Genomic DNA, 72089 nt, shown 5'->3' with positions numbered 1-72089 from the left:
TACCATCGATCTCTCCTTAACTGATTATATTCTTTTCTTTCTCATATTTTATTTTTTTAATTATTTTTATTTTTATTTTTATTTTTCTTATCATTCTTTCTCTAATTGCCAATCTTATTATTCTTTTCTGTTGTCTTCTGATTGTGCTCTTTTGTGTTTATGATTCTTGTGACTATTCTTTCTTCCATTTAGCAATACTATTCTTTGAATCCATCTGTTCTTTTTAGTTTACTTGCTTTCTGCTATGATATTTTACTTATTCTTTTGCATTATTCTTACTATTATTTAGTGCTCTTATTTTGTTTCTCTTGCTTATTAGTATTCCATTCGTTCTGCATATATCTTTTCTGCTATCCAGGTCCTTGCCCTATTAAATGTTAGTACACATACTTTTAGGATAATTTGTTGATTTTGACTATTTCAGTTCTATCTCTAGGCATGTGTTTGAATATTGGATGATGCCTTAGTATTGATATATTCTTTTACTTTTGTAGGTACATCATGACGAACATACGAGGCAAGAAAACTGCCGTCCCCGCTTCAAAAAAGCGAAAGCGTCCTGGCGTAACCTCTTCGAGCACCTCTACTGAAGCTCGTCATCCTCTGCTTCGATTCTCGTCAAGACCATAGGATAACCTATTTTAGCTTCTTCGAGTACGACCATTAGGAGTGGGCCGTTGTATTGATTGGGCCGCTTTGGAGCAAGTCTAACTTGCTCACCTTGTTCAATTCCATCTCGATGCTGTTTCGTGGGATCGGTTCTTTGCAATCATCGAGCCCACCTATTCGGAGCTTACCTTGGAGTTGTGCACTACTTTCCATCTACAACATATAATGTATACACATAACGAGGCTGGTACTATCATTTTTAGACTTGGTTAACTCGTAAGGCACATAAATGTACCAGAGTTTGGAGCTGCTCTAGGTCTCTACACGGAGGAGTTCATGGCTTTCGAGAATTTTTTACATCTTCACCGTCACATACACTACTCGCCCTCTTGTTTTAGATCGACCTTACTGTGAGTACTGTTCCCTATGACGCAAGTCGCTCAAAGGCGACTTCTCTTCCTCCAGCACTACGCTACATCCATGCTATCTTGGCTCATACTTTGACTGGGAGAAGAGAGAGCACCGGCGTCGTTAGCACCAGTGATGCTTACTTCTTATGGAGCATGGCGACTGGTCATGCATTTGACTTGGCATATTTTATCGCCCTCACTTTTCGCCACCAGATAGATCGCCGTAGGAGGGGCCCCATTTGCCTTAGCCCTTATGTGACTTGCCTCGCTCGACACTTCGGCCTCTTCGACACTCTAGAGATGTCATCAACACTTACACTAGTAGGCCAGATGTCTCCTCAAAGATTATCTAGTATGATCAACATGAGGATGATAGAGCGACGCCGTGAGGTCGACCCCCCTCAATATAGACTTGTTCACTCTGATGATCAGGATGAGCCAGAGGACATTACTGATAATGTCCCTCCACCTCACGAGGACCCATACCCACCACCACCACCGAGTCACCGACCTCCTGTTGCCTCTTTGACAGATATTTCTGAGCGACTCGCTTGCTTTGAGTAGCAGTGTTTTAAGCAATTCGACAGTATCGATGCCACTTTTCAACAGATTTGCCACCACCTCCACATCTCTCCTTCGACACCGTCGACCCACGGGGCATCCGATGATGAGGACCTTTGAGTCCCTTTATTTATTTATTATTATTATTATTTTCATTTAAATTTTCTTTTGATTTTTATCTATTTTTGAAAACTTATGTTTTATATTTTGAACTATATTTATCTTTATGGTTTTTCTCGAGTAACCCATTGATTCTCTTCCACAGTTGTGTTTTTTTTTTTTACTAGTAACTCAGAATCATGCCTTTCATTAGCACTATCTACAATTCTAGTTTTCGCTATTCCAAAGATTTCATCCAAAAATTCAAGGCAGTTTCACTTCTCTCCCTCTCTTCTGATATTATGTTTATATTGCTATTATCTATCTTTGAACATTGAGGACAATGTACATCTTAAGTGTGGAGAGGTTATTTATGTGATTATCAAAAAATCCCTAAATTTTTCTTGTTCTCAAATAATTTTCTCATATCATTATTAGAGTGAATTCTGATTGATTTATGATTTTTATTGGTATGTGTTGAATTAAATCATAGGTAACTGTGTATTGATTGTTTAAACTTTAAGACATTAAAAGATCAAGCATGATAAGTTGACTTTTGAAAATTAAATTTTCTAGGTTGTTTCCCTGAATTGAGATATTATCTTGAAGTTTTGAGTTTACAGGATTGACATCAAACATCCATAACTTTCGTGAGATTTTGAGCCTTCTAGACCATATATCTTTCTTGCTTACTGATTTTTTTTATGAGTGTGTCAACATTGATTTGCTATTCTAGAACTTACATCGATAATACATGTCGAGACCATACCTTTTATTTGATATACTGAAATGATAAAGACACTTAGGTTTTAACCCATTTACCCATAAAAAGTCTACCCACATAATTGACCCCTAGTGAACCCCTTTGAGCCTTTACTATTATTTCTTGATTTTTCCCCTTAATATTAACCCACAAACTAACCCTTTTAGATTTGTTAAGAATTTCTCCCTTTTCATTGACTCCTTTTTATCGAGATTTGATTTGATTAGTCACCTAATTATGATCGTTCATCCTAGTTGCTGAATTATCTCTTATTATGTAATTTCCATTATTGTTCTTAAAAAAAATTGTTTATTTATATTCATTCAGTCACATATTTTTCTAAAGAGCTTGGATAAGTTAAAGTTATTATATTAAGAAAAAGCCCACATCATTGGTTTTGGATATTTCGAATTCTTGCACTTTTTTTGTAATTTAGCAATTAGCTTCATTTTTAAGTTTGGTAATTTATTAAATTAATCTCAATTCTCACCCTCTTTTTCAGCCATTATCCATACCTTTAACCCAAGCCCCATTACAACCCTTTAAAGGCCTTTTGATTTGTGTATCATCTCATTTATAGTGGTGGAGATTTGATTTTCATGCAAGCCTATGGTAATAACTTTTCATGTTTGACTATTGAGTGCTTAATTATTGAACCTTAATCACTTTGAGTGATTTGAGTGAATCTTTAGTAAGGACGTCAACCCTTGTCGATTTAGAATTAAAGGTAATTACTTAGATAAAGGGGGATACCTATGATTTTATGATTAAAATGCTCAACTTGGATTGTTTGAAACTTTAATGTCCTTTTAGTTTAGCTCTCAATGTATGATTACTTAGGGATTACTTCGAAACATTATTAATGAGAATTATAAGTTGAGAAGGATTTATTGTGAGTTGAGGATTTTTCTTGAGGACAAGTAAATGCTTAAGTGTGGGGATATTTGATAAACCATAATGTATACATATTTTTTACCCCATGTTTAACATATTTATGGATGATTTTTCCTTAGTTTCATTGAATTCGATGCTCCTAATCCTTTAAATTCATGTTTTATACTTAGGCAAACATAAGAAGGCAAAAAGAGTAATAAATGGGCCAAAAACAGACAAAATGGGCCTAATTCAGTATTTCACACGGCTCAAGCACTTCCACACGGGTAAACCACACGCCTGTGTGTCCTGGCCGTGTCGACTAAAAACCAAGTCAGAATTGCACACGGCCTGAGGACCTTCACATGGGCGTGGCATATGGCCGTGTCCCTATCGAGCCCAAGTCAAATTCTACTCAGAAAAGGCTAATTTTGTAGGTTTTGAAGCATTTCAAAGTCTATATAAACACCCTAGAAGAGGATTAAAGGGGACACAGAGAATAGAAGGCAGAAAATACTCAAGAACATCCATCGGGATCAGCTCAGAAGGAGGATCTACATCAAGACTGAAGATTTTCATCCAATTTCCTAGAAGTTCTTTGGTTTCTTTATGTTTTGTTGTTTTCCAATTTTTGAGATGTTTTTCATTATTATGAACTAAACTCCCTAAATACCTAAGAGAGATGAAACCTAAGAAGAATATTATTACTCTTTGAATTATATGATAAATACTTATTCTTATTTTTAATTGTGAGTTTAACCCTTGCTTTAATATTCCAGGATATTAATTCAGGTTTTTGATGTGCTTATTCAGTAAAGAAAAAGTCCCTGTCTAAGAGTAGATCGTTCATAATTAAGGGGAATTGCATGCAATCCTACAGATAGGACGATATAAATCTGCTGAATTAGAGTCAAATCTAATAAGGGAACCCATAGATCGAGTTAATGCGACAATAGGGGTTTTAATTAGAAAGAGATTTCGATTAATCAACCTAGAGTCAGTTGGTTTTAGTCTCGAGAGAGATATTACCATAAATCAGAGATTCCTACGGGTTAAGTTAAGTAAATAAATAGTCTAATTCAAAGGTAATAAGTGAAGTCTAGGTGAATTCTTCCTTGGGTATTGCCTTCTCCATCATTTTTTCCAAATGTATTTTCCAACTTTAATCTCTGTCGCAATCTTAATTAGCTAGATAATTAGTTTTAGATTAAAAATTCTCTTAATTGTTAGGCTAGATAATAAAAAGATAGTAATTACTAGTACTTTTAGTCCTCGTGGATACGATATTTCTGGTCTCAACATAACTATACTACTGTTCGATAGGTGCGCTTGCCTTAGTCGAATTTTTAGTTAGTTTAGCGACCTTCAGTGTCCCGTGATTCTCGCGTGGTACTCACATTAAGCATTCACGTCGTACCATTTTGTATAGGTTTCAAGTAGAAAGAGGATACAACATGTGCATCAAATAGACTTTGATACAGATTCCTATATGTCATCGGGATGGGTGTGAATGGAGCCTTTCTGTATTTAGCCTTGTGTTAGATTCTTTCCTTGAGGGGCCCTGATGGCTAGTAGTTACTGTCCTTGATGGGCCTATCGTGACTAGTTTTGAATAACCTTTGTTATATATACTTGCATTATTCACCTCATTTTCCTTCTTCCTCGAGGCTGATCTTTTGGCGCTTTCCCCCACGTCTATCTTACCACTTCTCACTGTATTTTCAATCATTTCACCAGTCATCACTATATTCGAGAAGCTCTTAGTAGCGTTTCCCAATGTATGGTTGATGAACGGGGCTTTTAAAGTATTGATGAAAAGCATTGTGGTGTCTTTCTCCAGAAGAGGTGGCTGGACTTGCGTTGTCACCTTTCTCTATCTTTGGGCATATTGTCTGAAGCTCTCACTTTATTTCTTCTCCATATTCTGCAAAGTGATTCTGTCAACTGTCATGTCCGTCACATAACTATATTGCTTCATAAAAGCTTGTGCTATGTCTTTCCATTAATTGATTTTGGCATGACTCAGTTGGTTGTACCATTTGGCTGCTGACCCGATCAGACTGTCTTGGAAACAATAAATTAATAATTGGTCATTATTAACGTATCCTATCATCCTTCGACAAAATATCATGATGTGAGCTTCAGGACAGCTAGTTTCATTATACTTTTCAAACTCCGAAGTTTTAAACTTTAGAGGGAGCACTAAATCTGGGACCAAACTCAAGTCCTTAGCATCAATTCCGTAATGATAATCAGCATTTTCCATTGCCCTGAATTTTTCTTCTAACTATCTACACTGATCTTCAAGTTGCTTTGGTAGTTACACTCTTACTTTTTCCATTTCTGCCATATCGTGGAGGTCAAGAACAATGGGATTGGTTGGATTATCCCCCGGATTGGAGCCTGAACCCGTTGGGTAGTTCATTGGTACCGAGATACCGACTTGATATTGTTAGGGTCTGATAGTAACGGTTACCCCTCGTGGGAACGCCGCTAGTTGAGTTTGGACATTTATCGGGATAAAACCTAGGGGATAGGTAGGGTATTCATTATCGTTCCCCGAGTTAACCGTAATACTCTTCCCTTTTTCGAGTCCTCCAACCAGCAACTGCATCATTTGTCTTATCATACTTCTTTAGGATTCTTGCATTTGATCCCTCATGTCTTGTTGAATTTTGGCTAACTGTTCTTGCATCTGTGCTTGCAGTTGATCTTGCATATCTCTTTACATTTGTTCTAATCTTTCCAATCTTTGATCCATAGCCTTGGTTTTGCGGCAGGTACTGTAACGATATTTAGTTGGTAAACTCTCGTTGGTTTCCAGGGAAACTATCATAATTTTAATTAATGAAGGTATTTTTATGAAACTTAATGCATATGATGAAATGTAATGCAGATGAATGAAATGAATGCAAAAAGAGGCATTGACTCTAATTCAATTTAATTAGAACAACTTTACTAGAAAACAAATTTCTTTACATAAAACGGATTACATATACGGCTTTACCCTAATATTCAAAACCTTAACTTTCCTAAGAAGCCAAGCTAATTCCCGGCCCCGATCCGATTTTGATTCACACTTTAAGCTTAGATGTCGGCTTGAACTGCTAGGGTTTGCAAATGATCAGCCACTTCCCGTACTTGAGCCACAGCTTTGCCCATGATGTAGTCTTTATCTCTAACCTGACCTTGAGAACGTTGGAGCTACTCTTTCCATTGTTCGTTATTCTTTCCAAGAAACTCAACTTGAAGTTCACAATTTTGCAATGCGGCTTCGAGCTCTCATATCTTTCCTTTCAACTATTCAATCTTACTTAGGCTTGCTCTCAACTAGATTGCGGAGTTGTGACTACGATATGATGAAGTGACATTTCTAATTCTACTACTCGAACTCTTAATTCCACCTTCTCATTTTGGCTTTCTAACAAACTCCTTTCCAGAGCATCTTCTCGAGCTCGAGCATCTTGGAATTTCTTTTCCCACTGATCGGCTCTAATTTTTTCTTCTTTGATTTCTTGTCGCCATTGCTCCAATGTTTTACCCAAACCGGCAGTTCTTATCGACAAACGCAGCTTCTTATAATCTGTTTTTAGACTATCCAAATCTTCATCGGCCTTATTATTTCCCTTACTCAATTTCTCGGCCTCTAGCTTCTGGATGCCGACGTCTAATCCTAGCTGCATCTTTTCCTCCTCTAACTGCTCTAACTTCTTTTCTAATTCTGAACTCCTTTTTTCAAAATCTTGCTTGATGGTCTCTAACTCATATGGGATCACTTGTAGATGTTCTTCTATCGGTCGAGTGTTTTCTTGACTTAGCATAGGGATGTTATCATTGACTCTTTTACCTCACCACCAACTATATTTGGGGGTTGTCATCAGATTTTCTGCAAATATTTTTATTCTGCAGGTTTGGTTCCAAGCGTTCGATATTTCACGAACCTTCTTCTTGTAGTTATCACCCTTGTACGAAAACTCACACTAACCTAATCCTTGCGTTGCTGGTATGAACTGCCTCGATCGATACTGTCTCAATACGAGCAAAGAAGCATATCCAACAGTTCCTTAAATCCCAAGTAGAGGAACCCAGTCAAAGTCTCCACACCAGTATAGAATCTCATCGGGAATCATTCAAGGGGCTCTCCATTCGACGTCTTCGTCTTGGAGACTCTAGAGAATCGTCATCCACTTTTCTTCTGAAATGTCATCTCACCTCAGTGAAACCACTAATTCTATAAAAGAAGAGCAGTTCTCGAAGAATACTCGATAAGAAACTTTTTCTATCTTCTAAAAGTGGCTATGAAACCATGCTAATAAAATTTGCCCATACCCAATGAACCTTCCTTCACCCGCTCTTCGACATGCACTTAAAGATATGAAGGTTTCGGCCAGGATTGTTGGGATAGGCATGACCCTTTTTGTCAAGCCGATCAAATAAGTCTGAAACTGCCTCATCTATATGCCCTAGTGCTTTGGGGAAAACGACCAAACCGTAAATGCTTAAAGTGAAAACATCAACCCTCTTCTTCATATCCGGATGTGCCAAGATCAAATCCCGCAAACTCTTCCAAGGTATGCATTTACTATCTCCTTTTTGTTTGATTAGGGCTACAACCCATTGCTCACCTATCCCTGTAATGCTCATTAGCTTTTTTAAGAAAGTCAGGACATTGGCAGCTCTTGAATAGGCTTTATCGGTTTGAATCTTTGGGTAACGAAGTAAGGTCTTGTACTCTTCCACGATGGGTACCAAATCAACTTTCCCAAAGGTAAAACAATTGTAGGCAGGATTCCAATACTAGGCGAGCTCGGAATAAGTGCTTGTCTACTTTCATATCGAGTAAATAGGGCAAATCACCATAGTTATAGTAAAAAAACTGTTTGATCTCGTCATTCCATTTATCCCATATCTCTTTCAATTCTTGGAGATTATTTTAAGTTAGTTTGATGCGAGTGAAATCCCACAACTCTGACACATACCCCTCCGTAAGACTATCACCCTTCTCTTGCTGCATTTTCTCGAACCAAATTCGGATGGCGCATTATTCTCCACTTTATCAAGAAACCCCTTTTCCATGATAAGCTCTCTATTTAAGATACTGAACATGAATCAACACCTTTTTTATGATGAAAATGTCATACAATCAAAGTCAAAGCAAAAAAAGCAAGTCAGTATTACACAAAGCTAGAATTCAAAGCAAACTAGAAATAATAAATACAACACCTATTCGGGTAACCACTAGGGTTTGGTGTGGTTCTACCTAGGGTAGGCTTTTAGGGCTCATTATATGCAGTTTGGTTCTAAAGCAAAGGTACCTAAACCAGTAGATTCCTCAATCCTCACCCATTATAGGCTCATATGGACCGATTCAGTTCAACGGAATACATTTCCTTATGGCTATACGAAGATGAAAATCTTATGAAGACATAGGTACGAATGTATCCCAAAAGAGATCCACTATTCTATACGAAGGTGAAGACCTTACGAAGGAATAGTTTCTCACTCCCACTTAAAAGGATAAAATCAACCAATTCATGCGATGCAATATGCGGAGATATATCAAAAGGCTCAAACTAATAAAGCAAACATATTATGACAAAGACCATGAAAATGACAGATGAAATGCAACGAAATGATTGTAAATTTAAATCAGATTTTCAATTTTTGACAAAAAATAGAAAATAATAAATTTGCGGCTTGACTCTCTTAATGCGTCCCCAGTGGAGTCGCCAAGCTGTCGGAACCATTTTTGAAAGATCAACTTTTTATTTAAAAACGAAAATGGGCGTCGCCACCAATCTTTTTTATGAGGTGTGATCGGGTCACCGTGTGATTGATCGTTTTAATAAGAGATTTAATTTATTAAAACGACGATTTTTGGTCTACAGGCTTCAAGAAACAAGTTCGAAAGTCGGTTACACACGATGAAGGATTAGCACCCTCGTAATGCCCAAAATTGGTACTTAATTAATTATTTGATGTTTTAATGCCAAAAGTTGAAAATTCGAAAAGAATTTAAAATACGGTCCCTCTTTGTATTAATGTTAATTTTACTTAAAAAACCACTTGAATAAATTGAAACAAATGTTAAAGACCCTCTCATCTCGAGATAACAAAATGTCACATCCCGTAAGTTAGGACACGACACCTTGAACCTTTGAGAATAAGCTTGTCTTTATTTTTTATTTGAAATCTTATGTATTTTAATTTTAAAAGGATATTCGATTATTTGAGTTCAACAAGAAAACTGAAACCCCGTAAGTTATGGTACAATTTCTCGAATCTCTCAAATATAAAATATTGCCTTATTTTGAAATTTTCCTTTTTGCGTATTTGGGTAAAAATTAATGTAATATTAAAAATGATGTATGAATAAAATGTTAAGCTAATGAATGACAACAATATAAATGTACTAATAAGCAATTCATAATACATATAATGGCAATAATCACATAATACATGTCACTTTAATAGCCATATTATCAATCAAAAATAAATAAATAACGAAATAAATAATAACAATGATAACAATAATAACAATGACACAATGCACAAAAAGAAAATACCAATTTTAAAAATAATAAGGACAAAGGGAATAAATAAATAAATACATAAAGGAATATTGAGGAAAATAGTTTATAAAATATTGAAAATAAAGGATCAAATTAAAATATTAATGAAATTTGGAGTGCCATTTGTAATAAAGTACATAAATATATAATGATGGATGACAAAACAAAATAAACAAATAGATGCCTAGTAAAAGGAAATAAGAGAACAGTTTTAACTAATAATAAAATAAATAAAATAAATAAAATAAATAAAAAACATAGGCTAACAAGTAAATACATAAGGAATTAAAATGAATAAAGGACCCAATTGTCACTCAAATAAAATTAACGGGATAAATTAATATAAAAAATGAACAAGGGGACTAATTCGAAATGTGCAAAAACAAACGAGGACCGAATGAGAGAATATCCCAATTTCCCTATACGCATCATTCAGAGGGACCTAAATAAAAAAATAAAATTAAACGGGATAAATTTTAAAAGAAAAAAAATAGGACCATATTGTAAATAGTCAATAAAGCGGAAGGGTCACACGCGCAAATAGCCCAAAAGTTGAAAACGTGTGGATCCTCAGGAGTGGGTTGGGTCGCGCGGGAGTCAGGCTCAAAACGACACCATTTTGGGGCTATTAATGCCAGCTCTAAACGACGACGTTTAGCGAGGCCTATATAAATCTAATTCTTTTAAAAAAAATCATTCTGCTATTTTTAAAAAAAAAAAAACTTTGGAGCCCTTTTTTTTTACTCTGTTGGGGTTCCAATCCGGCCATGGGTCTGGCCGTCGACCATCGTGGCAGCCATCAGTTGCCAGCGACGGCGCCACCGTCCACGGTGGCCAGAGAAAATAAAAAAAAGGTCATTCTCTCGGCTTTTCAAGTCTTTGAGCCCCCAAGACGTTTTTCATTGGAATCAACGAACCTCACCCGCCTATGGCGGCGGAATACAAGGAGTCAGGTAAGTTCGACCCCCTCTTTTGTTCGTATTTACTTCTTTTGAAAATGAAAGCAAACAAAAAGGAAAAATAAATAAGTAAAAATAAACAAAAGACTACATTTGTAATTTTTTATTCTGTTTTTTTTTTTTGATTAATCTTGTGTGTTCGTAAAAAAATACAAGTAGGAAATGTGACATTTTTTATAGCCGAAAATACAAACTATCCATTACAAATATTTTTTTTTCTTCATTGTCTTCTTTGCTCGTGTGTTTGTTTTGTTGCGTGTTGCAGGTGACAGTGGCAGTGGCAGTGGCAGTGGCAGTGGCAGTGGCTGACGGGGGCGGTGGCAGAGGCATGCGCAGAAGAGCACCGACATGGCATATGGCTAGGGTTTCAGTTTTTTACTGAAACTGAGTTTAGGTAGTTGGGCCATTGGGCCATTAGGTTTTTTTTTTTAATTTTGGGCTTGTAATTTTGTATTTGGGCCCGCTATTGTAAGTGGACTCTGGACTTTAATTATTTTGGTTTAAATTTGTTTTATTTTTGTAATCTGGGCCCGGGCTGAATTGACCTATTACACCGAGCTAGCTTGATAACACTATAAAACACGGGAAAATAAACAAAACAAGTTATAAAGCTTAGTAAGCTCGTATATCATAAACTTAATTCAATCTCAAGATTATAAATCAACAATTTGAATACATCAACATTTAGCATATATTAGCTAACAAACCTTTGGTATACACAATTATGATATTGATCACATTCTATTAGGGATGGATTATCTTAACCAAACAAAATTTAGTAAATTTAGTTGGTTTTGTATAATCGAACAACGTTAATATTTTAACCTCCTTTTTTTCAATACATAATTTTATATATCTAACCCAAATATAAAAAATAGATCACAATTTAAGAACAAACATATTAATATTCTTTTAGAGGGAATTTTTGTTCTAGCTATAACGTCAATTGCAACATAAGGTATAGCTGAAAATTGGCCAAAACTTATTTTATTTGTTTTGGTAAATTTTTTACCAAAAAATATGAGCTTTTGTTCGTGAACTTTGAAAATTGGTTATGGCACACCATCTATGATACTCAAATATGCAGAATCAAGTGAGTTCAGATCAACCTAAGGCCTTTCAATGCAGTTTAAGTTCTCTTGTTTAAAGAGAACGAATCATATTGAATTTTAAACAATTTCAAGAAATTATTTTTATCTTAGAATTTATAAAGATAAATAAAGGCCTTTTATATGATTACTTAAAAGAAGAAACGTGATCGTAATTGATTGTGACTTCTCAAACCTAAATATATATATATATATATTATGGGCTTTTATTAGGTAAAATGTACTGAGGTAACACTTATCCTTGTTTATATAGGAACTATTATTTCAAGTGCATAACTATCAATAAACTTAATTGATTCACTTGGTTTATAATTAAGTTTTCAAGGGAGAAAGATTTAGTAGAGTGTGATACAAATTAGAGAACATATGTAAAGTTGCTAAATGGTGAGTGCTTAAAACTTAAATCATAATTAAAGTATATGGAACTGGCTCTCTGAGCAAGGTTAAATTGACATAGAAGGAATCTGAACTTTATAACTAAGGTCAAATTGACCGATTAACTAAATTCCCTAAAACACATACAAGCTTTTAACGAAGTCGCTTGATCTTCTTCCTTATTTGATTTTCTATCAAGGACTTAAATTGCTTGAAGTTGACAAGCACTTGATCCTTGTGATTAAGGAAATACATTTAAACCTTTCTTGAGTAATCATCAATACAGGTTAATACATATCTATAACCACCTTTTGAAGTTGTTGGAGAAAGGCCTTCAAAGATTGGAATGGAGATAATCCATCGTATCTTTAGTTTTGTAAATCCCATTGCTGAACTTGACTCGAGTCTGCTTTTCAAAGACGCAATGTTCACATAATTCAAACTTCCTACACTGGCCGTACAACAAGCCTCGTTTGGTCAAGACCAATAAGTCTCTCTCGTTCATATGCCCAAGTCATATATTTAAAAAATAATATATAAAAAAAGCGTACACATGGCAAAATTTTAACTCTTTTTATGAAGTTGAAAAATTACACTCCAGACATATCAAATACTAACCCATATTTACTTTACTTTTCTTGTTTCTATTACATAAAAATATGTGCCAAACTAATTTTCAATTTTCAAAATCACACTATTTATTTTGTTTGCTAAATATATTTTTAATTTTCAAAAATAGAAATAAAAATATTTATTAAAATGAAAAATAAAAATAAAATATTTTTATTTAATTTTTTATAGCTACATAATCACAATTATTGTGAAAAATAATGAAAAATCTAAAATTTATTTATTTAATTAAGTTTTAATTTTTACAAAGATGAAAAGTCTTTTTAATTTAAAATTTATTATTTACAGATTAAAGTGCTTTTTAAATTAAAATTAATATTGGTTGGTGCTTTTTAAATTAAATAATAATAATTTCACTTTCATAAATTTTCTAACTATAATGTTTTTTTAATTCGAAAAAACATAAATTTAGTTGTTACCCTAGTGTTGCCACAACAAAACTAACATATTCAACAATGATGATGATGATACTCCTTATATGAATTAATCCTACAAGGTTATAGTGGATGTTATGTCAACTGAATTAAGCCTGAAAGATGAAAACACTAAAGTGAAAGGAAAAAAATGGTGGAAGCTATCAAAGGAAAATATAATGTGAGAAATGATCTTAAGAGACAAGATTGTGAATGAGAAAGATGAAATGACTGTTAAGAACGAAGAAGTAAATGCTGCCCGCAAATCACATTCTCAAGAAGCTTTATAAGATGAAAACTGAAAACTGGACATAAAGGTGGTGGAAATCTTTAACTTCTACTTTTTTTTAAAGAGGCTAAAGAAAGGGTTAATGTACCAAATGGTACCTGGTTTTGGCATTAATGTTCAATGTAGTATATATATTTGGTCATAATAAAGAAAGGGTTAATGTACCAAAAGATTTACCCAATTAACACTAAACAAATGTTCTCAATATTTTTTTTATTGGGTTAACAAATATTTTTAGTATACCTATAAATGACCAAATTAATCAAAAGACACCCTTCATTCTGACTCAAAGTCAGATATGAACCCTTCAATTTAAATGATATAATCAACTTCCTTCCAAAACACATCAATACCTTTTCTTACTAGGCTTAAAATTAATCTATCAAAATTCTAAATCAAGGGATTTTAAAAAAATTCATAATAAATTAGAAATACATCCACTTCATCAAATTGTTAAAATTTATATCTAACTTTGTCCTCATCAAATTAAACTGATCATAAACATCAATGAATTAAAAAAAAACTATCAAAAACCCCAAGAGACCCATCATATCAGTGATACACAACAATTCAAGTCTTAAATTGCTTATCTTCCTCAACATCATCTCAAATCAATCATCATTATTATGATTTATCATAATTAAACCATTTAAAAACAATTCTTAATAAATCTGATTGCCTTGATTTAGCAAATCTCACATACCCCAAATAAAACTAAAAGTTAAAAGTAAAATGAAACTCTTCTACTTTCAAAGAAAATAAACGGCACAAAACAAAAACTATGAAAATGTGAACAATCACGAAACTGTGAACAAATTAATTAAAACATCAACACTGTCACAAAACCATGATAAAAACAAAATAAAACTAGGAAAAATTGTTTTTTGGAAGCGGCTTCCAACAAATGATACCTCCATCTTCCATCTTATAATTATCGGAAGTTTTCTTCGGATCTATAAGAAGCCATCGCTTTTGAATATAAAATCTGATTTTCTCGTAGAACAGAGACGTACGATCTGCATAGTCAAGAAATAGATATCCTAGCGGTGTGCTTCGCCCAATCAAATACAGCAAGTGATGTTCAGTTCCAAATAGACCCACTTTCAAAGTGATCGGCATCTCTCCCTTGGCCCGAGGCAGGGATATCAGTGTCGTCTCAGTGCTGGCGGATACATCACGTCGAATAACATCAATGGAATCACCATCTTCCTGCTCCAAACGATTGGCTGAAAACAATGGGTTTATAGGTGAATCATCAAAAAGAAATCTCACAGAGCTTAACGGGACATCAATGCGTCGAGTGTAATCAATAATTAGTTCTTTGAACGGTGTGTTTCGACCCATCCAGTAGTAATATTGATCAGGGTGTTTAAGACCACTCTGCAGCTTCAAAAGAATCCGTTCTTCATTGTCTTTCACCTCAGACTCAGACAAAGAGATTAACGTAGATTGAGTTGCTGTTATGCGCCTGCTCGTCTCCATTTTTCACAAAATGTTTGATCTTATCGCCTTTTCTTATCACCAAAAAAACTTTATATAGTATTCAATTAACAGCAAAAAATAAAGAACATTAATTAGTTGCAAAAGCTTATCATTGGAAATCAAAAATTGGACTTAATAAGGGACAATAAGTACAGTTTGCTTTGGAAATAAATTTCTTCGCATTTGAAATTAAATTAGGATATTTTTTGATATCATGTATTTATTCAATGAAAATATAATTATTATGGTTGAGAATGACTCTTATTTCAATCAAATTTGTGAAATAATTGTTCAGTTAAATTTTGTTTATTTGTTTCAATCAAACTCTGATTAGTCTTTTATGTTTATGTTTTGAGAGATCTTTGTTTTCAGGTTTTTTCAAGTTTTAGTTTTTTTTATTTTCATCTTTTATACTCTTCGTTCTTTATTCATTATAGCAAAATTATCTTTATCGTGGTTTTTTATCCTCTTTAGAGTCGGTTTTTCACATTAAATTTGTGTGCTTAATTTCTCAAATTTTTCGCTTTTTTTTTACTTGTTCGTTGCTTAATTAGGTTGATCCTAACAATTATGATAGTAATTACAATAGAACTGTAATCTTTTAAATGTGTTTGGTGATAGATTGTAATTATATTATAATTCTTTATATCATATTTGCTAATACAAAATGTACATACACAGTTATATAATTTATATTTTTAAAAGTATTAATTATTATAAAAAATTATCAAATGATATAAAAGTTTCTAAACTAATAACAAAAATTAAAATCAAATAATTATATTCAATATGTTAATCTAAAAAATAGTTGATAATACGGTTACATAATATAAAATTTTATCTAATTGCTCTAGCATTTTATATTTGTTAACCTACTCCCTCTTCAACATTGAAGATATACTCGTCGAGTTCATTAAGATTATCAATATCTCCTTCCATGTATTATTCAAAGTATGGATTATCTCAATTCAACTTAGGAATGAAGTTACGAAGTATGCAACCCACTAGTATGATTTGAACTTTTTTTATGTTATACTTAAGTAATGTTAATATTAGATTTTTTTTTTTTAGAATTACAGATGTTTTTTCAACCACATTTCAAAGTTTCGAATATCTCAAATTTAAGAGTTTATAAACTGTCTTTAGTGCTTGTGTTTGGCTCTATTCTTTTAAATAGTATCATACCACAAATCATGGTACAAGAAAACCTTTTGTATTTGAATAACTAGCATCTACTGCATAATATTTGGATTCATAGTGCAAAAGGCATTAGCTTTTATTATAAAATTTATATAAACTCAATTTGAAAAAAAATTATTCTAAATTATAACCCTTTTATAATACCTAAATTAAGTTGAAAAATTATAAAATTTTATGATATATAATCTTTATAAAAAATATTTTATAAAGTATCCAATAACTTTCATTACACTATTTATAAATAATATAATTTTTTCCTTAATTTTAGAAATTTATTTTATAAATAAATTATGGAAAAAATATAACATTTCTTTACAAATAATTATTTTTATAATATATAGCATGTGCATGAAAATAAGTTATGTTAATATCTTTTGAAATACATTTTTTATAAATGAGTATATTATAATACTTTTATAACATTTAAATTATTTTTATAATATACATTTTGTCCATAACTTTAGAATAATTTTAGGACTTAAATATAAAATACATATAGATTATTTTTATAACATATATTTTTAGGATTTATAATATAATTTTAAAATTTTTTTGTCGTAATCATCCCAAACACTTATACATGTTCATGCTTATAATTTAATTTTCATAACTTAAAATTGTATTAATTTTTAAAAGATATATCATGTATGAGTGTTTTGAAAGTCATAAGGTAATTTGATTTGAGTGTAATTACATGTGTAATGTCACGACCTAATTTTAGTTGGGGTCAAAAAATACGATTTTGAAGTCAAAATCCATAAACCGAATCAGTGAAATCATGAAAAGAAGAATTAGTGAATTTTAAATTGAAAGTATAGTATCGGACGGTCAAGTAATTGAACCGAAAAGCAGTTAATTATAGTACAATAACTAAATTATAAATGTACAATCACTAGCAAGTTTTAAATTAGAAATGTCAGAGGGCTGAATTAGCAATTAAACCAAGGGTCAAATGTACAACATGGATAATCGAGTTCCATGATTCATCATCTTATTTTTCTAATTAAAAGAGTTAATTATATATTATAACCATCTAATTAAGTTAATTAAATTTAATTAATTCCTTAATCTAACTATAAATAACAAGTTAGTGAGAGAGAGATGAAAGCCATCATCTAAATCTTTCCTTAGTTTTTGTCGTTCCATACAATAAAAAAGAAACTTAATTTAATTAATTCCAAATTTGGTAGTGTAACTTTTAAATAATGTAATTGTACAATATACTATAGATTACATTTTCATTTTCATTTGAGAGTAACAAGTTTTATCATGAAAAATTATTTACTTTGAAAAATGTAGTATTAATAAGAAAGTTAAGCTTTGAATCCCCAGAAACACGCACTAGTTTCATGGGTTAAAGTGCAAAGCCTGTGATCATGGCACAAGATGCGCCCCATGGAGGTCTGTCGATAAGATGGGGATCATTTAGCCCACGAAAACTGGCCCGATTCAAAGAACTGTTGGAGAAGCCTGTCAAATTGAAACCTAGTTGGCCCGATAATGAAGATATGGAAACTTAGGTTGCTATGGTAACTAATCTTAGAAGATTGATAGGAATCATATCTTCTAAAGATTAGATTTGATTTGATATGGCATATCTTGTAAATCCCTAAAACCAAGGGATATGGTTAATCTTGTCCATCAATGTAACTTAATCTTGTCCGTCAATTTTGGGGGAGCTCAACTATAAATAGAGAGCCTCCCCCTCACTTGTAAATTATCCATTGTATGCTGAATTCTTAAAAGTAATAGAATTCTGAGAGCATTTACTCAAACACCTTATGTGCGTTCTTTTCTGTGGCTTTCTGTTGTTCTTTATGGCTTATTTTGGCATAAGTTTGCTTTTGCTATATAAATTGGTGCCTTGGAGGAGTTCTTAAGGAATCCTCACTTGAGTAAAGGCTGACTTACGCGAGTTTGGACGAATGGATCGCGAGAAGAAAGATCTAGCCCTGTGACACTAGTTCATAGACAAAATCAACTTATTACAAGCTAATATTGAACTTTTAGGATTTTTTTTTAATTTACATTGGCGTCTTCTTCTTCGTTGAACTCTTTGGAGGACAAGGCCACCAAAAAAGTTCGTATGCGTAGCAATGATGTGGGGGAGGAAGATCATCTTACAGCGACGAAATTGGGATTTCTATTGGTATTGAAAAGCCTGCTAACTCACGAGTTTCTTTCAAAGACATGCTGCTTAGGGCCATTGGAAGATATAGTGTTGAACAAATTGAGCTTAGGGCCATATACGATGGACTACAATTTGCTTAGGAAGCTGGATAGAAAAAGGTGATAGTTGAGACTGATTGTGCTATAGCAACTAAAGCCATCCTTGGAGATCTCAACAGACATACGACCAGAGACTTGGTCTTTAGAATTCAAGAAATTTGTGAATGCGATTGGCATGTAAGCATCAGACATATTCCAATCTTTGTGCTCCTCTGACTAAAGCTGTTGATCAGGTTCGTTTAGATATCCAATGTTTTTGCCCCAATTCAAAAGGAAATTTTGTTAGTTTGTAATTAAGCTATCCTATTATTATTACCAAAAAAAATTGTAGTATTAATGAGAATAAATAACCAAGACATGATATAGCTGTTTGTGATTGGAAGGATAGATAGACTTGAATATCAACTTCTAACTTGTTGGTTATCATCTGTAGGTTGGCTTAGTGAAAGAATCTCTTTTTGTTGACCTTTATGCTCTTATAATTGTTAGTAGTCACTCTAAATAGGGATTGTTTTTATTTTTGTCATTCAAAGTTTTTTTTGTTAATTTGGTCATTCAAAAAAAATTGATTAAATTCGTCACTCCTCTGTTAAATGGTAATAAAAGTCTTACAGTGCATTTTCACGTTAATTACTCTAAATGTAGCACCCCAAACCCGGCCCAGAAGTTATGGCCGGATCCGGCATGTCACATCAAAAAAAAATTCCATTCTAAGTCCAGAAAATCGTACTTGATGTTCAAAAGATTAATTTATTAAGGGTTAAAGTGAATGGAAGCTGTACACCAGGTAGGAAACCGGAAAAGAGGTGGTGAGTCCATCGGAATGCTTAAGTACCAAGCTCCCTTCGGATCCAATCCTAGACATGCATACCGCCATTGCCACACCTTAACGTCATGGATATTTCTAGGAAACCGATTTGATTAAGTCATTTTTAGGAAAAGTGATTAATTTTGGAAAATACTTTCATTGCGGAAGCTTTGCTTGTTGTTGTGTTATTTTGAAATCAACTGTTGTTTTTGAAAACACGCCCTAAAGCTATTCAATTTCAACAGTTAAAATAAGTATTACCTATCTTAGTAATACATATTAAAACCATCAAAAATAATTAAGCGGCCTTATTACATTTAAAAAACCCAAAACTTCAAACGTAAATAAAAGGATGTCCAGTTCACCAGAAGAAAATCAAACTTTCAGAGCGGGTGGCCACTCAAATTCCCTCACGACTCCAAGCCCACTATGGTTGGGGATTTCTGCGTGGATGAAAATAAAAGGGTGAGTTTGGGGAAACTCAGTGTAAGGAAAACCCATTCAAAGTCCAAGTCAACTCAAGCCCATTGGGCCTAAGCCCATTCAGTAATAAAGGATATCTTGGGCGAGCCCTTTTCAGATTATAATAAACCGGGCTTTAGCCCTTATTCAGATAATGAGATGGCCCATAGGCCCATTTCAAAATACATGCAACATCAAGAAACATATGCAAGCCCATTTGGGGAGACTACTCAACCCACGAACCACTACACTCCACCCGTACCAGCCATACACTCCATGTGGGAATAGCTCAACCCACTCATTTAACACTCCACAGATTCTTGCCTTTGCTGCTCGCTATCAAAGAATTGAGGCAAAGCCTCCAAGACGTGGACAAGCCACTTTCAAGACTTCCTCCGTCAATATCCTAGTCCCATGCATCAGATAATAACAATATGGCATGCAGTAAATAACAACAGTCAAACATGCATTTAGGTCAATTTAACCCTAGGGGTATTTCGATAATTTATCTCCTAGGGGTAAAACTGTAAATTTTCTACTTTTAAAGGTATTTCAGTAATTTATCTATTTTAGGGTTTTTCATGCATATTCCTATCTTTCACGTACTAACTGAATCACTACCGAGGGTTCTTACCGAATTGGGCTCGTTGGCCCATCATTCCAATTTTGGCCCATTAAGTCCAAAAATATCGAGGGCACAGAAATCATGCACTTTGCAGTCCAAACATTGCAGCTTACCAAAAACATTAATCGATTTACCTCACGAGCATTCGCACACTCGCAAATCTACAAAATACGGTTTTCGCATTTCGACTTTTCGACTTTTGCCGATCTAGACTAAGAAAGAGGGTGTTAGTTACATATCTGCTTATGCACGATATCTTTGATTTAGATCCACACACGAACCGCCTACAATTGGATTACTAACACATTAATCTAACTATTCAAATACGAACTACGATTAACCCCTTACAATATTCGCCAACCACACCTACAGATCATAGTAAGCTTATAAGAAATCAATAAGCAACTCATTAACAAATTTTTGTCAATGTTTACCACATCATCATAATTTCACTGCAAGCTATCTTCCTGAGCAACAGTCACTAAATCATTTATAACTGGAGCTACGAAACTCCAAATCAAGTGCCGTTAATTTTCCCTGAAAATAGACTCATATATCTTCTATTCATTTTCAGAATTTTTGGTATGGCCAATCAATACCAGATTTTTCTTAAAGTTTCCCATGTTTCACTGTTTGACTAATCTAAAAACTCTTCATTACGAATCAAATTTCTCATTGTACAGAATTCAAAATATTTTCTCGTTTATTCCATTTGAAACTAGACTCATTAAGCTTTAATTACATAATTTATGCAGCTTCTAACTCATCTCCCACAATTTATGGTGATTTTCCAAATTCACGTTACTGCTGCTATCCCAAGCAGATTTATTACCAAATCAGTCTTTCACACCTAACTTGCATGCTTGTTATTTAAACATGTATATCACCAATCAATCATCACATATCTATGATTTTACTTAAGTATAATCTCCATTTCATCATTTTAAAGCACAACATGCTTGCTGATTTTTCCCTTTAACATCTAAGGCACATGCATGCTCATTTGTTTGGCTCAACTTCACCTATCTTCCATTTTTCATCAAAAGAACATGAAACAACAACCATTTCCTTCATTTTAATTCATGACTAAATGCTCACAACACAACTAAAAACCAAAATATGCTTCAAGAGTTAAGGTAGAATCAAGAAGAACTCATGAACATCAAGATAAAAGCAAACTACCATGAACTTACCTTCAATTTTCTTCGCCAAGTGACCGAACATTCAAGAGTTTTCTCCTCTCCTTTCTCTTCTCTAACTTTAGGATATGATGAACAAAGATGGACAAAACTTTGTTCTTTTCACCCCTTTTTCTTTTAATAAAATTTCATATTTCATCTATTTAATTCTTTAATACAAAAGACATGAAATGCCCATCATGGAACATTTACCTAAACCATTATCATGGAACATTTACCTAAACCATTATCATGGAACATTTACCTAACCCATTATCATGGAATATTTACCTAATCCATTATCATGGAACATTTACCTAACCCATTATCAATTTGTACCATGAATTATGGATATCAAGTGCTCATATTGTCTACAACAACATGATGGCTGGCCACTTCATGTAAAATGGGAGGTTTGTCATGCAAATCCTCCTATTTTGCACTCCTATTTATTTGGCCACTTCAATTTAGCCTATAGCATTTTCAAACATTTTCACATAGGTTCTATTTCATAATTTCACTCACAAATGACAAAATCAAAGCATGAAATTTTGCCAACATTCACAGAATTCCCGAAAATTGGGGCGTTACACTAAATGCATTATTAGTCCAATTTTTTGTGGTATAAATGCACTATTAGTTTTCAATTACAATTTAATGGTAGTGTTATCAATTTGATCAAATTTTTTAAATGATCAAATTAAAAAAATGACCAAAATAGAAACGAATCCTATATAAATTCACTATGCTTAGTTGTCTCATGGTTGCCTATGAAAGGGTTTGCTTAATGCAGTGACGGGTTTGCATAATGCTAAAGATGCCAAAAAATGGCGGTGTTAGCCCCAATGTCAAACTTTTAATGTGTTAGACTACAGTGCAAAAGCTTTCTTGTGTTTTCAGTGTTTGATTATAAAAAAATACGGTTTTATTATCTATAACTTTTAAATAATGTAATTGTACAAGAGCCTATAGATTACATTTTCATTTTCATTTTCATTTGAGAGTAACAAGTTTTATCACGACATATAACTCTGAAAAATGTAGTATTAATGAGAATAAATAACCTAGACATCATATAGTTGTTTGTGACTTGAATATCAACTTTTAACTTATTGGTTGTCATCTGTGGGTTGGCTTAGTGAAAGAATCTCTCTTTGTTGACCTCTATGCTCTAATAATTGTTAGCCTAGACTATACCATTAGTCACTCTAAATAGGGATTATTTTTATTTTCGTTATTCAAAGTTTTTGTGTTACTTTGGTCATTCAAAAAAGAAATTGATCAAATTGGTCACTCGCCCGTTAAATGGTAACGGAGGTCTTATAATACATTTTCACGTTAGTTACTCTAAATGTACTATTAGTCTAATTTTTTGTTGGTTTTTTTTTTCATTTTCGTCTCCAATTCTTAATTTAAAGGCTTTGTTTGTTTAACTGAAAATGGCTTCTAAAAAATTATTTTTAAAAAATGACTTACTTTTTTTGAAAAACTAATATTTTTTTGTGTTTAGATAAATTCATGTAAAATATTTTTTGTTATTTGACAGATTTCTTAAAGTAGCCATGAAAATATTTAGTTGTGCAATGCATCTTTCACAACGACTAATAACATTTCTTACTAATTTTCCCCAACCCCATTCACTAATTAGACTTAACAATCACAACTTAGTACTCTATGGGAAATCTCCATAAACATGCACCTCGAATCGCACTACTACATTTGCACTCAACTTGCATTTTGTTTTGGGGGAGCTTGCTTGTTCACAAAGGTCCGTTAGATAAAAGAATTGAGTCAACTATTAAAATAGTCACTTTTATTGTAGCACCCCAAACCCGGCCCAGAAGTTATGGTCGGATCCGGCATGCCACATCAAAAACGTAAAAAAAAAAAAATTTCCATTCTAAGTCCAGAAAATCGTAATTGATGTTCAAAAGATTAATTCATTAAAGGTTAAAGTGAATGGAAGTCATGCACCGTAGGAAACCGGAAAAGAGGTAGTGAGTCCATCGGATCGCTAAGTACCAAGCTCCTTTGGATCCAATCCTAGACATGCATACCGCCATTGCCACACATTAACGTCATGGATATTTCTAGGAAACCGATTTGATTAAGTCATTTTTAGGAAAAGTGATTAATTTTGGAAAATACTTTCATTGCGGAAGCTTTGCTTGTTGTCGTGTTATTTTGAAATCAACTGTTGTTTTTGAAAACGCGCCCTAAAGCTATTCAATTTCAACAGTTAAAATAAGTATTACCTATCTTAGTAATACATATTAAAACCATCAAAAATAATTAAGCGGCCTTATTACATTTAAAAACCCAAAACTTCAAACGTAAATAAAAGGATGTCCAGTTCACGAGAAGAAAATCAAACTTTCAGAACGGGTGGCCACTCAAATTCCCTCACGACTCCAAGCCCACTATGGTTGGGGATTTCCTGCGTGGATGAAAATAAAAGGGGTGAGTTTGGGGAAACTCAGTGTGTAAGGAAAACCCATTCAAAGTCCAAGTCAACTCAAGCCCATTGGGCCTAAGTCCATTCAGTAATAAAGATATTGGGCGAGCCCTTTTCAGATTATAATAAACCGGGCTTTAGCCCTTATTCAGATAATAATATGGCCCATAGGCCCATTTCAAAATACATGCAACATCAAGAAACATATGCAAGCCCATTTGGGAGACTACTCAACCCACGAACCACTACACTCCACCGTACCAGCCATACATTCCATGTGGGAATAGCTCAACCCACCTAGCCCAACACTCCACAGATTGCGACCTTGTCAGCTCGATTAACGATAAATTGAGGCAAAGCCTCCAGTACGTGGACAAGCCACTTTCAATACTTCCTCCGTCAATATCCCAATCCCATGCATCAGATAATAACAACATGGCATGCAGTAAATAACAACAGTCAAACATGCATTTAGGTCAATTTAACCCTAGGGGTATTTCGGTAATTTATCTACTAGGGGTAAAACTGTAAATTTTCCACTTTTAAAGGTATTTCAGTAATTTATCTATTTTAGGGTTTTTCATGCATATTCCTACTTTTCACGTACTAACAGAATCACGTACCGAGGGTTCTTACCGAATTGGGCCCGTTGGCCCATCATTCCAATTTTGGCCCATTAAGCCCAAAAATATCGAGGGCATAGAAATCATGCACTTTGCAGTCCAAATTTTGCAGCTTACCAAAAACATTGATCGATTTACCTCACGAGCATTCGCACACTCGCAAATCTACAAAATACCGGTTTTCGGCATCTTGACTTTTCGACTTTTGCCGATCTAGACTAAGAAAGAGGGTGTTAGTTACACACCTGTTTGCGATGATATGCTGACGAGATCCACACACGAACCGCCTACAATTGGATTACTAACACGTTAATCTAACTATTCAAATACAAACTACGTATTAACCCCTTACAATATTCGGCCAACCACACCTACAGATCATAGTAAGCTTATAAGAAATCAATAAGCAACTCATTAACAAATTTTTGTCAATGTTTACCACATAATCATAATTTCACTGCAAGCTGTCTTCCTGAGCAATAGTCACTAAATTATTTATAACTAGAGCTACGAAACTCCAAATCAAGTTCTGTTAATTTTACCTGAAAATAGACTCATATATCTTCTATCCATAAAATTTTCAGAATTTTTGGTTTGGCCAATCAATACCAGATTTTTCTCAAAGTTTCGCATGTTTCACTGTATGACTAATCTGACCACTCTTCATTACGAATCAAATTTCTCATTGTACAGAATTCAAAATATGTTCTTGTTTATTCCATTTGAAACTAGACTCATTAAGCTTTAATTACATAATTTATGAAGCTTCTAACTCATCTCCCACAATTTATGGTGATTTTCCAAAGTCACGTTACTGCTGCTGTCCCAAGCAGATTTATTACCAAATCACTCTTTCACACATAACTTGCATGCATGTTTTTTTTTTAAACATGTATATCACCAATCAATCATCACATATCTATGATTTTACTTAAGTATAATCTCCATTTCATCATTTTAAAGCACAACATATTAGCCGATTTTTTTTCCTTAGCATCTAAGGCACATGCATGCTCATTTGTTTGGCTCAACTTCACCTATCTTCCATTTTTCATCAAAAGAACATGAAACAACAACAATTTCCTTCATTTTAATTCATGACTAAATGCTCACAACACAACTAAAAATCAAAATATACTTCAAGAGTTAAGGTAGAATCAAGAAGAACTCATGAACCTCAAAATAGAAGCAAGGTACCAAGAACTTACCTTCAATTTTCCTCCTCCTAATGACCGAATACTCAAGAGCTTTCTCCTCTCCTTTCTCTTCTCTAACTTTCAACTATGATGAACAAAGATGGACAAAACTTTGTTCTTTTCACCCCTTTTTCTTTTAATAAAACTTCATATTTCATCCATTTAATTCTTTAATACAAAAGGCATGAAATTCTTATCATGAAACATTTACCTAACCCATTATCATGAAACATTTACCTAACCCATTATCATGGAACATTTACCTAACCTATTATCATGGAACATTTACCTAACCTATTATCAATTTGTATCAATTTGTACCATAAATTATGGATATCAAGTGCACATTTTGTCTACAACAACATGATGGCTGGCCACTTCATGTAAAATGGGAGGTTTGTCATGCAAATCCTCCTATTTTGCACTCCTATTTATTTGGTCACTTCAATTTAGCCTATAGCATTTTCAAACATTTTCACATAGGTCCTATTTCATAATTTCACTCACAAATGACAAAATTAAAGCATGAAATTTTGCCAACATTCACAGAATTCTCGAAAATTGGGGCGTTACATTTATTTGCCTCAAGTTACATTTTAATTACTTATGTTATCATTTTGTAATATTTTAGTCTCTGAGCCGTTAATTGTCGTCAATGGTGTAACGGTAAACTGACATGGCGCGATAAATCATCATTTCAAACGAAAATTTTAAGTTGAATTCTACAATTGCTTCTTATATTATTTTTTTTTCATTTTGAGCAATTTAATTTTTTTTCATTTATGGTTTTTAACTTTTTTTTCATTCACTTTTGTTTCTTTCTTTGTTTTCCTCCCTTCTTCAATTTTTTTAATGTAGTTTTTTTTTATGTTTTCCATTTGTTAAAACTAGTCCACAAGCTTGCTTCACTCAAAAAAAATAAGTTGTTTAAAAAAATAAAAGATACGTGTAGAAGGCCCATTTTGCCCGGGCCCTTAAAATTATTTACAGCAAATAAATAAACTCAAAATTATAAACCAAAAAATTATAAATTATAAACCAGATTAAATAAAATAGTCCAGTCCATTTATATACTAGCCCAAATCACATTTACACTTATAACCCAAATTACAAACAATAAACCCCAAATCCCAACTAACCCTAACCTATTTACAAACAAAATTAATAGCCCAAAAATACAAAGATGAGTGGCCCAATTTGAAGAGCCTAAAAGGCCCAATAACCAAGGTTCCAAAAACCCTTACCTTAAGGGTTTCTGAAAACAGTTTGCATCGTAGCCTTCTAGCCATGGGATCGAGCCTCCACATCACCCCACAAACGGCCTCTTCCTCTGTACGGTGGTTTCACCTACAAAAAAGAAACAAAATAATAGCAAAGATGGGAGCAACAATGTACAGCAAATTGACAACAAATGTTTAACAGAAAGATCTAAAAAGAAAAAATATTGCTTTTATTTTTTTTCCCTTTATCCAACTATAAAGGGGCCGAAGCCAACCATTGTATTTGGTTTTTTTTTTTTACGATACAAAGAAATATACTCAGAAAGATTAAAAGGCAATTTTTCTTTTGTGATTTTGGCTTCATTTTTTTTCTTTTTTTTTATTATTCTGGTTGCTTTTGGTTCCTAAGGTACAAAAATAATACAGTAGTAGAGGAAATAGAGGGAAGAAATTTACCTTGATGATGGCCGTTCTCCGTTGGGGACAAATCGGAAAAGGAGAAGAAACATTCGTTTCTTGGTTGCTCGGCTGACTTTGGCCCCGTTCTTGGAATTTTGGCCTTAGATCTAGGCTTTATAGATGATTGGCTCCAAGATAGGTGAAAAAATGGGTTTATTGGTCTCCGGCCACTGCATATGGCGGAGCCACGGCGAAATTGGCCGAATTTTCTTCACCAGAGATCAAAGCTTTTTTTTAGGGAGAGGATATTTTGATGTTTAGTTTTTTTTTTAAAAAAAAAGAGAAGTAAAATGTTTTTTAAACAAAAACGTCGCTCTTATAGAGCTGCTTAAACGGCGTTGTTCCATTCGTCATCCCCAAGCACCAAACAGTGCTATTTTGGGAGGCCGACCCGAACTCGACCCGCACAGAGGGAAGGATCCGCGTGTTTTGCATAAAGGGAAATATTGCGCATTCGAGCCCTCCATGTTTTTTCGTTTTTTAAATTAGTTTATTTTCTTTTTAATTCGTGCCTTGAAATTTTACGCCAGTTTCAATTTGGTCTATGAATGATGCGTTTTGAATAGGAAGGGATTAATTTCCCATTTAGTCCCTTATTTCACTCGCGCGTCTCAATTGGGCCCTATCATTTTATTTTTATCTGATTTTTACTCCCCTGGTTTATTTTTTGTTCTGATTTAATTCTTAGGGCATCGAGTTTTAATCCTTGTTTTAATTTGTTATTAATTTTAATTAAATCATTTTGTTTTTTTATTTCATCAAGTTATTTTATTATATATATTTTTATTTATTATATATTATCTTTTATATTCTTTCTAGTTTTAATTTTCCTTTTTTAAGATAATTTACATCTATTATTCTTTTAAAATTGTTATCTATTATTCTTTTAAAATTGTTATGTATTTTAATTTCCTCTTTTACATATATTGTTTTAAACTTTTATTTTATATATATATTAAATTATTCTATATACCTTATTTTAGATTCTATTTATTTATTTTAAAGTGTTTCAATATTATTTTACATTTTATATATATATTTAAATTTTTATATATCATCTGTTTTAAATTGTTGTATATTATTGATTCTTAAAATTACTTTTTACATTATTTGTTTTAAATTTATTTATTATTATTTCTAAATTTCTTATATTATATTTATTTTTAATTTGCTTTATGTTTATTTTCTACTATTGGTTATATATATTGTTTAATTCATCCTAAAAAATTTTAGTGTGAATATTGGAATAATGTATGTTGAATGATTATTCGCCTTGTGTGTTACAATTTGAATTCATTGCTTTTATATTGTTCATTTGTATCATATTCGATTGTTTATGCTTTCTAACACCATGATTCGTTAATGCTTTTGTAATGTGTTTTGGCAAGATAATATGTCATCATTCTTATGCATGTTGTAATTTTTTTTTTTTTACTATGAATGGCCATTTAAATGTTTTAGTCCAATCAATTATCTTTTAATTAAATCATCAACTCTTTTTATTTTGAATAGTGACGAAAGGAACCTTTCGAGAATAAGGCAATATTTCGTGTTTGGAAATACGAGAAATCGTGTCCTAACGTGTTGGGTTTCGATTTTCTGTTTGACCAAATGACCAAATACCCTTTTAAAATTATGTCCATGTTTTTTTTAATTAAAAAACAAGCCAATATTTCGTGTTTGGAAATTCGAGAAATCGTGCCCTAACGTGCTGGGTTTCGATTTACCGTTTGACCAAATAACTGAATATCCTTTTAAAATTTCAATGCATGAGTTTTGGAAATCATGAGATGATCTTGGTATCGAGGGTTTGAAATATCGTATCCTAACGTGCTGGATATGATATTTTATTTCTTCGGAACAAGAGAATCTTAATATCCACTTTAAGTTATCCAAACATTTTATAAAGGGATTGTATTTTAAAAAATTTTCAAATTTTCGATATTAGGACATTAATTCATCAATAAGGTACCAATTTTGGGCGCTGCGAGGGTGCTAATCCTTCCTCGCACGTAACTGACTCCCGAACCCGTTTTCTTGAATTTCGTAGGCCAAAATCAATATTTTAATAAAATAAAATATTTTATAGGTGATCCGATCACACCTAAACAAAAAGGATTGGTGACGAGTCCATATTTCTTGTTAAAGTTGATCCCCATTTTTTAAAAAAATAAAAAATTGGTTTTGACAATACGGACTAGTTTTAACAAATGAAAAACATAAAAAAAAAAAAAAAAACTAGGTTATAATGAAGGGAGGAAAACAGAGGGAGAAGTAGAAGAGAATGGAAAATAAAGAGAAAAAAGAAAAGAAAAGAAAAGTCAAAAAAACATTTAAGAAAAAAATTAATTTGCTCAAAATGAAAAAAATATGGGGACCGATTGTATAAATTAACCTAAAATTTTTGTTTGAAATTATTATTTAATGTAACACGTTAGCTTAGTGTTATACCATTAACGACAATTAATGATTCAGTGGCTAAAATGTTACAACACGATAGCTTAAGTGACTAAAACATAATATTTCAAACATAAGTGATTAAACTGTAACCTGACGTAAACAAAAGTGACTATTTTGATAGTTTACCCAAAAGAATTTGATTAGCAAAAAAATAAAATAAAAAACTTGCATAAAATAGAATAATCACGATACTTGAGGAACAAAGAGCTGAAGATGGAACTTAAGACAATGGCAGTGAGTGGTACAAGACTCGCCTAAAAGCATCCTCTTCCAATGGCCTTACAGATCTTCCAGATACAGATTCTCACCTATTTATATGCAAGTAAAAAAAATAGAAAAATTAAAGTTTGTGCTGTTTTCTATGGAAAATAACAATAATTACAGTTTTAACAAACCGTAAACACTAATTTTACTTGAGCAGGAAACCTCAAATCCCCTTTACACTTTATGTCTTCCCAAGCAGTTGGATCAATGTTAGACCCCTAAACTTGCTGCCTGTAAATATGGAAGAAAACGTAAACAATTTCAATGAATTATCATATTCAAAATGCTTGAAGAACAAGCTCAAATCTTCCAATTCAATCTCATCACCATATCCAATGTCACATTGATAGAAAAAATCAAGCCTATGCATTTAATTCCACATAGAAACCAATCTCCATGGTTAACCTCTCAATGGTGGAAAGATGAAATCATCATCTTAGCAAAACTTCCTGAATTTTGCACCAACAATTCTTCAACTTCAATTATTGCAACATTGGCATTCCAACTATAGTTGGATAGAAGCCATAATCACTCAAGATATCAATGTAAGAATAAAGAATCAACAGAGATTGGTGCATTGGCCCACATCAAATTAACGCATTATCTCAATCAACGGTCTAAGAATTAACATGATATTGTTTAATATATATTTGAGAGTACTCTATGACACCTTTCTCCTAATTAAAATAAAATGTGATTCGATTCTAAAAATTTGAAAAAAAATTTAAATTTTGATTTAAATAGTTCGAGTTATTTGAGTTAATCAAGTTATTCGGATCAACTCGAATAAAAATTTAAGTTTTTTAGTTTAACTTGAATATTAATTTCATAATTCGATTTATTCGAAAATCCAAATAAAAAAAAGACAAAACTACATTACTTTGATAAACGTTTATCTTTTCTAAAGTTAAAAGTCAAAACCATTAAGTTAAAAGGCAAAACTATATCGTTTTGATAAATGTTTACTCATTAAGTTAAAAGGCAAAACAACTATATTATTTATGTAGTTAAATAATATTGTACTTCATTTACTAGGTAAATATTCGGTCCATATAAATGCAACATTGAGTATAAATTTTTTTACTCGATTCGAAAAAAATTCAACTTGAGTTCTATTGCTAAAATAGGATTTATCAACTTGATTAACTAAAAATCTTTTAACTCGATTCGACTCGATATGATCGAATACTCACTCTTACTCCTAATCCTCTCAAATTCCATAACCATCAATATCATTTTAACAGCACCGGAAGGATAAAAAAGCAAAACACCTTTTCCTCCTATAGATGATTTGTCTAAAATATATAATTAATTTTAACTTTATTATTTCATTGCACATAATATTTTAAATCTAATCATGAATTTTATCATTTTATCCTACAAAATTTGAGAAGTAAATTTGTTTTTCATAGAATTATCCTCTTTGTGTAGGTATCATCAGCAATGAAATCTCAAAAATAGATTAACATGATATGCGAAATAATTTTTTTTTTCTTGCTTGTTGCAATAGAAAATTCTTCAAATTCTTGGAATATAATCTTAGGATTTGAATTGTACCAAACTGAATTTTATCTCATAAAAAGTAGTTTGCCAATTTAAATCTTAAAGTGAAGTTGAAATACTAAATTGTATAATTACCCTATATTTAATTTGGTATTTTATGGAGCATTACAGGATGCGGAAATCTGTGAAACTATAAATGACAATATGACGTCTCCATCTTCCATCTCCAAATCATCGGCAGTTTTCTTCGGATCTACATGACACCATCCGTTTTCAGCATTTTAACGAAATTTGGTATTCTCGTAGAAAAGAGAAGTACGATCTGCATAGTCAAGAACTAGATATTCTAGCGGCGTGCTTCGCCCAATCAAATACATCAAGTGATGATTAGTTCCAAATGGACCCACTTTCAAATTAATCGGCTTCTCTCCTTTGGCCGGCGGCAGGGATATCAGTGCTGGCGAATACATCACGTCGAATAACATCAATGGAATCACCATCTTCCATCGCCAAACGGTTGGCTGAAAATGATTAGATTCTTCAACCGCCTTGATCTTATTGTTGGGATTCTTCCTTTTCTTTAGTAATATTATCAGCTTTATTATCCATCATTTTAAGTTCAAATATATTATTGTTAAATAGTTTATTATTCCTCTATGTATATATAAGTTGGTATTGTTTGACAAGTGGGATATGAATAAAAACCTTCTTTTCTCTAAATTACTTTATGATTTTCTCGTTCTACAGAAAACAATGAGTTTATAGGTGAACCATTAAAAATAAATCTTAACACCCTGTTTGGTTCAATGTAATGGAATAGCCATTACAATTCAATTCCATGGGCCACCACAAACCCTTGTTTCGTTCACTGAAATGTCTATTATGGATGTTGCTGTTTAGTTTTCTATTCCCACTAAACACTGAATAGAGGCTGAATAGCATTCTTTGCCTCACCCTCTGAATGGCCATTCAGAGCACGGTAGGAATGCAAAACTATATTTTTTTTCATTTTTGCCCTCATTGTTTCATCATCATCTCCTTTCTGCAGTTTCAACTACAGCCTCCATATTCACTACGTTCTCCATTTACAAAGCCCTAAACACCATTGCCCCTCACCAACTCTCTGCAGTTCTTTTACTTTGTTTTTCATTTTCTTCGTTCCTAAAGTTTAGTTTAGTAACTCAAGTTTTTCTGGCTGTGATGAATCAAAATCCTCATCTATTTATTTTGTGATCGTCTTTTGATATTGAAGAAAGCATTACCTCTTTTTTCTTCTTTGTTTGAATTTTGTTTATTTTCTATGCTTTCATTTTGGTTTCTTTATCTTTGATCTAAGCTCTAAATCAAAAGCCATCAGGCATCAGTACCGCTGAACCCTGTTATATGTGCAATAAACCATTAGATTCGTGCTTGAGACATCTTATGGAGGTCAAGGAACAAAGTCCCGTAATGCTTGAGTTTAGTTAGGTTTTCATTTCAATTTCCTTTTTTAGTAGAACTTGTCTGGAGGTAGCGTGGAATTTATTCTTTGATTTCTTTTTCCCCTTGCTGTTCAGAGTCATCTGTGACTGCATTTTGTTTTATTTTGTTGTTGGCACCTGTGTTCAAGTCATGTATTTTACACTTCCATTGGCATATTTTTGGTGAATCCCTTCTTCACCAGGCCAAGGAAAGGCCTTAGTTTCCTAAAAAAAAAAACTTTTAGTTTTTAATTTGAAGTATGCATTGGAACATTTATGCTTGTCTTATTGCTTTTTTCTTTATTAAATTTCAATTCGAAAAAAAAATCAAAATTACTTAATTCCTGACTTGGTTTTTCTTATGTATCAATCGGAGTTTCTTTTTTAGCATGTTGTTTCTACTTGAATCTTCTTTTATGGAATCCAATCGATGCATGTTGATATAAGGTTTTGACCTAATGATTGGAACTTTAAGCTCTGGTTTGATTTCTGAGGGTTTATTATTATTTACATGATCATGGATTTGCAGGTTCATTTGCTGCCCTTGCCAATTAACAGGCCTTTTGCAGATCTCTTTTAGCTCACTTTAGTAACTATGTTGTTTGTAGCCAATCTCCTCAGTATAGTCGTATGCTTTAACACCGTGAATTGCTGGGTCCTCCTCCTATATTCTCAGGCTTGAATATGAGATATTATTTTTTATGGAGGAAGATTTTGATTGGGGTATGGACCTATGGATAGGTTAATTGGTATGTGGAAATTAGCTTTGTTAATTTGTACGGCAATTTTTTTCTTGTCGGCAAGAATTTTATATTATATGAAGTTTCATTTTCTTTTTCTTTTACCTCTGATTGTATATGTTTGTGCTTTCGGATTTTGCCTTTGATAGTTGTTTTTATTGGTTGTGTGAATGCTATATTGTGAAATTTTGGGGGAAATAATTCATCTGTATATGGGTTTATTTTTTAGGCCAAATTTCTCTCCTCTCACTCTTTTCTCTCTCTTATTTTCTTGGTATTATAGTTTATTTTGTTGAATTTTACATTGTTTTGATGTTGTCTATGGAAATGATTTAATAGCGATTGCTGCAAGAGGAGGGATGGAGACTTTGAGGGCTGCTTTATAAAGGTTATACATGACAGGAGCTTCTGCATATAGAGATGCTCTTAAGAGTTTCATAGAAGGATATCAAGAAGGTATGCAGCAGATCATGGGTAAAAAGGAAGATTCTTCTAAAGCACAGCAAGAAGGCAATACTGATAAAAATTCAACTTGATAGCTGATAAGTGCATAATTGGAGATGCATGTGAGTACTTCTCCAGCATACCTATTGTAGATACAAGTTTAGAAATTTGGTGGAGCTGGGTTGGCATGAAATCACAAGAATGATATATGTCCTGAGAATTTTCCTGTATTGAGAAAGTGACCTTTAGAAACTACAAATATAATGGGAATCTCCATTGACAACGGTGATGCTCTTTCATTCTTGTCATTTCATGTTTATTAATTTTTGTTATAGTTTAGTATTCAACGTGCTTGATCTTGGATAAATGTAAAAGAACCTTAATGCTTTATGTCTTTGTTAAGTGCAACTGAAGAATTACTTAGATATCTGCTGCCAGCTGCTTGATGATCTCGTTTGATGAATGAGTTACAATCTGTTCATTTTTGCTACTTCTAGTTTCAATACATTAACTCTGTTAATCTTAGTTTGAGATGATGTGAATGTGGTTAGTTATTTCTTTGCTGCTCGTGGGTTAGTAAAATAGGTTGATCTGTTAATTATTGATGCTCTTAAGTAAATTTAGTTTGGCAAATGGATAGTCTTGGATCAGAGTAGCTCTTGACCATCTTATACATGGTATGGTCAATGAAAGCAAAAATGCTAATGTCATCGAGGCTTCTTTACTAGATTTAGTTGGTATTGCTGTGTGTAAAAAGCTAGTATATTCTAACAGTCTAGCTTCCATGTTTTTTGTTCTAACTCTAATGAACTTAGTTATGTTGGTGAAAAGTTAATTGCTTAATAGATTAGCTATGAAAAGCTTATAGCTTAACAGCCTAGCTTTCAAGAAAAGAAATTGAAAGGAAATTATTTAGATTAGCTATAAAAGTCATGGAATTTGATTTGAAGTAAATGTGCAGTAGCCGTGAGTTGTAGACTTCAAGGTTTAATCCTACATTGGAGACTATCACTAACATGGATATGATATGATAAGTAATACATCTTTTTGTTGATTCTTTCCCACTATTAACAATGAATCTTTACATTAATAGCATTTTAACAATGAAAGATGATGGTATTCTGTGTTATTAACATATAAAAGGGTATCAAAACATGGTTGTTCATTATGTTTTATCATTGAATTTAATTGTCAAGGCTGTTCATTTATATTGGTATCAGTTACAATCTTATGTATTGAGAATACACCATGTGAGCTGAACATTTGACAATAGTTCCCATTTCTTTCTTTTGGGGGCCAGTACATAGATAAGGGTTCTCTAGATAAGGGTTCTCTAGAGGCTTTCTTAAAGTTAGATTGTTGTTAATCATTCATTCATCTTATTTCTATATTGATATTTATATTTTTATAATTAAATTTAAATGTAATATTTTTTATTAAATGATCACACATATTCCCATTGATTTGATAAATTAAAGTAGAATAGTTTATGCGTATGTGGTGTTTAACATATTTTCTGTCACAATTTAAATGAAATGAGAATGTGAAATGTAACATTATAATGTTTGTCATATGTAATAAAGTATCGATTAAAATTATTACTTAACTCATAAATTAACATTTAAATTATATCATTATTTTTATTTTAGTGTCTAAATTTTTTAATCACGGGTTGTTTATTACTTCCATTACTTTGTTTTTTATTGTAGAATAATTAAATTATTTGTTTCACTAATGATATTTTAGCACATTAAATATGTATTGCAGTTTAAAAATAAAAAAGTAGGTTATATATTATTTTATAATATTATATATTATGAATTTTTAATTCATATAATAATAATTATATTAAGAATGTTATTAAATTGTATATTATTTTATTAAATTGTATTTAATAATAATTATATTAAAATATGATTAAATTATTATTTTTATTTTTATTAAAATATATTTAACAATAATTTTATTAAAACTTAATAACAACAACAATAATGATCTACCTAAACAAACTTTACTAAGGGTACTTTGGTCATTTAAACATTTTTTCTTATATTATTACAACATCTATTCCATTCAACTAAATACAAAAATACTATTACAACTCTATTCCATTCCATTCAATCAAACAATGGAATTACTGATTACAGCTCTATTCCATTATAGCTCTATTCAATTACAATCATATTCCATTACAGTGAACCAAACGTACCCTAAGTGTTTAAAGAAACACCAATGCGTCGAGTGTAATCAATAATTAGTTCTTTCAACGGTGTGTTTCGACCCATCAAATAGTAATGTTGATCAGCTTGGTTTAGATGACTCTGCAGCTTCAAAAGAATCCATTTTTCATTGTCTTTCACCTCAAGACTCAGACAACGTGATTAAGGTGGATTGAGTTGCTGTTATGCGCCTGCTCCTCTCCATTTTTCACAAAACTGTTTGATCTGAACCCTTTTCTTATCACCAAAAAAAAAAACTTTATACAGTATTAAAAAAAAAACAAACCAAGGGATGATAAGTACACTTTGCTTTAGGAACATATTTCTTCAGATTTGAAATTAAATTAGGATATGTTTCTATATCGCATACTTAGAGAAAGGATTGTATAAAATTGTGATTTCACGTCATCACTATGATTTCATGTTATCTTATCTTTTTCCAATAGGAGGATGACAAATCAAATTTTTCCTTCTAATTTTCAGCTTTTTCCTCTTGAAAAGGGATAGGAGATGACGTGGAAACATAGTTTCCTACAATCTTTTCTCTGCATACTTATAGGATGAAAATATAATAATTATCATAATAATTACAGTTTTTAATTATAAATAATTGTAATTTTTAAATGTGTTTGGTTGATAGAGTGTAATTATATATAATTTTTATATTATATTTGGTATTACAAAATATAATTACATAATTTATATTTTTTAAAATATTAATTATTATAAAAATTATCAATATGATAATAAAAAGTTTTTAGACGAGTAAAAAAATTAAAATTAAATAATTATATATAATATGTTAATCTAAAAAGTAGTCGATGATGCGATTACATTATATTCAATTTTATCTAATTGCTCTAACATTTTATATTTGTTAACATATTCCCTCTTTAACATTGAAGATATATTATTTATCATCATTTGTTGGTCATTGATCGAGTTCATCTTCGAATTTATATTATTAAGATTATCAATATCTCATTCCATATATTCTTCAAAGTATGAATCATCTCAATTCCATTTATGAATAAAGTTATTAAATATGTAACACACTAGGATAATCGACCTCTTTTTTATATAATACCGAGGTGATGTTAATATTAATTTTTTAGAATAATAAATGTTTTCTCAACCATATTTCGAAGCTTTGAATGTCTCAAATTAAAGAGTTCGCGAGAAGTCTCCAGTGCTTGTGTTTCGTTCAATTCTCTTAAATGGTATCATACCACACATTTTGGTACAAGAAAACTTTTTTGTATTTGAATTATTAGCATCTACTGCATAATATTTGGATTCATAGTGCAAAAGCATTAACTTTGATTATAAAAACTTATACAAACTCAATTTAGAAAAATAATTATTATAAATTATAACCTTTTTATAATATGTAAGTTTTAAAAATATAAAATTTTATGATATATAGCTTTTATCAAAAAAAAACTTATAAAGTGTTGAGTAATTTTAATTACACTCTATAAAGGATATAAATTTTTCCATAATTTTAGAAATTTATTTTTATAAAGTTGTGTTAAAATATAATTTTTTTACAAATAAGAATACTATTTTTATAATATATAGCATTTGCTTGAAGCAAGTTATCTTCATATCTTTTGGTAATACCTATTTATAAATGAGTATATATATTATAACACTTTATATCATGTAAATTTTTTTATAATATTTTTGCCATAAATTTATAGTTTTGTAGAATTTAAATAATAATTTTTATTATAACTTTATAAAATACATATAAATTATTTTTATAATATATATTTTTACGATTTATAATATAACTTTAGAAAATTTCAGACATAACCATCTCCAACACTCATACATATTCATGTTTATAATTTACTTTTCATAACTTAAAATTGTATAATTTTTTTAAAGGTTATATCATGTATGAATGTTTAGAAAATCATAGGGTAATTAGATTCACTACAAGAAAACAGAAATTTAGTGGCGTTTTTAGTGGCGTTTCAATGAAAAACGCCGCAAAAATTATACATTAGCGGCGTTTGAAACAAAACGCCGCTAAAAACTGAGCAATAGTGACATTTTTATCCAAAACGCCGCTAAAAACTGAGCAATAGTGGCGTTTTTATCCAAAACGTCGCTAAAAACTGAGAAATAGTGGCGTTTTTTTCAAAACACCACAAAAAAACTGAGACATAGTGGCGCTTTTGTTCCAAACGCCACAAAAGATTGAGCTATTGTGGCGGTTTTGTAAAAGCGCCGCTAATATTTATTATTTTAACTACTCTATTTTGTTATCCCCGAAATGCCTTAGTATTTTTCCAAAATTAGTTCCCCCTCCCCAAAATCAAACTTAATCAACTACTTTTTAATGCATTGATTTTTATTTTGAATCTTATAAAATTTAATCCAACTTAAATATTAAAACTTTACGTCTCAAATTACAAATTCAACTTGAATTCGAGTTTTTACAATCTCAATTGAATCATATTAAATTAGGGACATAACTACAGGGTTGAAAGGATTTCGGCCCCCCTAAAATGAAAATTTTTTAATTTAAACCCTACCATATATAGACTAAATCCTTATAAGGGTCTAATTAAACCCTACATAAACATTAAAACTCTAAACCCTAAAAATAAATTATAAATGGAAAATTATGGGGACTTATACTATTCCAATATGAAAATGATCATCAGATTGCATTTTCAGTTACAACTGAATTTTTACCCCTAAATGCTAATCCCAACACCTTAAACTACTTTAAACCCTAAAATATGAAGGCTAACCCTTAAATCATAAACCCATGACCGCCTAACCCCTAAACCATAACCCATGATCTAAACTATAAACCTTTTAAACCCTAAACTCTAAAGCAATATCTTAAAACCTTAAACTACCTTAAACCCTAAAATATAAAACCTAACCCCCTAAATCATAACCCATGACCTATAAACCTTTTAAACCCTAAAACTGATCCAAACTCTAAAAACTAAATCCTTAAACCCTTATACATAAAATTATAAACCCTAAATTTGTAAACCCTTAAAATAAATTTCACAAACAATAAAAGAGGAAAAAAAGTGAAATGGCAAAATGATGCATTTCACAAATGGATGACTAATATATCAAAATGTTAATTGATCTCCTTTTCAATTCAACATATATTTCATGTTTACTTTTAGATTTATGAAAAAAATTATTTTGGAATTCATAATTATCTCTCTTAAATTATGGTTAGCAATATTCTAATCTAGTTCTTTGAAAACATTTTATTTGAGTTATCGAATAACAAGTGTCTTAACAATCATATTCTTCTGTCATTTTAGTTGTTAGCCTTGGGCATTAAAATTTGGCTATCTAGATTAGGGTATAACGTGAATCAATTTTAATTAAGTTAAACAATAGTGGCGTTTTTATTAAAAACGCCACTAATATGCATTAAAAAGATATTAGAACGCTACCGTTTAATGCTGTGTAGTTAGTGGCGTTTTCTACAAAACGCTGCAAAATGTTAGGCATTTGTGGCGTTTTTATTCAAAACTGTAGCACCCCAAACCCGGCCCAGAAGTTATGGCCAGATCCGACATGCCACATCAAAAATGTTAAAAAAAATTTCCATTCTAAGTCCAGAAAATCGTACTTGATGTTCAAAAGATTAATTCATTAAAGGTTAAAGTGAATGGAAGTCATGCACCGGTAGGAAACCTAAAAGAGGTGGTGAGTCCATCGGATCGCTAAGTACCAATCTCCTTCGGATCCAATCCTAGACATGCATACCGCCATTGCCACACCTTAACGTCATGGATATTTCTAGGAAACCGATTTGATTAGGTCATTTTTAGGAAAAGTGATTAATTTTGGAAAATACTTTCATTGCGGAAGCTTTGCTTGTTGTCGTGTTATTTTGAAATCAATTGTTGTTTTTGACAACGCTACTAAAGCTATCCAATTTCAATAGTTACAATAAGTATTACCTATCTTAGTAATACATATTAAAACCATCAAAAATAATTAAGCGGCCTTATTACATTTAAAAGCCCAAAAACTTCAAACGTAAATAAAAGGATGTCCAGTTCACGGAAGAAAATCAAACTTTCGAGCAGGCGGCCACTCAATTCCCTCACGACTCCAAGCCCACTATGGTTGGGGATTTCTGTGCGGATGAAAATAAAAAGGGTGAGTTTGGGAAACTCAGTGTGTAAGGAAAACCCATTCAAAGCCCAAACCAGCTCAAGCCCATTGGGCCTAAGCCCATTCAGTAATAAAGTGATCTTGGGCTAGGGCCCTTTTCAGACATAATAAACCGGGCCTTAGCCCTTATTCAAATAACAGTATGGCCCATAGGCCCATTTCAAAATACATGCAACATCAATAAACATATGCAAGCCCATTTGGGAGACTACTCGACCCACCAACCACTACACTCCACCCGTACCAGCCATACACTCTATGTGGGGAATAGCTTAACCCACCCAGCCCAACACTCCACGATTGCGACCTTTTTGCTCGATTAACAATAAATTGAGGCAAAGCCTCCAAGATGTGGACAAGCCACTTTCAAGACTTCCTCCGTCAATATCCCAATCCCATGCATCGATAATAACAACATGGCATGCAGAAATAACAACAATCAAACAAGCATTTAGGTCAATTTAACCCTAAGGGTATTTCGGTAATTTATCTACTAGGGTAAAGCGTAAATTTTCCACTTTTAAAGGTATTTCAGTAATTTATCTATTTTAGGTTTTTCATGCATATTCCTACTTTTCACGTACTAACATAATCACGCATCGAGGGTTCTTACGAATTGGGCCGTTGGCTATCATTCCAATTTTGGCCCATTAAGCCCAAAAATATCGAGGGCACGTAAATCATGCACTTTGCGGTCCAAACATTGCAGCTTAGCAAAAACATTAATCGATTTACCTCACGAGCATTCGCACACTCGCAAATCTACAAAATACGGGTTTTACGCATTTCGCTTTTTGGCTTTTGCCGATCTAGACTAAGAAAGAGGGTGTTAGTTACACACATTTGCGACGATATCTTGACGAGATCCACACGAACCGCCTACAATTGGTTTACTAACACGTTAATCTAACTATTCAAATACAAACTACGTATTAACCCCTTACAATATTCGACCAACCACACCTACAGATCATAGTAAGCTTATAAGAAATCAATAAGCAACTCACTAACAAATTTTTGTCAATGTTTACCACGTAATCATAATTTCACTGCAAGCTGTCTTCCTGAGCAACAGTCACTAAATCATTTATAACTGGAGCTACGAAACTCCAAATCGAGTGCCGTTAATTTTCCCTGAAAATACACTCATATATATTATATCCATAAAAGTTTCAGAATTTTTGGTTTGGCCAATCAATACCAGATTTTTCTCAAAGTTCCGCATGTTTCACTGTTTGACTAATCTGACCACTCTTCATTACGAATCAAATTTCTCATTGTACAGAATTCAAAATATGTTCTCGTTTATTCCATTTGAAACTAGACTCATTAAGCTTTAATTACATAATTTATTCAGCTTCTAATTCATCTCCCACAATTTATAGTGATTTTCCAAAGTCACATTACTGATGCTGTCCCAAGCAGATTTATTACCAAATCACTCTTTCACACATAACTTGCATGCATGTTTTTTTTTAAACATGTATATCACTAATCAATCATCACATATCTATGATTTTACTTAAGTATAATCTCCATTTCATCATTTTAAAGCACAACATATTAGCCAATTTTTCCCCTTAGCATCTAAGCACATGCATGCTCATTTGTTTGGCTCAACTTCACATATCTTCCATTTTTCATCAAAAGAACATGAAACAACAACCATTTCCTTCATTTTAATTCATGACCAAATGCTCACAACACAACCAAAATCCAAAATATGCTTCAAGAGTTAAGGTAGAATAAGAAGAACTCATGAACATCAAGATAGAAGCAAACTACTATGAACTTACCTTCAATTTTCTTCCCCAAGTGACCGAACATTCAAGATCTTTCTCCTCTCCTTTCTCTTCTCTAACTTTCAGCTATGATGAACAAAGATGGACAAAACTTTGTTCTTTTCACCCCTTTTTCTTTTAATAAAACTTCATATTTCATCCATTTAATTCTTTAATACAAAAGACATGAAATTCTTATCATGAAACATTTACCTAACCCATTATCATGAAACATTTACCTAACCCATTATCATGGAACATTTACCTAACCTATTATCATGGAACATTTACCTAACCTATTATCAATTTGTATCAATTTGTACCATAAATTATGGATATCAAGTGCACATTTTGTCTACAACAACATGATGGCTGGCCACTTCATGTAAAATGAGAGGTTTGTCATGCAAATCCTCCTATTTTGCACTCCTATTTATTTGGTCACTTCAATTTAGCCTATAGAATTTTCAAACATTTTCACATAGGTCCTATTTCATAATTTCACTCACAAATGACAAAATTAAAGCATGAAATTTTGCCAACATTCACGTAATTCCGAAAATTGGGCGTTACAACTCTACCCTCCTTAAAGAAATTTCGTCCTCGAAATTTACCTAATCCAAACAGATGAGGGTATTGTTGTTGCATCGTCTCTTCTGGCTCCCAAACTCAGAAGTTTCCCCTTCCTTAACTTGTTGAAAACGAGCGACCAAAGACTCATCGTTCAACTGTTTTTTTCTTAATCGATCCACCAGGTTGGCTTCACTTGCAATCGAGCCAACAGACTTCCATCATCATCTGAGACTCAAACGAGCAAACATTGCTCTCGGATCGAATCTGACTCTACAACTTAGAGCATCGGCTACCACATTAGCCTTGCTTGGGTGGTACTCAATCGAACAGTCATAATCCTTAAGCAACTCAATCCATCTCCTTTGCCTAAGGTTCAGCTCCTTCGAGTCAACAAATACTTAAGACTCTTATGGTCGGTGTATATAATACACCTTTCTCCGCATAAGTAATGTCTCCAAATCTTAAGTGCAAATATCATCTGCGCCAACTCTAAATCATGAGTCAAATAGTTTCCTTCATGAGGCTTAAGCTATCGTGATGCATATGCAACCACCTTACCCTCTTGCATTAACACGCAGCCCAAACCCACGTGTGATGCGTCATTGTACATAGAAAAATCATTCCTGACTCAATTGAATTAACACAAGTGCTTGATCGAACTTTCTTCAACTTCTCAAAAGCTTCCTGCTGTTTCTTAGTCTATACAAACGGTACTCCTTTCCTTATATGTTTTGTCAGAGGTGCTGCCATCACAGAAAAACCTTTCACAAACCTTCAGAGTATTCGCGGTCCTAGAAAACTCCGTATTTCGACAATCGACCTAGGCGGCTTCCACTCCAAAATCGCTTCAATTTTCCGAGAGTCCACCTTAATCCCTCAGCAGAGACCACATGTCCTAAGAAGGTTACCTCCTCAACCAAAATTCACACTTGCTGAACTTCGTAAAGAGTTTCTTCTCCTTAATACTTACAAAGACTATACGGAGATGCTCATCATGTTTCGCTTCAGTTTGAATATACCAGATATCGTCAATAAAGACGACTACTTAACTGATCCAAAATGGTTGGAACACCGATTCATCGATCCATAAATGCCGCAGGAGCGTTCAATCAGGTCAAATGACATAACCAAAAACTCATAATGACCATACCGAGTCCCGAATGCCGTCTTATGGATATTCGCCTCCTTGACCCTTAATCGATGATATCCAGATCGGAGGTCGATCTTAGAAAATCTGAAGCCCTCTAAGTCGGGTCAAACAGATCGTCAATCCTTGGAAGTGGATACTTATTCTTAATTGTCAGTTTGTTCAACTGGCGATAATCAATGCACATCCGCATTGTACCATCCTTCTTCTTCACGAATAGCACTGGTGCTCCCCATGAAGACACGCTTGGCCTAATAAAGCCCTATCCAACAACTCTTGAATTTGAGCATTTAACTCTACTAACTCCTTCGGTGACATCCTATACGGTGCAATGGACACGGGCGCCGTTCCAGGCAACAAGTTTATTCCAAACTCAACTTCTCGATTCGAAGGCAATCCTGGAAGCTCCTCCGAAAAAACATCTTGGAACTCCTTTACGGTCCTAACCTTATCCACTGTCAGTCCCTCCTCTTCTGACTGATTTACAAATGCCAAATAGGCCTCACAACCTTTCCGAATCCACTTTTCGGCTCTTAAAGCCGACACCACATTGGACAAATAATCCCTTCACTCACCTATCACTATAACCTCCTCATCCTTTGTGGTCCTTAACACCATTCGTTTAGCAAAGACAAATCCGAGTCACTTTATCCTTAACAAGCCAGTCCATTCCCAAAATGAGATCAAACTCTCCAAACGGTAACTCCATCAGATCTCCAGGGAAAATCTTACCTTTAGTTTCTAAGGGTACATCTCTATACAGTTTGTCTACCTTAACAGAGTGACCCAAAGGACTTAGTATAGATACCCCACTCACAATCTCCTTAGAGCAGTCCAAGTTGTCCATAATCCGTTCTGTGGCCTCCAACCAATATTCTGCCACATTCGAGGCGATACCAGACACACCCCTAAAGATCTCCGCTCCGTTGGCCCAGAGTCGTTTAGAAATCGATCCTCGAATTCCGTTGCCCGAACTTGTCCCGACAACCCTTTCCAGAACACGAAGCATTGCCTGTGACAGGGCATCATCCTCGGCGGCCCTATCATACGGCCCATTCTCATCCATCGATGGTGGTCGTGCAACTCCAGTGGGTATGTGTTCAGAAGACGAAGATCCAGCTTGAGTACTACCTCGGCCTCGACCACGGCCTCTTCTCCGAGTAGCTCTCGTACTCATATCAATTTATCTTGATTACGAATTTTTATGCATCAATTCAATATTCCAGTGTTTATTACAGATGTTTTATGAATCGATAAAGAATTCAAAGTTTGTTTTCGCAGAATCGAAGTCTAGCTACAGCTTTGATCTCTTATCGATTTTCCTATGGTTTCGAGATCATCCTATCTAGAGTATCCTAGCGAGATTTCAATCTGATGCATGATAAGTCGGAAAAATATTCGTAAGAGTTCGAGTAATACTTACAGACTTGAGCCGGAGATTTGGAATGCCACCTTCTAAAGATCTAAATTTTGAAAATCGAGTTTTCAGATTATTTAAAAAATTTTCGTTTTGAAAATCTTTATTTTTGTAAACCCATTCCACAATGAGTTGTTGCAACCTAGGCTCGATACCACTAAATGTAGCACCCCAAACCCGCCCGAAATTATGGCGGATCCGACATGCCACATCAAAATGTTAAAAAATTCCATTCTAAGTCCGAAAATCGTACTTGATGTTCAAAAGATTAATTCATTAAAGGTTAAAGTGAATGGAAGTCATGCACCGGTAGGAAACCGGAAAGAGGTGGTGAGTCCATCTGATCGCTAAGTACCAATTTCCTTCGGATCCAATCCTAGACATGCATACCGCCATTGCCACACCTTAACGTCATGGATATTTCTAGGAAACCGATTTGATTAAGTCATTTTAGGAAAAGTGATTAATTTTGGAAAATACTTTCATTACGGAAGCTTTGCTTGTTGTCGTGTTATTTTGAAATCAATTGTTGTTTTTGAAAACGCGCCCTAAAGCTATCCAATTTCAACAGTTAAAATAAGTATTACCTATCTTAGTAATACATATTAAAACCATCAAAAATAATTAAGCGGCCTTATTACATTTAAAAGCCCAAAAACTTCAAACGTAAATAAAAGGATGTCCAGTTCACCAGAAGAAAATCAAACTTTCAGAACGGGTGGCCACTCCGAATTCCCTCACAGCTCCAAGCCCACTATGGTTGGGGATTTCCTACGTGGATGAAAATAAAAGGGGTGAGTTTGGGGAAACTCAGTGTGTAAGGAAAACCCATTCAAAGCCCAAACCAGCTCAAGCCCATTGGGCCTAAGCCCATTCAGGTAACAGTGATACTGGGCTAGGGCCCTTTTCAGATTACAATAAACTAGGCCTTAGCCCCTTATTCAGATAACAGTATGGCCCATAGGCCTATTTCAAAATACATGCAACATCAATAAACATATGCAAGCCTATTTGGGGAGACTACTCGACCCACCAACCACTACACTCCACCCGTACCAGCCATACACTCCATGTGGGAATAGCTTAACCCACCCATTTAACACTCCATAATTGCGACCTTCTTTGCTCAGTTATCGATAAATTGAGGCAAAGCCTCCAAAGTGTGGACAAGCCACTTTCAGTACTTCCTCCGTCAATATCCCAATCCCATGCATCAGATAATAACATGGCATGCAGTAAATAACAACAGTCAAACAAGCATTTAGGTCAATTTAACCCTAAGGGTATTTCAGTAATTTATCTACTAGAGGTAAAACTGTAAATTTTCCACTTTTAAAGGTATTTCAGTAATTTATCTATTTTAGGGTTTTTCATGCATATTCCTACTTTTCACGTACTAACATAATCACGTACCGAGGGTTCTTACCGAATTGGGCTCGTTGGCCCATCATTCCAATTTTGGCCCATTAAGCCCAAAAATATCGAGGGCACAGAAATCATGCACTTTGCAGTCCAAACATTGCAGCTTACCAAAAACATTAATCGATTTACCTCACGAGCATTCTCACACTCGCAAATCTACAAAATACCGGTTTTCTGCATTTCGGCTTTTTGGCTTTTGCCGATCTAGACTAAGAAAGAGGGTGTTAGTTACACACCTGTTTGCGACGATATGCTGACGAGATCCACACACGAACCGCCTACAATTGGTTTACTAACACGTTAATCTAACTATTCAAATACAAACTACGTATTAACCCCTTACAATATTCGACCAACCACACCTACAGATCATAGTAAGCTTATAAGAAATCAATAAGCAACTCACTAACAAATTTTTGTCAATGTTTACCACGTAATCATAATTTCACTGCAAGCTGTCTTCCTGAGCAACAGTCACTAAATCATTTATAACTGGAGCTACGAAACTCCAAATCGAGTGCCGTTAATTTTCCCTGAAAATACACTCATATATATTATATCCATAAAAGTTTCAGAATTTTTGGTTTGGCCAATCAATACCAGATTTTTCTCAAAGTTTTGCATGTTTCACTGTTTGACTAATCTGACCACTCTTCATTATGAATCAAATTTCTCATTGTACAGAATTCAAAATATGTTCTCGTTTATTCCATTTGAAACTAGACTCCTTAAGCTTTAATTACATAATTTATTCAGCTTCTAATTCATCTCCCACAATTTATGGTGATTTTCCAAAGTCACGTTACTGATGCTGTCCCAAGCAGATTTATTACCAAATCACTCTTTCACACATAACTTGCATGCATGTTTTTTTTTAAACATGTATATCACTAAACAATCATCACATATCTATGATTTTACTTAAGTATAATCTCCATTTCATCCTTTTAAAGCACAACATATTAGCCAATTTTTCCCCTTAGCATCTAAGCACATGCATTCTCATTTGTTTGGCTCAACTTCACATATCTTCCATTTTTCATCAACAGAATATGAAACAACAACCATTTCGTTCATTTTAATTCATGACCAAATGCTCACAACACAACCAAAATCCAAAATATGCTTCAAGAGTTAAGCTAGAATAAGAAGAACTCATGAACATCAAGATAGAAGCAAACTACTATGAATTTACCTTCAATTTTCTTCCCCAAGTGACCGAACATTCAAGATCTTTCTCCTCTCCTTTCTCTTCTCTAACTTTCAGCTATGATGAACAAAGATGGACAAAACTTTGTTCTTTTCACCCCTTTTTCTTTTAATAAAACTTCATATTTCATCCATTTAATTCTTTAATACAAAAGACATGAAATTCTTATCATGAAACATTTACCTAACCCATTATCATGAAACATTTACCTAACCCATTATCATGGAACATTTACCTAACCTATTATCATGGAACATTTACCTAACCTATTATCAATTTGTATCAATTTGTACCATAAATTATGGATATCAAGTGCACATTTTGTCTACAACAACATGATGGCTGGCCACTTCATGTAAAATGAGAGGTTTGTCATGCAAATCCTCCTATTTTGCACTCCTATTTATTTGGTCACTTCAATTTAGCCTATAGAATTTTCAAACATTTTCACATAGGTCCTATTTCATAATTTCACTCACAAATGACAAAATTAAAGCATGAAATTTTGCCAACATTCACAGAATTCCCGAAAATTGGGGCGTTACAACTCTACCCTCCTTAAAGAAATTTCGTCCTCGAAATTTACCTAATCCAAACAGATGAGGGTATTGTTGTTGCATCGTCTCTTCTGGCTCCCAAACTCAGAAGTTTCCCCTTCCTTAACTTGTTGAAAACGAGCGACCAAAGACTCATCGTTCAACTGTTTTTTTTCTTAATCTGATCCACCCAGGTTGGCTTCACTTGCAACTGAGCCAACAGACTTCCATCATCATACAGACTCAAACGAGCAAACATTGCTCTCAGATCAGATACAGCTCTACAACTTAGAGCATCGGCTACCACATTAGCCTTGCTTGGGTGGTACTCAATCGAACAGTCATAATCCTTAAGCAACTCAATCCATCTCCTTTGCCTAAGGTTCAGCTCCTTCTGAGTCAACAAATACTTAAGACTCTTATGGTCAGTGTATATAATACACCTTTCTCCGTACAAGTAATGTCTCCAAATCTTAAGTGCAAATATCACTGCTGCCAACTCTAAATCATGAGTCAAATAGTTTCCTTCATGAGGCTTAAGCTATCGTGATGCATATGCAACCACCTTACCCTCTTGCATTAACACGCAGCCCAAACCCACGTGTGATGCGTCACTGTACATAGAAAAATCATTCCCAGACTCCGGCTGAATTAACACAAGTGCTTCAGTCAGAACTTTCTTTAACTTCTCAAAAGCTTCCTGCTGTTTCTTAGTCTATACAAACGGTACTCCTTTCCTTATATGTTTTGTCAGAGGTGCTGCCATCACAGAAAAACCTTTCACAAACCTTCTGTAGTATTCTGCCAGTCCTAGAAAACTCCGTATTTCTGACACTGACCTAGGCGGCTTCCACTCCAAAATCGCTTCAATTTTCCGAGAGTCCACCTTAATCCCCTCAGCAGAGACCACATGTCCTAAGAAGGTTACCTCCCTCAACCAAAATTCACACTTGCTGAACTTCGCAAAGAGTTCCTTCTCCCTTAATACTTACAGCACTATACGGAGATGCTCATCATGTTTCGTTTCAGTTTCAGAATATACCAGGATATCGTCAATAAAGACGACTACTGAACTGATCCAAAATGGTTGGAACACCGATTCATCGAGATCCATAAATGCTGCAGGGCGTTAAATCAGTCAAATGACATAACCAAAACTCGTAATGACCATACCGAGTCCTGAATGCCGTCTTATGGATATTCGCCTCCTTGACCCTTAACTGATGATATCCAGATCGGAGGTCGATCTTAGAAAATACAGAAGCCCCTCTAAGCTGGTCAAACAGATCGTCAATCCTTGGAAGTGGATACTTATTCTTAATTGTCAGTTTGTTCAACTGGCGATAATCAATGCACATCCGCATTGTACCATCCTTCTTCTTCACGAATAGCACTGGTGCTCCCCATGAAGACACGCTTGGCCTAATAAAGCCCCTATCCAACAACTCTTGAATTTGAGCATTTAACTCTACTAACTCCTTCGGTGACATCCTATACGGTGCAATGGACACGGGCGCCGTTCCAGGCAACAAGTTTATTCCAAACTCAACTTCTCGATTCGGAGGCAATCCTGGAAGCTCCTCCGAAAAAACATCTTGGAACTCCTTTACGGTCCTAACCTTATCCACTGTCAGTCCCTCCTCTTCTGACTGATTTACAAATGCCAAATAGGCCTCACAACCTTTCCGAATCCACTTTTCGGCTCTTAAAGCCGACACCACATTGGACAAATAATCCCTTCACTCACCTATCACTATAACCTCCTCATCCTTTGTGGTCCTTAACACCATTCGTTTAGCAGCACAGTCCAGAGTCGCTTTATCCTTAACAAGCCAGTCCATTCCCAAAATGAGATCAAACTCTCCAAACGGTAACTCTATCAGATCTCCAGGGAAAATCTTACCTTTAGTTTCTAAGGGTACATCTCTATACAGTTTGTCTACCTTAACAGAGTGACCCAAAGGACTTAGTATAGATACCCCACTCACAATCTCCTTAGAGCAGTCCAAGTTGTCCATAATCCGTTCTGTGGCCTCCAACCAATATTCTGCCACATTCGAGGCGATACCAGACACACCCCTAAAGATCTCCGCTCCGTTGGCCCAGAGTCGTTTAGAAATCGATCCTCGAATTCCGTTGCCCGAACTTGTCCCGACAACCCTTTCCAGAACACGAAGCATTGCCTGTGACAGGGCATCATCCTCGGCGGCCCTATCATACGACCCATTCTCATCCATCGGTGGTGGTCGTGCAACTCCAGTGGGTATGTGTTCAGAAGACGAAGATCCAGCTTGAGTACTACCTCGGCCTCGACCACGGCCTCTTCTCCGAGTAGCTCTCGTACTCATATCAATTTATCTTGATTACGAATTTTTATGCATCAATTCAATATTCCAGTGTTTATTACAGATGTTTTATGAATCAGACAGTAATTCAAAGTTTGTTTTCGCAGAATCGAAGTCTAGCTACAGTTTCAGTCTCTTATCAGATTTTCCTATGGTTTCAGTATCATCCTATCTAGAGTATCCTAGCAGATTTCAATCTGAACAGATAAGTCAGAAAAATATTCAGAAGAGTTCAGAGTAATACTTACAGACTTGAGCCGGAGATTCGGAATGCCACCTTCTAAAGATCTAAATTTTGAAAATCGAGTTTTTCGTATTATTTAAAAAATTTTCGTTTTCGAAAATCTTTATTTTTGTAAACCCATTCCACAGTCGAGTTGTTGCAACCTAGGCTCTGATACCACTAAATGTAGCACCCCAAACCCGGCCCAGAAATTATGGCCGGATCCGACATGCCACATCAAAAATGTTAAAAAAAAATTCCATTCTAAGTCCAGAAAATCGTACTTGATGTTCAAAAGATTAATTCATTAAAGGTTAAAGTGAATGGAAGTGTGCACCGGTAGGAAACCGGAAAAGAGGTGGTGAGTCCATCGGATCGCTAAGTACCAATCTCCTTCGGATCCAATCCTAGACATGCATACCGCCATTGCCACACCTTAACGTCATGGATATTTCTAGGAAACTGATTTGATTAAGTCATTTTAGGAAAAGTGATTAATTTTGGAAAATACTTTCATTGCGGAAGCTTTGCTTGTTGTCGTGTTATTTTGAAATCAATTGTTGTTTTTGAAAACGCCTAAAGCTATCCAATTTCAACAGTTAAAATAAGTATTACCTATCTTAGTAATACATATTAAAACCATCAAAAATAATTAAGCGGCCTTATTACATTTAAAAGCCCAAAACTTCAAACGTAAATAAAAGGATGTCCAGTTCACGGAAGAAAATCAAACTTTCGAGCGGGTGGCCACTCCAATTCCCTCACGACTCCAAGCCCACTATGGTTGGGGATTTCCTACGTGGATGAAAATAAAAGGGGTGAGTTTGGGGAAACTCAGTGTGTAAGGAAAACCCATTCAAAGCCCAAACCAGCTCAAGCCCATTGGTCCTAAGCCCATTCAGGTAACAGTGATACTGGGCTAGGGCCCTTTTCAGATTACAATAAACTGGGCCTTAGCCCCTTATTCAGATAACAGTATGGCCCATAGGCCTATTTCAAAATACATGCAACATCAATAAACATATGCAAGCCCATTTGGGGAGACTACTCGACCCACCAACCACTACACTCCACCCGTACCAGCCATACACTCCATGTGGGGAATAGCTTAACCCACCCAGCCCAACACTCCATAATTGCAGCCTTGCTGTTCAGTTAACACTAAATTGAGGCAAAGCCTCCAGTATGTGGACAAGCCACTTTCAGTACTTCCTCCGTCAATATCCCAATCCCATGCATCAGATAATAACATGGCATGCAGTAAATAACAACAGTCAAACAAGCATTTAGGTCAATTTAACCCTAAGGGTATTTCGGTAATTTATCTACTAGAGGTAAAACTGTAAATTTTCCACTTTTAAAGGTATTTCAGTAATTTATCTATTTTAGGGTTTTTCATGCATATTCCTACTTTTCACGTACTAACATAATCACGTACCGAGGGTTCTTACCGAATTGGGCCCGTTGGCCCATCATTCCAATTTTGGCCCATTAAGCCCAAAAATATCGAGGGCACAGAAATCATGCACTTTGCAGTCCAAACATTGCAGCTTACCAAAAACATTAATCGATTTACCTCACGAGCATTCGCACACTCGCAAATCTACAAAATACCGGTTTTCGGCATTTCGGCTTTTTGGCTTTTGCCGATCTAGACTAAGAAAGAGGGTGTTAGTTACACACCTGTTTGCGACGATATGCTGACGAGATCCACACACGAACCGCCTACAATTGGTTTACTAACACGTTAATCTAACTATTCAAATACAAACTACGTATTAACCCCTTACAATATTCGACCAACCACACCTACAGATCATAGTAAGCTTATAAGAAATCAATAAGCAACTCACTAACAAATTTTTGTCAATGTTTACCACGTAATCATAATTTCACTGCAAGCTGTCTTCCTGAGCAACAGTCACTAAATCATTTATAACTGGAGCTACGAAACTCCAAATCGAGTGCCGTTAATTTTCCCTGAAAATACACTCATATATATTATATCCATAAAAGTTTCAGAATTTTTGGTTTGGCCAATCAATACCAGATTTTTCTCAAAGTTCCGCATGTTTCACTGTTTGACTAATCTGACCACTCTTCATTACGAATCAAATTTCTCATTGTACAGAATTCAAAATATGTTCTCGTTTATTCCATTTAAAATTAGACTCATTAAGCTTTAATTACATAATTTATTCAGCTTCTAATTCATCTCCCACAATTTATGGTGATTTTCCAAAGTCACGTTACTGATGCTGTCCCAAGCAGATTTATTACCAAATCACTCTTTCACACATAACTTGCATGCATGTTTTTTTTTAAACATGTATATCACTAAACAATCATCACATATCTATGATTTTACTTAAGTATAATCTCCATTTCATCATTTTAAAGCACAACATATTAGCCAATTTTTCCCCTTAGCATCTAAGCACATGCATTCTCATTTGTTTGGCTCAACTTCACATATCTTCCATTTTTCATCAACAGAATATGAAACAACAACCATTTCCTTCATTTTAATTCATGACCAAATGCTCACAACACAACCAAAAACCAAAATATGCTTCAAGAGTTAAGGTAGAATAAGAAGAACTCATGAACATCAAGATAGAAGCAAACTACTATGAACTTACCTTCAATTTTCTTCCCCAAGTGACCGAACATTCAAGATCTTTCTCCTCTCCTTTCTCTTCTCTAACTTTCAGCTATGATGAACAAAGATGGACAAAACTTTGTTCTTTTCACCCCTTTTTCTTTTAATAAAACTTCATATTTCATCCATTTAATTCTTTAATACAAAAGACATGAAATTCTTATCATGAAACATTTACCTAACCCATTATCATGAAACATTTACCTAACCCATTATCATGGAACATTTACCTAACCTATTATCATGGAACATTTACCTAACCTATTATCAATTTGTATCAATTTGTACCATAAATTATGGATATCAAGTGCACATTTTGTCTACAACAACATGATGGCTGGCCACTTCATGTAAAATGAGAGGTTTGTCATGCAAATCCTCCTATTTTGCACTCCTATTTATTTGGTCACTTCAATTTAGCCTATAGAATTTTCAAACATTTTCACATAGGTCCTATTTCATAATTTCACTCACAAATGACAAAATTAAAGCATGAAATTTTGCCAACATTCACAGAATTCCCGAAAATTGAGGCGTTACAAAAACGCCACAAATGTGTATCACGAGTCCAAAAAACGACGCCGTATTATCCTTGTTTTTAGTGGCGTTTTTCCAAAACGCCGCAATAGGTCATACATTAGTAGCAAAACGACACCGTTCTATGTTTTGTTTTTAGTGGCGCTTTTTACAAACGCCACAAAAATGTATTTCGAGTTGAAGAAACGACACCGTTTATCCTTGTTATTGGTGGCGCTTTGACAAAAACGCCGCAAATTTGTGTTATCTGTTTTCTAAACGGCGCCATTTTATTCTTTATTTTTAATGGCGTTTTATATAAAACGCCGCAAAATTGTATTCAGGTTTCAGTAGACGACGCCGTTTTGGCAATGTTATTAGTGGCGCTTGGTTCCAAACATCGCAATAAGCTATATATTACCGGCGTTTTATCCGGAAGCGCCACAAATATGAGTTAAATGTTTACAAAACTTCTGCGTTTCGTTATTTGTTTTTAGTGGCGTTTTATTTGAAATGCCGCAAATTGATTCAGTTTTACGAAAACGTCGTCGTTTTTTTCCATCCAGTATATCCATAACCCTAAACCCGAAATAACTTAGTTTTCCCCCACCCAAATTTCCCCAAATCCCTAACTTTTCCCCTAATCCCTAAATATTTCCCCAAATCAAAATCGAAATATCCTTCTGCCGTTGAAGACTTTGACTGCCGTTGAAGACTCCGAGTGAACGACCTGCTGCATCGCCGTCTCCTCTACTGCGATCGTCACTTTCACTCTTCTCTGCCACAACCAATCGGTAACTTTCAATACTTGTTTTATATCTTTCCCTCTTATTCAATTCCAAAAATCTTGCTTTATAATTTTAGTTTAACGATAAAATTGAATTATGAACAATAAAAAATGTTTTTGTACTCAAATTGGCGGTCAAAATGGTCATAGTCATCTATTCTTAGTTCGATCGATCGAACTGTCAATTTATTTTCAATTAAATAATTTGTTATAATTCTATAAATTTTAAAAATTTATAAAATCTGGTTCAATCATCAACCAATCAAATTTTATCCCAATTCATATGGGTTCTTTCCCTTACTTTGGATTGGTATACTATACTATTTCTGACCCAATTTATTGATCAGCTGGTTAGGTCCGATTTTCACAACATAGACAATTAATGGTATTTATTTCTCCTTCAAATGGGAAAAAAATTGTTTATTTTGTTGACGATGGTTTAGATTTTAGGATTTAGGTTTGAATATTTTTTGATTATCAATTTAATTATATTTTGTAACGATTTATATTTTGATTATAATTATTTGAATGTGCTATTTAGTTCTAAACGTGATTGTCTTGGTAATATCTCAAAAAATATTTATTTTAAGTTTTGCTTTTTAAAATCGAGCAAGGGAATGAAGTTACTTGAAATCAAAATATTTTAGGTTAATTTTATAAATTTATGCTTTGATGTATTATCAGTGCACACTACAGCAAAACATTTGCAACAACTGCTGCATATTTTTGGGCTGAGAAGTTTATTTTGACTGAATTATATCGCAAAACTGACATGAAGTTTTACTAAGGAAATGTCATTGTCTTTTAATTCTCCATCACTTGACCTTGAACATTGACTGGATTACTCACATTATGCCTTATATCAATTTTCAATTTAGATTGTTGTAGTTTGAAGATGATCTATTTGGGTACAAATCAGTTGGATTTTGCTGACATTTAATTTTTAAACTTTTTCAGGGTTATTCTTCTATATCTATTTCTGAGACTCAAGTAAGTTTTTTACTTAATTACTTTTACATTTATGTTCTGTGTATTGAATCTAATTTGATAAATCAATGCATTCCAGGGAGCAATTGAAAAAATGATCAGCCATTCAGATTGATAATTTTTGTATCAGTTTGTTAGCATCCTTATCAAGTATCAAATGCCTATCTGTTACTTCTTGCACACTGCAGGTTGGTTATATAACTCCTTCTTGTTTGGGTTATTCTGTCAAGATTTACTTAGAAACCGTTCTATTTTACAATATTAACTAATGTACTAAACTTCATGATACCGAGTACCTGTTACCAAATTAATATATCATAGTATTTGAATTAATTTTGTACAAAAATATTTTTTTGACTGCTTTTAACCAAAACCTATTTTTTTCTTCCCTATTTTTGTACTATGACGATTGTTAATAAATTTAATTATTACTATAATAATTATATGAAGTAATATATATGAAGTAAAATTATATTGTATACTAAATATGGTACATATACTTTAATTCCTTGTGTTTTGACTTTAAGGATATAGTTCCATGTGTCTGTATTAGTGAATTAATGTTGTACGTATTTCAGTTACTGCTTCCTGCTCCTCCTGCAACTATTGGTTCAACTGAAGCTGTCATTTAATCTTCAAATTAATATTTGGTACTGCTATAGATAAAGTTTTTATATTTGCTTAAACTGAAATATATTTGGCGCTACTCTTATAATCTTACATCTATTCTAGGTACTGTCGAGCACCTGAATTAATATTTGGTGCAACTAAATACACCATAGCCATTGACATCTGTTCTAGGTACAGGTTTCGTTGCTAAATTTTTTTCCTTATTTCTATGCATTTTCACTTTAAATTACTTAACAAATATGCATTTGTGGTTGTTATAATTCGGCTCAAGTGAATTAAGTATGGTTGTTGGATGTGTTTTGGGTATGGTTTAATATTGAATTACATTTTGACTGTAATTTGTTTATTTATTAGTTTGGGAAATGGCAGTGATGAGCTGTTATATTTGGTTGATGATAGATACATGAATACATATGTACTTATGTCATGAATTTTGATGATTTGGGATGTAAAGGTCAAATTGTTATATATATATGTTATTGTATGTTCGGCTATGATATTTGACTATTTATGTTTGGTTTACGATGGCAAGAATGAATATGTTTTAACTGTTATATTGAAGTCATATTAAATGACCGTATATATATAAATTGATTTACTCGTGTATATGAAATTTCAGCATGATTTATAATATATGAAATTTCAGCATGATTTATAGCATATGAAATTGACATGTTTTGATTTGGCTAAATGACATGAAAAATGATTAATGTTAGTCAAGTGAGCAATGTATGAATTGGTTATGTTGCAAGTGAAATTTGGTTATTTAGATATGCTTGTCTGTGTATGTACAATTTTGCTTACTTAACCATGAGGTATAGTTCAACTTACAGTAATATGCGCATGTGGGATATCCTTTATGGGATAGAAAAACAAGCACACCCTTTTATTTCATAACATTAATCAAAGGTATGAATTGCAGCCCTTTAAATAAACTTGAACCAGACCTGATTCTTGTAGCTTAATTATTATTTGAAGTATGAATAAGTATGAATAAGTTTTTATATTTGGTTCAACTTAATTATTATTTGATTCAACTTAAGTATGAATTAATTTTATTACCATGTAGTTTGCTTGTCCATTAAAATTACAACAATAGTGACCTTCTCTCAACCTTATTTTAAATATTTTAAAGATTCAAAGTATATAGGTGGAAACCCGACGGGTTGCCTTATATCGAGTATAAGATATAATGGATCCTCCTAGGTGTAACAACGCCACGTATGATGAATCTTAAAAATTCAAAAGACTTGAAAAAGTTCTATCGAGCTCATTTACTATTGAATATTTATTACCATGTAGCTTGCTTGTCCATTAAAATTACAACAATAGCTGACCTTCTCTCCAACCTTATTTTAAATATTTTAAAGATTCAAAGTATATAGGCTGGAAACCTGACGAGTTGCCTTATATCGAGCTGTAAGATATAACGGATCCTCCTTAGGTGTAACAACGCCACGTATCATGAATCTTAAAAAATTCAAAAAGACTTGGAAAAAGCATATATCATATAGTTTAAAGTTACATAATTTACATAACAACTTACATAACTCACATAACTTACATAATTTACATAACTTACATAACGTACATAACAACTTACATAACTTAACTAATACATGTAGTTTAATCTAATAATTTCCTTAAAAGCATATAGTTTAAAGTTCAAATTTCATAACTTACATAATCTACATAACTTAAATAAAACATAAAAATATATCATATCAAGACTTACATAATAAACAACTTACCCGTGTAACTTATTGCCAACTTTAGACTTCAACAACTACGAAATGGATAGGACTTGGATGAATTTCTCAAGGGCAAGCAATGAGTATCAAAATGGAGTGCAATTTTTTTTAGATTTTGCATTTCACAATTGAAGCCAAGAGAATATGATTCTTTGCCCGTGTAAGAAGTGTGGCAATATCTATTGGCATTATTGTGAAGTTGTCTATGAACATCTAATTGTTGATGGCTTCATTCGGGGGTATAAAAAATAGATTTTCCATGGAGAATGTACACCTAGTGGAGCCTCTTCGACAATTAATCCGGGTCATCCTTATAGTGGTTACCATCAGTATGTTAGAGAAGATGACATGGAAGGTATGATGCGGGATGCATTTAATATGTAGAGTGAAGGTTTCCAATCATTTTCACCAAACTATTTTGCATCCAATGATTATAATATCGGTGGGAATACTTTTATGGAAACGAGAAGAAGTGTACCGGATGAACAACCGAATGAAGAAGCGGCGAAGTTCTACACGTTACTTGGTGAAATGAATGAAAAACTTTATGAGGGATCAAAATTTTCGAAAATGTCATTCTGTATTCACCTTTTCCACTTAAAATGTTTGGGAGGGTAGACCGAAAACTCTTTGACAATGCTGTTAGAGCTTTTGAGAGAAATATTCCCGTTTGCAAAAATCCCTCAATCATGTAAAGACATAAAAAAAGTGATAAAAGATTTGGGCCTTGGGTACAACAAAATTTATAGTTGCCCAAATGATTACATGTTGTATTGGGGTGATCGGAGAAATCAACAGTCTTGTCATGTTTGCGGTAAATCTCGTTGGATGAATAGAGATACAGAAGATGTTAATGAGGATGAATATGGGCCACAGTCAATAAGGAAGCCGAACAAGATTTTGCGATATTTCCCGCTAATCCCAAGGCTTTAAAGGCTATTCATGTCGTCAAAGACAGCAGAGTTTATGACGTGGCATCATGATCAACGAATGGATGATGGATTATTAAGGCATCCTGCAAATTCTTTAGCATGGAAATCATTTGACAATAAATTTCCAAGCTTTACAAGTGATCCTTAGAGTGTAAGGCTTGGGTTAGCATCTAACGGATTTAATCCTTTTAAAATCATGAGCACCTCGTACAGTACTTGGCCTGTGGTCCTTGTTCCTTATAATTTGCCTCCATGGCTCTACATGAAGCAATCTTCTTTGATATTATCTATGATTATCCCCGGAAAGAAAGGCCTCAGAAATGATATTGACATATATCTGCAGCCACTTATTGAAGAGTTAAAACAATTATGGGCGGGTGTTGAGACATATGATGTATTGAGAAAGGAGAACTTTTACCTACGTGCTGCTTTGCTGTGGACAATTAATGATTTTTCGACATATGCGAATTTATCTGGTTGGAGTACCAGAGGACGTTATGCTTGTCCTTGTTGTACTGCTCAAACGTTTTCACAGTGGTTATATAATGGGAAGAAGTTCTGCTATATGGGGCATCGTCGGTGGTTAGATGAAAATCATAGCTATAGATTTCAGAGGGCTTTATTTGATGCATCAAGAGTTGAAAAAGCTCTGAAAGGACCATTGGATCTGAAATCTTATTCATGTTAAAAGATATGGTTTCAGTTACGGGAAGCTGAATCAACCATCTAACAGGCAAACAAATAGACGATCGAGGGATGAATCTGATGATGAACTTGACGAGGAGGATGACCCTAATGAGGCGGACTTGTGGAAGAAAAGAAGTATTTTTTTTAGTTGCCTTATTGGGAGCATCACATATTACGCCACAATCTTGATGTGATGCATATTGAGAAGAATGTCTGCGAGAACATCATCCAGACAATTTTGAACGTCGATGGTAAATCAAAAGATAATCTTCAAAGTCGACTTGATTTAGTTGACATGGGAATTAGGCGTGATCTTCATCCCCAAGTACTTCCTAATGGAAAATATTGGTTGCCGCCTACAATTTTTGCAATGTCAAAGGAAGAGAAAGAAATGTTCTGCACGGTGTTGAAAGATATAAAGGTTTGGATGCGTATGCATCAAATATATCTCGATGTGTAAGTCTTAAAGATCGAAGATTATATTCATTAAAATCACATGACTATCACATCTTGATGCAAGATCTACTTCGAGTTGCTTTACGGTGCTGTATGTCAAAGAAGGTAACGTCCTGTATAATTGAACTGTCCAATATAATGAAAGCAATTTGTGGCAAAGTTCTGAATGTTGAAGAACTTGAAAAAGTACAAGATCGAGCCGCTTTGACATTATGCAATTTGGAGAAGATCTTTTCACCTTCCTTCTTCACTATTATGGTGCACCTTGTCATTCATCTCCCTCGTGAAGCAATAATTGGTGGGCCAATTTTTTATCGTTGGATGTATCCAATTGAAAGGTGCTAATTTATTTCAAAGGCATTCACCTTTATACCTATAGTTACCAGTTTTAATAATGTTGTATATGGTGTTTAGGTTCCTAAGCAAATTGAAGTCTTATTGCCGTAACAAGCGTTATCCGGAAGGATCAATTGCTGAAGGCTACTTGGCAGAGGAGTGTATGACATTCTGTTCTAGATATTTAGAAGATGTTGAAACAAGATTGAATAGACCAAGTAGAAATGTCGGACTCAATGATCCTAGCTTGGCGAAACTTATTTATTTTAAAGTTATGGAGAACCAATCGGCAAAGTTGAAATTGCAGAATTAGATGACTGATCTTGGATACAAGCACATAGATATGTTCTTTTCCACCACGATGCACTTGAACAATTACGCAAGTAAGTTCTAGAATATGATAAATATTCATCTTTTTTTGATTTGTTTATTTTTTAATGAATTAAACATGTTTTTAACATAGTGAGTACAAACAAGTCTTAAGATCTCGTTCACGCTCACGAAGATTACAACATCGCGAGATTAATAGGTTATTCGCAAAATCTTTTCATGAATGGTTAAGCCAAACGGTATGCAACTCAACATTTTATTGACAAATAATAATGTTTTCTCATAACATTTACAATTACTCAATTTACTTTTGATTCAATAGGTTTGGAGTGGGAATGTCGTTAATGACGAAGTTAAATGGCTTTCCCATGGTCCGAATCGAGTAGTAAAAAGATATAGTGGCTTTATCATGAATGGATTCAGATTTCATACCAAATATCGCGAGAGATTGAGGAGAAGTCAAAATTGTGGAGTAGTTGTTAATTATTTAATTACAAGTTACGCTAGTGCTAGGGACAGTAATCCTGTCGAGGGAAATGTGGAGTATTACGGACTTCTAACTGATATTATTGAGTTGGATTACTATGGAAAATGGAAAGTTGTCTTATTTCGATGTGATTGGGCTGATGCTAATCTTGCGTCATGAATTAAAATGATCGGTTTGGTTTTACAATGGTGAATTTCTCTCGATTAATTCACACTGGAGAACATTTGATAGACGAGCCGTATGTATTTTCTTCTCAAGTTAAACAAGTTTTTTACTCGAAAGATCCAATTGATGAGGGTTGGTACGTTGTACTCCGAAACACCCCTAGAGACTTGTTTGACATGGGGAATAGAAGTAGAGATGACATCGTTGAAAGATCAGAAACTTTGCCTTTTCCAGAACAAAACTAAAATGAAAATATCCCTAGTACTAGTACACAATTTCAATGGGTTCGTCAGGATGTGGACGAAGATATTTACGATTTATGATGTAGTAAGATTTTATGATTTTTTATTTATATGTAATGTTATAATTTTAACATTGGTCATGTTATATAATTTAACGATTTTATATTTACTATTGTTGTTATTTCTTACTAAAATTTTAACTATTTTATTTGTTGCAGGAAAAATGCCTAGAAGAAGATTAAGAGATCTTAGTATTGTACAAAATACTACAAATTCGGAAGAAGTAAGTACTGAACAGCAGACAGTTGTTGGATCTTCAAGCGTGCCGGAGACACTTGACGAGTCTGTGGAATTTCAAAGTAATGTTAAGTTTATTTTACAAATTGTTTTAAATTTTATTACTGATTTATTTTTAAATTTAATATAGTAATAATATATTATTTTTCAGCTGAAAATAGTGGGACGCGCAGAGGTCGAGGACGTACGCTCCTAACAGATTTATATAACTTAAATTCTGTCGAGCGTGTCAAAGTAACTAGAAACACCATGGTCACCTATTGGACAAGAAGCTCGACTTTTAGCGGGCTATTTGGGCATTATAGCACGAAATGCCAATATGTTGCCCATCAACTACTTAATCATGGCATAACATGCCCGATAGCAATAAAATCAAGCTCTCTAATATTAAGGTAACAAAACGTTAATGTAATTTATAATACTTTGGTTTAAGTTTCATTTATATTTAATTACTAAACTTGTGTTTTTAGGAGAGGTTTGCTTTAGAGGTCTCGATGCCTATATCAAGAAGGCATTGGGTAAAAATGGAGAGACCATAAAAGCGGTTTGAAAAAGAATATTTTAAAAACCCATAAGCCTCGAAGAAAAATTGCAAAATGTCCCACCGGGAATGCTGAGGTACCAATGGGAAGATGCGGTTCGATTTTGGAATTCGAAGAAAGGAGAGGTATTATGTACTTGCAAACTCTTATAAATTTTTCAGTTTATAGTATTTACTATATACATAATAATAATTTCATTATGCAGGACCGTGAGCGAGTTGGAACAAGCAGCAGGCAAAAACAAAAATTTACGCACACGGTAAGGTCGAGAAGTTTTGCTTGTGTAGCTTAGGCCGCGGTACTATGGATTTATTAATTCTATCAAGTATTAATGACTTTTTACTATTAAATAATATCTTTACTACTATATTGTAGGAAGCCTCGTCGGTCAAAAGTTGGACGCCTTGACTTTTTGACATTACGCATGAGAAAAAGATGGAACTCCGATGACATCCGAGGTGCAGAAATTATGGTATATTTACTTAATAAAATTTGATTCATTATAAATATTTATAATATTTAATTATAATGTTTTAATTAAATGCTTTTATTAGTTTAATTTAAATAATGTTATGTTGTATTCCTTTTTATTGTATATTTCGTTTCTAACTCTTTGAATGATTTATTAAGAGAAACTAAAAGATGAGAAGGCAGAGTATGAAGCGACTGCTTCAACTGATAGTTTTGTTAATTTTGAGGATATTGATAATAGAATTATTAATGAAGTTTTGGGTCCTGAAAGGTATGGTCGGGTTAGATTTCAAGGATCTAGTGTTAACCCGACCCAATATTTTGGATCCACCTCACACCAATACATGCCTTCCGAAAGTCAAAGTCAAGCTGAAGTCCAAAGGCTAAAAGATCAGATATTTCAGATACAAGCTACCACAGATGAGCAAATTTCTCAACTTAGAGCGGAGGCAGCAGCGCGGAAGGCGGAGGCAGCAGCGAGGCAGGCGGAGCAAAACAGAAAATACAATGAACTCTAGCTACAGCTTCAGTCTATGATGACTATGTTCCAACAATTTCAAAATCCGCCATCTTAGACATTTGTTTTCTTGTAACTTTTAACATTATTGTAAGAATATTTTGAATATTCATTTACAATTTATATAATATATTTTTTGTATAATTTTGTATTATTTAAATTTGCGGGTTTTGGTTGGATTTCATGGTATATTTGTTGTGTTTGGTTGAATTTCTTACAGGAGGGTTGGATATAGGTGCAAAAATACATATTGCAAAACTGGGCAAATTAGCGGCGTTTTTTTATAAAAGCGCCGCTAAAGATCATGATCTTTAGCAGCGCTCTTTTCAAACAAACGCCGCTAATTTTAGCAGCGTTACATATAGCGACGTTTTTTTCGGTGCTTAAAAACGCCGCTAAAAGTCTACTTTCCTGTAGTGATTTGAGTGTAATTACCCGTGTAATATAATGACTCGATTTTAGTCAGTGTCAAAAAATGTGATTTCAAAGTCAAAATCCATAAATTGAGTCAATAAAATCATGGAAAAAAGAGTAATGAATTTTAAATTGAAATTATAATATTAAACGATCAAGTAATTGGATCGAGAAAATGATTAATTATAGTACAAAAATTAAATTGTAAAGTCCAATCGCTACCAAGTTTTAAATTAGAAAATGTCACAGGACTGAATTAGGAATTCAACCAAGGGTCAAATGGTTATTTAACCTTTTGTATAACATGGATAGTGGAGTATGATGATTCATCTGCTTATTTTCTTAATCAAAAGAGTTAATTATATATTATAATCATTTAATTAAGTTAAGTTTAATTAGTTCCTTAATCTAACTATAAATACCAAGTTAGTGGGAGAGAGATGAAAGCCATCATCTTCCCTTAGTTTTTGCCGTCCCTTAAAAAAAATACTTGTTTTTTCATTGCCATTGCTGCCCATAATCGACCAAGGTATCAAGGTTATTTTTTAAAATTTTTTATAAATTTTCAATTAATTAAGTTTGATTAAGTTAGTTTGTAACGCCCTAATTTATTTAACTTTGTTTTTATTAATTCTGTTATAAATGAGTATTTACTTCAGTGGTTAAGTGATGTGGGTATTTGTTTGAGATCTTAGGTTTAAGTCTCACTTTTGGAAAATTCTGTTATTTTTTATCCTATCCTCATCCCTATTGGTTGGGCTTATGTTATATTTTCGGTTAACTCATATCAGAATGAGCTTGTCGGTTCAAGTGGTAAGATGTTAGTTTATTTTAAGGTTTTGTGTTCAAATCCCTAACTGAACGAAGGATGTTATTTTTGCTTCTGTGAATGTATACCGGTTGTGTAGTAGATGTTCGGTAGGATTGGAAGTCTGTGGTAGTTGGATAAGGTTAGTGGTCAGTTTTGGTGGGATTTGGTAGTTAGTGGGGTTGTAGGGAGTTGGGATTTTAGTTTGAATTATTTTTTTTTAATTTTAATTTTTTCCAAAAATCCCCCTTTCTTTCTTTTATTCTGACATTGTTTTTTTCTTCTTTCCCTTCTTTTCTCTGCAACTTTTGGCTTTGTTTTCTCTGTTTTAATCGTTGGGGTTCGGTGATTCAATTATTCTTCGCCCATCTTGGTAAGTCAGTAAGTTCGTTTCATTTGGATTTCTTTCCTTTTGAATTGACGTGTTGGTGTTGTAATTAGGGAGTTTAATCTCTGTGAGTGTGTTGCGTAGGAGAAGACTGTGAAGTAGTGGATTTCGCTACAACGACCTAATCCATATAGTGTTTTTTCTGTTCGTCAGCTGTAAGTGTGCGAATGCGTTGGATGTTATTGCGAGGCTTTGTTTTGGACAATTTTCATTTGAGTTTCATAATATTTTTACTGAAATTGAGTGTTGGAATGCTATTTTTAGGGTTCGGTAATCTCGAGGTTACTTTTGTATCGAATCGAACTAGGTGTGTAATGATAACACAAGAAAACACCGATCGACGAAAGTCAAAAATCTGGCCTGTCGACTCCACACGGGCATGTGCCCAGCCGTGTGGTAGGCCGTGTACGACACATGACCATGTGACAGGTGCGTGTGGTTGTGTGGACCACACAGACAGGGCGAATTTGAGTGTGTGGGCCATACAGGCGTATAGGCCATGGGCCAGGCCGTGTGGGCCACATAGGTAAGGCCCACACAGGTATGTGGGCCTAAATTTTAGAATTTTTCCCTAGGGTCGTACACGTCATAACAATCAACTGTTGGCCTTCCGTGGGGTCAGTACGAACTTAGATAAGCCTTAAAGCATGAGGTTTGATAAAATGTTTGTGTGATCTACTATGTATATGCATGTCTATTATCTGTTATATGAGCATGTTTGATATAATAATTCTAGTATCTAGTGTCTGATAATTCTGTTTAATCTGATGTTCTGTTGTATCTGACTGTGGGGCAGGATATATTATTTGTGGAGGAAGTATTCTATAAGGCGATATCTTGCCAATATACTGGCATCACGGCTGCGATTATTTTGATAAGTGTCGTACAGACACTATGTGGTGTGTAGGGTTAGGTGGGTGTTTTAAACCCCACATAGTGTGTTGGAATGGTCAGAGTTGGTGTGTAAAGGATGGGAGTAAGACTATGCATGTCTGTTTCTGTATGATTCTGTTGATAATTTGATTCTGTAAAGGATATCTGTCTGCATCTAATCTGTTCTGCTGTACGATAGAATCTAAATTTATATTCCCGTTGGGTTACACACTGAGTTTTTAAAACTCACTTTCTATTGTCTGTTCTATTCAGGTAATCCCAGGCTTAGACGGGTCGGTGCGACGGAAGCTCAATTGTGACCACTTGTCTGTAAATTTGATGTACTTTAAAAGTTTACTTAAATTTTTGGTTTTTGAGAATTTTGTAGTTTTGGGACTCTTTGGAATTTTGGGTTTTGTTTTTGGATTTGGTATTGATTTGAGATTACTTGTGACCTTCAACAAAACAATTTACAAAACAATTGTTTTATGTGATCTGACGCTTTTGAGAAAATAGACTCGGTTTTCAAAATATAATGGCTTATAAAACTTCCGCTACAAATTATTATTTTATTTGAAAGAGTGAACAATCGATGGTTTCCACTAATGTGTATAACGACATGTATTTAAAATAAAGAAGTACGATGTTTTTAAAGAAAAAGATGGATTTCTAACTTTTCTTCGTAACATCTCCATATTCTGCCATAACATATAGGCTGGGTTTGGGGTCTTACATAGCTCATACCTTAGATTTTGAAATTATCAAGTGTATGTTAAGTTACCATTATAAAGGTTTGATGAATTTAAGCTTGATAATGGTGGATTTTTAATTATTAAGTTTAGGTTTTATTAAGATTGCATTAGAAGATATTGAAATTAGCTTAGATTTAAAAGTTTAGTTATACAATTATTTTTTATATTAGAGATTAAATTGAATAAATTAAAAGATGTTAAAAAATCAGTTATAGATTGAAAGCTTAAGGTCCCTGATGAAAGAATATGAAATTGAATTTTGATAAGATGTTACATAATGAAAGATATTAACATTTCATATATAGGGACTAAAATGAATAAAGTACAAATTATGTTAAATTGTTGAGTTTCTCATGTGTTTGTGTGAAATTGATATTATTTTTATTATCGAATTTATGTATGTGGCTAAAGACGACGTAAAGTTGTCTTGAGATAAAGGAAAGGCGAAGGTTATAGACAAGTAACATATTCTGATTTGTGAGTTCATGAGTTGTTTTCAATACATAACTTGATAAGAATTAAATTGATTAAGTTAGTATTGTAAATTTATGCTATGATTAAATTATATAATGTGATGAAAGTATAAACTTGTAGATATGATGAATTGTTGCAAAAAGAAAAAAAAATTGAACATGAGATGTATATGTTAGATATGATAAGAAAGCATGAGAAAGATATGAACTGATGAGTATTTATATGTAAATGATTTGAATATGATAAGAAATTGCTATGTAATGACTTGTGGCATAAGAAATATATATGTTTTGAAATAGTAAATACCCTATTAATGGTCTCAGAATGAGTTAGGTATAGTTTCCATGTATGTAATAGCTTAATTTATGTGGTGTCAAAAAAGCCAGTTTCAAACCCCCATTTTCTTAAATCGAGCCTTTAAATATTAAATTAAAATATTTATGGAGTTGGTCAAAAAGAATATTAAAGTTGAGTCCTTCAATTTTGTCTATTGATTATTTAATCTAGGTAGAAGAACTAAATTGTAAAAGTCTTATCATTATAGAGTTTTTATTGACCAAAAACTTAAGAACTTAAATTGCAATTAACAAAGATCCAAAATGGTAATTAAACCATTTTGGAACATGAGTTAGTGACATTTGATGACATATTCCACTTATCTTAATTAAGGTTAGTTTATTATTAATTAAACCAAGTTAATCATAATTAAACTAGTTTAATATATAAGACAAAATACAGAAAAAGATGACATCTTTTCTTCATCTTTATCATTTTTGTTGAAATTTAACAAGAAGAAAACCCTTTTGCGTTTCAAAACATTCGACCCTTGATTAGTAATAAATTTCAAATCATTTTCTTGTATTTTTTATGTTTTTGATGTCATCAAAGCTTGATTTAGTCAGCTCATGTACCAATTTGCAAAACTATTGAAGCTTTTGAAAGTTTTCATTGTTGATTGTTTGAAGAAATTGATGTTAAATTGATAGATTTTAAGCATATATGTGAAAAAAGACTAGATTTTAATGTTTAATTGTTAACTTTTCACTAAAGAACTAATGTGAATAAAATATAAAATTTATGTGAAATTTTAGTAATAACAGATAGTAGACGGTCCAAAAGGGATGTAATTGAAACTAATTTTAAAACCGAAGCTCAAGATCGAAAGTTATAGTAATTTCAATTTTAGGGACTAAATTGAATAAAATGTAAAAATTTAGGATATTGAAAAACAAATTTTCATAGGTATATTGAAAAACAAATTCTCATAGGTTCAATCATACCATGATATATTGTATAAATTTTTTATATTGATGGATTAAATAAAATAATTTATTAGATCAAGAATTGGATCAAAATAGAGATAATTGAGGAAAAACTAAAATTGTCGATTAGTTCGTGAAGGTTTAACTTGTTTGTTGTTTTGACTAGGTAAGTGGTGGAAAAAATCTAGTTTGAAAACAATTTTCTTGCACAACGAATAAATAAAATTTTAAAAAATGACCCGGTTTGTAATATTTATAACAATAAGCTCTAGCTCAAATTCGCACCTTTGTTTTCGAATAGATGGATCCATGTCATTTTCGGCTTTCAACCAAACAATTTTCTCCACTATTCTCATACCACGAACCGTTTCGAGTCTGAGCTCAAAAAAATCAAATCATGCACAGAACCAGAAATAGTTTTTTTTTTCTTTTGAGGTGAAAACGAAAATTCTCTTCTCAAATAGAAACCAGTATAATCGTTATTTTGGAAAAGATATTTAATTCTAAGAGAATAAAAGTCTCTATATTTTCAAGTAAAACATAGATATCTAAAAGTTTTGTGAATAACCCTACCAATGCCATCTATTTATAGGAAGAGAATGTAGAATCCTTTTTGAATTGTAGAAGTTTGTTTCAACTAAAAAAACGAACTCTTAGTCTAACTAGGAGCATAAGTGGCAAAACCCTAGCTATTTTTACTAGGGTTAGTTATATCGAGTCTAATTACTAGTACTTCTAAGCTTTCAATCGAATACTCTATAATTTGATTCAACCTAATATTTATTTTTTATTCCCAAAATAAACTTCAATAGATTTCTATTAAATATTTTTCTTAAGTCATTTCTAATTCTATTAAAATCATGAAAACTTTACCATAAAGAATCTATTAGAAAATATATTTAATATTTTCACATTTAACAATTCACTATGACCAAATAATTTATTTCCATTTTTGAACTTTTGAAAACATAAATTCATTTTCTATTTCATTTTCATTTTAGAAAAAACCACAACTATTTCCAAATGATTTCTTATTTCTCCATTTTCACCATTTGAATTCATTTTTGTTCATTTGATTCAACATGTAATTCATTTCTAGTTTCAACCAGCTAGCGAAGGGATCGATTGAACATAGACAATTAGGGCTCAAATGTTTTATTATTAAGTTTCAACTTTTCACTATTAATTATAAACTCATTTAGTCACGAAGTCATTCTAATATAGAATCGTGATTGAGCTCTCCCTAACGACATACCATTATGAAAGCAACTTGATCAATGCTTGTCTAATAACCTTGTCATAAGGTGTTACCCTTAGAGAATATGTATCACCCCAAACTCGGCCTAGACGTTATGACCGAATCTGGCGATGTCACATGGAAGAGATTTTCAAAATGAAGCTGACTCGATAAAATCCCCAAGCTTATAACCCCTTAATTGTTGTCATTTAATTCGAAACGTATACTCAATTAGTCAACTTGCCTTACAACGTATCATTTTAGCGAAAGCTTAGGAATATTTTCGTGTTTAAGGAAAACTGTTTACATTTTAAGAAAATCATGTTCTAGGTAAAACCATCATAGTTATAAGCAAGTTAAACCAAAAACCCAAAACCAACGCCAAACAGTTTAAAAGAGTCCAGAGAGTCCCAGAAAATACAACCTCCCCAATCTCAATGCCAAAACTTAAATAAAACCATAAAACAAAATAAAATAGTAAAGATGGGTGGTCACCGTCGAGTCCTTCACTGCACCAATCCACTTAACTCTGTGGATTACCTGTTCAGAACAAACAGGAAAAGGGGTGAGTTTACATAAACTCAATGTGTAACCTAACAGAATTAGATATGCAAACATACTGATTATCAAACATCAGACAGATACAAATTAGGGCCTAAGCCCATTACTGATGCAGATGCAAATTCGGGACTAAGCCTATCTTAGACACATATAGAGATGTGCAAATCAGAATTAGAAATCAGATTTCCTACCCCCATCCTCTACACACCATCTTCGACCATCCCTACACACCATGTGGGGTTTAAAACACCCACTCAACCCTACATACCATGTTGTACCAATGCGGCACATAATAGATATAATGCAGCCATGCTGCCAGATAATAGGCATAAACTACCTTAAAGAACACTTCTTCCAATAAACATCATCCCACCCCAATAACAATATCAGAAACAGAAACAATTATGCAATTTAACATGCTCAACATGCTATCAATCAGATCACAGACAGCCATACAAATCAATAATCATACATGCACAATTCTATCATGCTCAGTATAGGATATCAGTCAAACAGATCATACAGTTTAGAGTTTGTTTGTTAGCCCTTACCGACCTTATAGTAGGCCCACAGTCGTTCGGGACTGCCCGTGTAACCCTAGGGAAAAATTCAAATAAAGTGGCCCACACGCCTAGGTTGGCTTTGCGCGTGTGGATTACACGCCCTAGCCCAATTACCACACGCCCGTGTGGCCCCTACGCCCAATTTGGCCTAGCCTATGTTGCTCACACGACCACACACCGGACATCACACGGCCATGTGGCATCGACAGATATTTTTTAGCTTTCGTCGAATCTCGTTTTTCTGCGTTTCGGGTACACACCTAGTACTATTTTGCAGCGAAAACACTTCTGAACCTCACGACACCTAAAATTGACCAATAAGCACTTAATTAGCCATTTAAAATCAAACTAAACCGAACTCGAATCAAGCTATTCATCCATCGAGCAACTAAATCTTACATTCGGTCGAACAATAGTAATTCTCACAGAACTAAACCTCAGTCAAA

General features: G+C 33.5%; 3 long non-coding RNA genes across 5 annotated transcripts; 1 reads left to right on the top strand and 2 right to left on the bottom strand.

Annotated features, from left to right (window-relative positions):
• Positions 1 to 23161: 23161 nt before the first annotated feature.
• On the bottom strand, positions 23162 to 26109 carry LOC128282560 (uncharacterized). Its single transcript, XR_008272883.1, has 2 exons — positions 25933 to 26109; positions 23162 to 25011 (listed from the first exon to the last, which is right to left on the bottom strand). It is a non-coding gene; the product is annotated as an uncharacterized LOC128282560 (long non-coding RNA).
• Positions 26110 to 31991: 5882 nt separating this feature from the next.
• Positions 31992 to 34933, top strand: LOC128282354 (uncharacterized). 2 transcript variants are annotated; one of them, XR_008272610.1, is made up of 3 exons: positions 32004 to 32409; positions 33816 to 34035; positions 34366 to 34933. It is a non-coding gene; the product is annotated as an uncharacterized LOC128282354 (long non-coding RNA). The 2 variants fall into 2 exon arrangements; XR_008272611.1 differs by lacking the exon at positions 33816 to 34035 and having other exon boundaries at positions 31992 to 32409.
• Positions 34934 to 46306: 11373 nt separating this feature from the next.
• Positions 46307 to 53319, bottom strand: LOC128282527 (uncharacterized). 2 transcript variants are annotated; one of them, XR_008272825.1, is made up of 3 exons: positions 53200 to 53319; positions 47439 to 47480; positions 46307 to 46551 (listed from the first exon to the last, which is right to left on the bottom strand). It is a non-coding gene; the product is annotated as an uncharacterized LOC128282527 (long non-coding RNA). The 2 variants fall into 2 exon arrangements; XR_008272823.1 differs by lacking the exon at positions 53200 to 53319 and adding an exon at positions 51542 to 51558.
• Between the last annotated feature and the right edge of the window lie 18770 nt (positions 53320 to 72089).

This window comes from Gossypium arboreum, chromosome 10, assembly GCF_025698485.1.
Source record: "Gossypium arboreum isolate Shixiya-1 chromosome 10, ASM2569848v2, whole genome shotgun sequence".
Taxonomy (NCBI): Eukaryota; Viridiplantae; Streptophyta; class Magnoliopsida; order Malvales; family Malvaceae; genus Gossypium; species Gossypium arboreum.
The sequence above is the reverse complement of the archived record's forward strand: the minus strand, read 5'-3'. Positions and strand labels throughout refer to the sequence as shown.